This window comes from Lepus europaeus, chromosome 11 (assembly GCF_033115175.1).
Source record: "Lepus europaeus isolate LE1 chromosome 11, mLepTim1.pri, whole genome shotgun sequence".
In the NCBI taxonomy this organism is placed as follows: domain Eukaryota; kingdom Metazoa; phylum Chordata; class Mammalia; order Lagomorpha; family Leporidae; genus Lepus; species Lepus europaeus.
In genome coordinates, this window is record NC_084837.1 from 116,912,002 (window position 1) to 116,984,090 (window position 72,089).

General features: G+C 44.9%; 1 protein-coding gene and 1 long non-coding RNA gene across 2 annotated transcripts in view; both read right to left on the reverse strand.

Annotated features, from left to right (window-relative positions):
- Window positions 1-1,346, reverse strand: part of LOC133769695 (uncharacterized) — a 1,806-nt gene extending 460 nt beyond the window's left edge. Inside the window, exons 1-3 of the long non-coding RNA XR_009867226.1 lie at window positions 992-1,346; window positions 202-306; window positions 1-36 (exon numbers count right to left, since the gene is read on the reverse strand). The exon at window positions 1-36 is cut by the window's left edge and continues 460 nt beyond it. This is a non-coding gene — a long non-coding RNA (uncharacterized LOC133769695). The remainder of the gene's footprint in view (window positions 37-201; window positions 307-991) is intronic.
- Window positions 1,347-15,991: 14,645 nt separating this feature from the next.
- On the reverse strand, window positions 15,992-53,643 carry LOC133770635 (uveal autoantigen with coiled-coil domains and ankyrin repeats protein-like). The gene is made up of 4 exons (XM_062206684.1): window positions 53,381-53,643; window positions 30,237-30,726; window positions 18,462-18,588; window positions 15,992-16,233 (listed from the first exon to the last, which is right to left on the reverse strand). The coding sequence occupies exons 1-3, from the start codon at window positions 53,641-53,643 to the stop codon at window positions 18,556-18,558; spliced, it is 786 nt and encodes a 261-aa protein (XP_062062668.1). The 3' UTR covers window positions 15,992-16,233; window positions 18,462-18,555.
- Window positions 53,644-72,089: the final 18,446 nt, after the last annotated feature.

Genomic DNA, 72,089 nt, shown 5'->3' on the forward strand with positions numbered 1-72,089 from the left:
CATTTGCTCTTCTCTCCAGCGAGGTCAGACTTCTCCCTTTAGGTGAACAGAAGCTGTTAATATTTTCACAGGAGTGTACTACTGATTACTCTTCTATCAGCAGAGAATCTGTCCCTTCCATCAAGGGATGCACATTTCAACCTACTTAACCATAAGATGAGGGAGTCTACCCATCCCTCAAGTAAAGAAAGCACATTATACCTTCCATCAGCTGAGTCCACAGAGTTCATTCTCCCATGAGCTGTAGAAACTGCATTCATGTTCCTGTTGACAATCAGATCTTCATTCTTCTACCAGGTCATTCACCTTCAGGATGTCATAATTAGGACAGAGCATTAAAACTTTCATCATGCCAGGGTGCAGGGTTTCCCTCTGTATGCCCATGACAGCTTGTTCATCCCTCCATAACAGGCCCACATGTACTTCACTCTATCATCATATGAGAACCCTGCACTTCCCCACCCCTCATGACAAACTTTCTTCACCCTTCCATTAGGAGAAATGATGGTGTTCACTTTCCCACAGGAGTGTTCATGTGATTATCCTTCCATCATCATGGACCAAGGCACTCAGCCTTCCATCAGATGAAGGCAACACATTTACTTTTCCATATGTGTGAGAAACAGCATTTCCCATTTCACTAAATGGAGACATGGCCTTCAAAACCCCATTGTGTGATGACAGTGTTAACAACACTATCACAAGAAGAAATGGCATTACCACTTCCATCACGTAAAGACATGGCATTCACCCTGCCCACATGTGTGAACAAGACACTATCCTTTCCTCAGTCAAGGACTGGGAATTCACCATTCTTTCAGGTGAATACCTGACCTTCACCTCTCACCATGTGAGGACATGGCTTTCAGTCTACTGACAAGAAACATCAAGGTGTCCACACTTCCCTCAGGTAGCAAGGACATTGCCTACCATGACCTGGGAACACAGAACTCACCCTTCCACCATGTCAGGAAAATGTGTTCATGCTTACCTCAGTTTGAGGGCAGGACCTTCCTCTTCCATCAGGTGAAGACAGGCCATCCCATGAGGACACCAAATTCAAAGTTCAGATATGTGAGATGACAGCCTTCACCTCTAGATAGTGGGGGACAGAGCATCCACCTATCCATCACACAACCTTCACCCTATTGTGATGTGAGGACCCTGCACTCTCCCAGAACTTATATGACAACACATCAATCACACTTCCATGGGATATGGACACAGTACATAGTCTTCTACTTGGAAAAAACACAGCATTCACTTACATTACTACAGATCCTGCTTAGAAGACTTCCTTGCTATCTTCACGTGAGGACACACCATGCACCTGTTCTTTCATTAAAACATTGCCTTCTCTAAAAATGTATTGTGAAATACAGGAAACTTGCATAACAATTTTTTTAAAAAAAATAAATTTAATTGGAAAAGAAAAAATGGACTTCAGCTCTCAGATGAACTGAAATCATGTGGCTTTTTCAATTGGGTGCTGGGTGATAATTCTTCAGTCAGTAGTGAACATTTTGCTCCCACTTCCCTCGTGGGGAAAGGGTGTTCAAATTCTAAAGGAACAGAACATGTTTGCCCCTCTGTCCTGACAAGACCCAGATGTCACCCTTCTATTAGGTGATGAGAAGGCATTTTGTATCTCACAGAAGAGTTCAAATCAGTGAACTTCCATAAATGGTGAATAGGACACTCAGCCTTCCATCCAGTAAAGACAGAACCTTTACTCTTCCCTCAGGATTGTAAAATACATCTATCACCCCAACAGTTAAACAGGGCACTCATACAGTCATCATGTGAGGACGAGGCATTCACATAAAAATCACGAGATAAAATGGCAGTTACTTTTCCCTCATAGGTGAAGAAGCCATCCTCCTTTCCCCATGTAGAGGATGGGGCAGCCAACATTCATCATGTGAAAACCTGATCTTCACCTATCTCCATGTGAAGACATGGCTTTGACTCTACTGACACCAAAAATGATGTGTCCATCTTCCCTCAGAAGAGGAAGGCCATTCCCCTTCCATCAGCTGAGAACAGGGAGTTCAGCCTTCAACTATGTGAGGAGAAGGTGCTCACACAGTACTGGAACTGTGGCTCAGAGAGTGTTAAAGTCTGGCCTATGGTGCAGGCATCTCATATGGGTGTTGGCTTGAGTCCCAGCCACTGCACATGTGATCTAGCTCTCTGCTATGGCCCAGGAAACAGTAGAGGACGGACCAAGTCCTTGGGCCCCTGCACTCACATGGGAGACCCAGAAGAAGCTTGTGACTCCTGGCTTCAGATAGGCTCAGCTCTGGCCATTGTGGTCATTTGTGGAGTGAACCAGCATATTGAAGACCTCTCTCTCTCTCTCTCTCTCTCTCTCTCTCTCTCTCTCTCTCTCTCTCTCTCTTTCTGTCTTGCTTACACTCTTGCTCTCACTCTCATTCTTGCTCTCACTCTCACTGTAGCTCAACCTCTCTCTGTCTTTAAAGTAAGGAAAATAAACATTTAAAAAAAAACAAAAGGTATTCATGCATCCATCAGTTGAATACAGGACATTCCCTCATTCCTCAGGTACAGAAAATACATTCATGTTCCTATTCAATGATGACACCACATTCAAAATTTCAACATTTCAGGTGACAGAGTTCACCTCTCCATGGCTGAAGACAAGTCATTCATCCCTCCATCACATGACAACAAGACCTTCACCCTATTGTGATGTGAGGAACGTGCATTCACCCAGACATAACATGACACATATCAATCATCCTTCAATCACAAGGGCAGAGGCTGCACATACTTCCAACAGGATAAAAGAATACTCACATATAACCATTACCTGCAGACACTCCATCCACCCTTTCATCATATGAGAACAAGACCTGTATTTTCACATGAAGACATTCCCTTCACCATATTCTCACTGTAATATGGCCTTCACCCTTCACCCTGAACTCAGAGAAGGAGAAGGCACATGGCCTTCTTCAGGTGATTACTGGGTGATAATTTTGAGTCACAGGTGGACAAGTGGACATTAATGCATCCCTCAGAGTGGAGAAGGCATTCAAATTCTCTAAAATGAGAATGCCATGGTTGCCCTTCTGTCCAATGATAAAAGGCATCAGTCTTAATTAGTGAGGAGAAGGCATTTACTATCTCAAAGGAGAATTCCAATGAATGTCCTTTAATCTACAAAGAATAGGACATTCAGCCTTACAAGGACAGAGCATTTACTCTTTCCCTGGGATTGTAAAGTACATCTGGTGTTCCACCAAATAAACACATGGCATTCAAATGTCCATCATGTGATGAAAGGGCATTAACACTGTCATCACCGGACAAAACAGCATACACCCTAACCTCATAACTCAGGAAACCATGCTACCTCTCATCGGCAGAGTACAGGACACTGACCATGCCAGCACATGAAGACATGATCTTCTCCTTGTCACCATGAGAGGACAAGACATTCATCCTGTTACACAATAGATGAGGCTTCCCACTCTTCTCTCAAGGAAGGAAGGACATTCCCCATTCATCAGCTGAGAACAGTCTGCCCTTTCAACATGTGAGGAACATGTGTTCATGCTTCCTTCAATTGAAGAAAGGACCTTCCCTCTTCCATCAGGTCCCAAGAGACCATTCACCTTCCCATTCATTGAGGATACCATGTTCAGACTTCCTCCAGGTGAGGTGACAGGGTCCTTCTCAACATGGCTGAGGACAAGGCATTCATCCTTCCATCACATGACAACAGGACCTTCAGCCTACTGTGATGTGAGGAACCTGCATTCACCCAGTCCTCACAGGACAACACATCAATCACTGTTCCCTCAGCAGTGCACAGAGTGTTCAAACTACAATTAGGAGAAAACAGAAGATTCATCATGTCATAACATGAGGACTCTGCATTCACCTTTCCATCACGAGGAAACAGGAACTTTAAGGCCATCTTCACAAGAGGATACTTTCATTACCATATTCTCACATTATAAAATGTCTTTTATATTTCTGACTAATGAGGAGTCAGTATTTTGCTTTAAGTAAGTACTGCTTGATAATTCTTCAATCTATAGTGTACACTGGGTTTGCACTTTCCTTTGTGAGCACAACACATTCAAATTCTCTCACATGATGATGCAGAGTTGACCTTGCTGCCAGTGATGAAACAGACTTCACCATTCCATGAGGGTAGGGAATGACATTCACTATCTCTCAAGATAGGTCACGAGAATGCTTCTCTCCACGGAAAACAGGGTATCCAGCTTTCCTGCCATGGATGACAGAATCTCCTACACGTGTGAGAATAATGTGTTCTTCCATCCCCCAGCAGAAGACAGGCTCAGGCTCGCCATTCACCTTCCCATCAATGAGGCCACCACATCTGAGCATCCATTGTAAGGACAGGATTTTTATCCTTCCATCACATAATAAGACCTTCACCCTATTGTGATGTGAGGAACCTGCAGTCACCCAAACCTTCATGATAGCACACCAATCACCATTATGTCAGATGTGTACATTATGCTCTAACTTGATATGCAGAGGACCAAGTGTTCATCATGCCATCACTTGAGAAATCTGTGTTAACTCTTCCTTCTTGAGAGAACAGGACCTTCTTGTTATTTTCACATATGGATATTTCCCTTTGCTGTATTCTTACATCGTGACATGGCATTTGGCTTTTAGCTAAGCTCTAGGTGATACTTCTTCATACTTAGTGGGCATGGTGTTCACATTTACCTTTGTGTCGAGAGGGAATTCAAATTTTCTAAAGGAAGAATGTCCTTCAATCAGTGATAAAACAGGCTTCACCATTCCCTTGAGTGACAACATGACACTCCTTTTCTCACAGGGGACTTCAAGTGAATGTCTTCCGGTCTGCAGAAAATAGGGCTTTAACCTTCCCTACAGTGAAGACAGAGTCTTTATTCTTCCTCAAGATTGTACATACATTTATCCTTCTACCAGATAAACACAGGTCATTCAAAATTCAAACATATGAGTACAGGATGTTAACATTTCCATAAGACAAAATGGCATTGCTGTATCCCTCATCAGTGAACAAATAATCCTCCATTTCTTCTATGGGGAAAAAGAAACTCACCGTCCCTTCCTATGAAGACGTGCTCTTAATTGGGTCACAATGTGAAGATATGAAATTCATCCTGCTCACACTTCAGATGAGGCTGCCCAACCATCCATCAGGTCAGGAAAGACATTGCTCTTCTATCAGCTGAAAACAGAGTTTGCCATTCCAACATGTGAACAAAATGTAGCCATGTTTCCACCATTGAATGAGGATCTTCCCCATACCACCAGGTGCACACCAACCATTCATTTCCCTTTCAGTGAGGACATCACAAACAACCAACACGTGAGGTGACAGAGTTCACCTCTTCATGGCTGAGGACAGGGCATTCCTCCTTCTATCACATGACAACAAGGCCTTCACCCAATTGTGATATGAGGACCCTGAATTCATCCAGCTGTAACATGACACACATCAAGTGAGAAGACGGCATTCATATTCGCACAGCAACGTTCAAATGAATGTTGTTCCATCCCCCAGAGAATAGGGTGTTTGTCCTTCAGAGAAGACAGTCTTTTTCTTCTATCAGGTTTACAAGTACATTTATCTGTCCACCAAATAAACACAGTGTTTTCAAATTCCAATCAAATGAGTACAGGGCATAAAAACTTCCATTACAAGAAAAATGGATTTCACCCTTCCCCATGAGTGAAATAATCACCTTATTTTCCTCTTCTGAGGACAGGACACTCACCATTCCTTCACATGAAGACAAGATCTTCACCCTGTCACCATATGAGGACATAACTTTTCTCCTGTTGACACATCAGATGAGGCAGACCAGCATTCCCTCAGCTGAGGAAGTACAGTCCCCTTCCATCATCTTAGAACAGAGTTCACCCCACACACACACACACACAGCACATAAGGAAAATGTGTTCAGCATCCCTCAGTCGAAGACCGGAACTTCCTTTTTGCAGAAGGTGAAGATAAATCATTCACATTCACATCAATAAGGACACCACATTCAGACTTCTAACGTATGTCTGACAGGATTCACCTTGTCATAGCTGAGGACAGGGCATTCATCCTTCCATCACATGACAACAGGACCTTCACCCTTTTGTGATGTGAGGACCCTCCATTCACACAGCCCCTACATCGGAACATGTCAATCACCATTCCATCAGATACCTACAGTGTGATTTGACTTTGATTGATAGATGACACAGCATTCAACATGTTATCCAACAAGGAGTATGCAACAACACTTCCAATATGAGAGAAAAGACCTGCATGCTCTCTTTACATAAAAACTTACCCTCCACCACATTATCACTATGCAACATGGCCTTCATCCTTCTGTCAGATAAAGAGAAGGCGTTTTTCTTCCTTTACCTAAATTCTGTGTGAAAATTCTTCAGAATATATTGGAGATTGTGTTCACACTTACCTTTTTGTGAATTGGGAATTCAAATACTCTAAAGGGAAAATGTCCTTCTATCCACAATCCAGATGGACTTCTCCATTCTATTAATTGAGGAGATGACATTTATTCCTTCACAGTTTAAGTGAGTGTGTACCCATCCACAAAGAATAGGGCCTTCAACCTTCCCTCAATGAAGATGGAGCCTTCATTCTTCTCTCAAGTTTTCATGTAGACATTCCCATTCCCATTCAATGAGGACACCACATTCAAACTTCCAACATGTGATGTGAGAGGGTCCAGCTTTCCATGTATGTGCACAGGGAATTTACCCTTCCATCTCATAAAGACCTACCTTCACCCTACTGCAATGTGAAGACCTTGAAATCACCCAGCCGTAACAACACAGCAATCACCACCTCATCAGATGTGCAGAAGGTGGCTAGACTTCAACTAAGAGTGGACAGAGCATGCACCATGCCGTTCTATGAGGACCCGGCATTCACACTTCCATCACAAAGAAATGGATCTTCAAGCGATCTTCACATGAAGACATTCCCATCAGCATATTCTCACGTTGTAAGATGGACTTAACCTTTTTTCTGATGAGGAGTGGGCATGTTGCCTTCCTTAAATATTGGTTGAATTAATCAGTCTTTAGTAAACAATGTGTTTACACTTCCCTTTGTAGGAGAGGTAATTCAAATTCTCTAATGTGAGAACACGGTGTTCATACTTCTTATCAATAATAAAACAGAATTCACACTTCCATTAGGTTGGAAGATGGTATTCACTATTTCTCAGAATAGTTCATATGAATGTCCTTTTCACCACAGACAACAGAGCATCCAAAGTTCCCTCCTGTGAACATGGAGCCTTTATCCTTCCCTCAAGATTGTAAATACCTTTATCTTCCCACCAAATAATCACAGTTGTTCAAACTTCCATCACTGAGTACAGAGCATTAACAGTGACATCACAGGACAAAATGGCATTCAGCTTTCCTTCACAAGTAAAGAAAGCCTCCACCCTTTCCTCTGCTAAAGACAGAACACGCACTGTCTCTTCATATGAAAACATGATGTTCACCCTGTCACCATGTGTGGACATGTCATTCCTCCTGCTGACACATCAGGTCAGGCTTCTTAACCATCCTTCAGGTGATGGGGGACATTTCCTTTCTGTCAGCTGAGAACAGAGTTCACCCTTCCACCATGTGAGGAAAATGTGTTCATGCCTCCCTCCATTGAGAAGAGGGCCATTCCCTTCCATAAGATACAGATTGGCTATTCACATGCCAATTCAACTAGGATATCACTTTCAAACATGCAACATATGAGGTGACAGAGTTCATGTCTCCATAGCTGAGGACAGGGCATTCATCCTCCCATCATGTGGCAAGATATTCACCTTATTGTGATGTGAGGACCCTGAATTCACACAGCTCTTGCATAACAACACATCCATCACCATTTTATCAGATGTGCAGAAGGTGCTCAAACTTGATAAATAGAGAACAGAGCATTCACCCTATCATTACACAAGGATTCTGCATTCTCTCATCCATCACATTCATGGAATCATTTTTTTTCACAGGCAGAGTGGATAGTGAGAAAGAGAGAGAGACAGAGAGAGAGGTCTTACTTTACCATTGCTTCATGCTCCAATGGCCACTGCTGCCAGCGGGCTACGGCCAGCGAACCACGCTGATCTGAAGCCAGGAGCCAGGTACTTCTCCTGGTCTCTCATGTAGGTGCAGAGCCCAAGCACTTGGGCCATCCTCCTCTGCACTCCCAGGCAAGGGAGTCCAAGGGCTGGACTGGAAGAGGGGCAACTGGGACAGAATCCGGCGACCTGATCAGGACTAGAACCCGGTGTGCCAGCGCCGCAAGGTGGAGGATTAGCCTATTGAGCCACGGCGCTGGCCAACCTTCATGAAATCTTCACATGAGGATATTCCCTTCACCATATTCTCATATCATAACACATCCTTCACCTTACTGGCAGATGAGAAGATAACATTTGGCCTTCTACACTTTAGTAGTGGCTGACAATCATACGGCCTGTCATGGACACATTGTTCACAATTTCTTTTATGAACATTCAAATTGTCTTACATAGTAATACAGTGTCTGGCCTTCAGTCCAGTGATGAAACTTATTGCATTCTTCCATTAGGTGAAGAGAGAGCATTCTGCATCTCACAGGAGAGGTCAAGGTAACGTCCATCCAAAGCAGAGAATGAGGCATTCAGCCTGCCCTCCAGTGAAGACAAAGCATCTAATCTTCCATGAGCATTACCAAGTACATTTACCATTCCATCATACTAACATAGGCCATTCAAAATTCAATCATGTGGGTACCGGGCGTTAACTTTACATCCAGGAGACAAAACAGCATTCACCATATTCCTCGTAAGTGAAAGTCACCTCTCCTTCCTCTGCTGAGCACAGGACATTACCATCCCTTCACATGAAGACATGATCTTCACCCTGTCCCCATGTGAGGACATAGCATTTGTCCTGATGACACATCAGATGAGGCTGCCCACCCCCGGGAATCACTTACAACAGAATTCACTCTTCCACCATGTGAGGAAAATGTGTTCATGCTTCCCTCAGTTGAAGAAAACATTCCCCCTTCCATCATGTGCAGAAAAGCCATCCTCTTCCCCATCCAATGAGGACACCAAGTTCAAACATCCTACATGTGAGGTGATAGGGTTCTCCTCATCATAGCTGATGACAGGGCATTCATCTTTCCATCACATGACAACAAGGCCTTCACCCTATTGTGATGTGAGGACTCTGCATTCACCCAGTCCTACCAATACAACACATCAGTCACCATTCCTCCAGATGTGCAGAAGTTGACCAAACAGATTACAAGAGGACAACATGCCATTATATGAGGACTCTGTAGTCGGTCATAATGAGAGAACAGAACCTTAATATCTTCACATCAGGACATTCTCTTCACCATATTGTCACACTGTCACATAGCTTTCTCTATTCTTTCAGATGAGGAGTAGGCATTTGCCCTCTTTAGTTGAGTACTGGGTGATAATTTCACAGTCAGTAGTGGCTGTTGTGTACACACTTCCCAATGTGAGGAGAGGGTATTAAAATTTTCTAATAGAGAACGCCCCTCTGCCTGGAGATGAAACACCAAATGGTGAGGAGTTGCCATTCACTGTCTCACAGGGAAGTTCAAGTGTTTGTTTTCCATCTGCAGAGGATGGCTTTCAGCCCTCTCTCCAGTGAAGACAGTCTTTATTCTTACCTCAAGATTGCAAAGTCCAGTTATCTTCCATGAGATAAACACAGGGCATTCAAACTTCCAGCATTTGAGTACTGGGTATTAACACTACGATTAAAAGATGAAATGAATTTCACCCTTCCCTCGTAAATGAGAAAATGGTCCTCCTGTTCCTCTGCTCATGTTAGGACACTCACCGTTCCTTCACAAGGAGACATGGTCTTCACCCTATCGCCATGTGAGCACTTGGCATTCATGCTACAAACACATCAGATGAGGCTGCCCACCCTTCCTCCTGGTGAGGAAGGACATTCCCCTCTACAAGCTGAGTACACAGAGTTCACTTTTTCATCACGTGAGAAAACTCTATTCATGCTTCTATCATTTGAGGGCAGGACATTCACTCATTGTTCAGGAGCTCTCATGCAATCACTCTTCCATTTGATGAGGACACAGCTTTCTCATTATTTTCCTGTGAGGGCATGGGGCCACCTCTCCATGACTGAGGATAAGGCCTTCACTACTTTAGCCCACTAGGACGCAACACTCATCCTATCACCTATTGTATTCATCCAATACTCACCTGACTATACTTCTTTCTCTTAAACACAAGGCTTTCAACCTTGCAACCCTCCATCAGGAAAAGGGAGAGCATTTACCCTACTATCATCTGAGGTTCTATCTACACCTTTTCATCACATCAGGATTTAGACCTTCACCCTATCTTCAAGTGAAGATGTTGCATTCACCTTACACACACCTTTAGGACATCACCTTCAAACTTCCCTGAGGTTAGGACAAGGCTTTGGCCTTCAGTCAGCAGAGTAACAGGTGATAATTCTTCATACACTAGATGACAGACTGTTGACATTTTTCATGGTGAAGGGAGGGTATTTAACCTTCCAGGAAGCGAGAATTCGGTGTCTGCCATTCTGTCTGGTACAGACATAGTCTTCCCCATTGCTTTAGGGGAGAAGTTGTTCATCCCACATTGTGAACAGATCAACCCTTTCAACAGAAGAGACTAGGACATTCCCATTACCTCAGTTGAAGAAAAGTCATTCACCATTATTTCAGGTAAAGGCACGGCCTTCACAGTATCACCATCATCACAGTATCACCACAGTATCACCCTACTGACACATGAAATGAAGCTGCCCACCCTTCCATTAGATGAGGGGAAGACACTTCCCTTCCCTCAGAAAGTGCACAGAATTCACCCTTCTATCAGGTGAGAAAACTGCATTCACTTTGCATCAGCTGATGACAGGACTTTCACTATTCTGTCATTTTTGGACAGAGCTGTTACACTCCCATTCCATGGCTCACAGTTTCAAACTTCTATCACTTCCAGGCACAGGAGTCACCTTTTGGCACTGGGACAGGGCATCCACCCTTCCATCATATGACAACATGGTCTCCACCCTAAGGTAAATGCTTGCAGTGTGTTTTCTCATGAAATTCACATGATACATCCTTCATCCTTCCATGATGCTAGCAAAGGGATACAATGTTCTTCAGGAGATAACAAGGTGTTCACCTTACCATCTCTTGTGGACACCTCATTCAGCCTTCCCTTATGTAAGCCAAGATCTCCACCTTATTTTCACATTAGAACAAGGCCTTCAGCCTTAAAACATTCTGCAGAGAATGACCTCAGCCTTCTGTCAATAAGCACTAGGAAGAAAACTTTCAGTTAATAGACTCAGGATGTTCATTCTTCCATGGGTAAGGGAAGGGCATTCAGACTTAGGTGAGAACATGGTGGCTGCCCTTCTGTCCAGTGAGGACACAGACTTCACTATTCCATTAGGTGAGGAGATGGTGCTCATCTTCCCATATGTGGGTACATATGATCCCTCTTCCACCCATAGGGAATAGGGCATTTATCTTTCTATCTCATGAGGACAAAGACTTACTCTTCCTCTCAGCATCTGAAAGTACATGGACCATTCCACCAGATGAATCAGGGCATTCACTCTACATCATATGAAGACACCATATTAATCACACCATCATGAGATGCAATGGCATCACCTCCTTTAGATATGGACATAGCATCATCGTTTCCCTCAGGAGATGACAGCCATTCACAGCATTCCTTCAGGTGAAGACACAGCTTGCAGCCTCTCATCATGTGAGAACATGGTTTCCTTCTGCTGAAACATGAGATGAGGGCGTCCACCCTCCCCCGCAGATGAGGAGAATGTAGAATTCATCCTCCATCAGGTTAGGAAACTGCAATCACACTTGCACCAGGTAAAGACAGAACACTCGCAATTCCATCAGATGTAGAGAGGGCATGCACCTGCCCACTTGGTCAGGACACAGCATTTAAACTTATGGAATGTGGAGGCTTGAGGTTCAACGTCTCCATGCCTGAGAAGAAGGTATTCACTGTTCCATCACTTGACAGCATGGCCTTCACCCCACCATCATGTAAGGACCCTGCATTCACTAGACACTCACATGACAACGCGTCCCTCAACCTTCCATTAAGTGAGAACAGACACTCAACCCTCCATCAGGGAAGGTCTGGGCATTCACCCAACCATGACCTGAGGACTCCACATTTACCCTCCCATCACAGGAGGACAGAAACTTCACCCTATCTTCATGCGAGGAGATGAAATTCACCTTTATCCCATGTTAGGTGAAGAGAAGGCAGTCAGTGTCTCATCATGTCAGTACTGGGTGCAAATCTTTCAGTCAATATGGAATAGTATGTTCATACATCCCTTAGTGAGAAGAGGGCATTTAAAACTCTTTAAGGTGAGACCATGCTGTTTGCCTTTCTGTCCAATGAGAACACCGACTCCATCCTTCCTTAAGTTGAAGAGCAGGTATTCACATTCTCACAGAAGTGACCACGCCATTACTTTTCCATCAGCACAGGATAGGGCATTTGTGATGACAGAGACTGAGTCTTTCCTCAGGCTTAGGAAGAGCATTCAAAATTCCACCCAATGAAGACGTGGCATTCACCCTTCTATCATGTGAGAACAGGGCTTGAACCCTACCAGCTTGAGAGGAAGTGACATGCACACTTATGTCAGGTGAGTGCTTGGCATCATCCATACTCTCTGCTGAGGACAGGACTTTCAACCTACCTTCACATAAAGATGTGACCTACACGGTTTCATCATGCAAGAACATGGCTTTCCTCCTATGGATACATGAGATGAGGATGTCCACCATTCCCTTGGGTGAAGAAAGGACACTTCCTCTTTTATCAAAAGAACACAGTTCTCCCTTCCATCAGGTGAGGACAGGACCTTCATTTTCCAATTAATGAGAACACTGGATTCCAACTTCTGTTAGGGCACATGGCTCACATCTCCATGATGTTGCAACCTTCACCCTAACATCATGTGAGGATCCTGCATTCACAACACTCACATGACAATACTTACTTTATGACCAATCAGATGGACACAGAGCATTCAACCTTCCATCAGAAAAGACAGGGCATTCATCCTACCATCACCTGAAGGATACCACATTCACCCTTATTCAACTCAAGGAAAGGATCTCAAAATATCTTCATGTGAAGACACAGCATTCGCCTTTCTCTCACGTAAGGGCAAAGCTTTCCCCTACTGTCAATAAGGAGAAGAAATTTGGATTTCTTCAGCTGAGTACTGGGTAACAATTCCTCAGTCTGTACTGGACAATGTGTGTTCACATTTCCCTTTTACGAGGAGAGGGTATTCAAATTCCATAAGCTGACAGGACAGTGTTGGCTCTTCCATTCAGTGGTGACATAGATTACAACCATCTCTTAGTCCAGGAGATGGCATTCACTATCTCACAGGAGAGTTCCAGCAAATGCCTTTCAATCTGTAGGGGATGGGGGGGGGATAATTCAGCTTTCTCTCCAGTGAAGGCAGCACCTTTACTCTACTCTCAAGACTGTAAAGTCTGTTTATCATTCCAGCAGACAAACACATGGCATTCAAACTTCTATTACCTGATTACAGACCATTAGCAGCACCCTCACAGGACAAAATGGCCCTCACCCTTCCCTTACACGTGAAGAAGCCACCCCCCTTCCCTCTGTTGGGGTGAGAAAGGGGCATGTTCAATTCCACCAGCAGAGTACACAGAATTCACCCTCCCATCAGGAGAGCAAATGACGTTCACACTTCTGACAGTGAGGATTTGACCTTCTCTCCAATCATTTCTGCACACGGCATTTAACTCCCCATTCAATGAGGATATGGCATTCAAAATCCCATCATGTGAAGGCATGGGGTCCACCTTAGCATTACTGAATACACAGCATCCTGTCTACCATCACCTGACGATTTGGCAATCACATCTCATCAGGTGATGTAGGGACTTCACTCCATCTTCACACAGCATTCCTGTTAGTACTGCATTTGGACATGGCCTTCACCCCACCATCTGCTGAGAAGAAGGTGCTCACTATCCCTCACAGGAGCATGAAATGATTATCCTTGCATCAGTATAGTGTAGTCACCATTCTATCCAATGAAGTGAGGACATTCACTCTGCCATCATGTGAAGGCAGGATGTTAACACTACAGTTATGTGAGGAAAAGGCATTTACCCATCAAATAAGGAAGCTGCATTCACACTGCCTGGTTCAGGACATGCTATGAGGTTCACTTCCCTCAATGGCAGACACGGTGTGGCAACTTTCATAATTTTAGGACACAGCATTCATCTTACCTTCACTTGTGGACAGAGTTCCAACTGCTGCCAGGTGAGGATGGGACATTCAACTTTCTGGTAGGTGAGGACAAAGCTGACACTCACCTTATCATCTCATTAAGACACAGCATTATCCAAACAAGTGAGATCACAATCTTCAGCCTCCCAGACCCCAGGCCAAGAGTGCCTGAGTGGGTGAGCATCACAGAGGTGGGTGAGCATCACAGAGGTGGATGAGCATGTGACTACTGACCACCACACATTTACGACAGACACCCCGGGACCTCAGCTGGGTCCCAATATCAAGGGTGGCTCTTGGTGGCCAGCAGGCAGCACCCCCTGAGCTTCAGGTCTGTTCACAAACTGGCAGTTTGGTAAAACAGATGCTCAGGTCCCCTAGGTGTGGTTGGTCCACCAATGATTTAGTGGGACTCCCAATAAGCAGCACATGAACATTCAGGCTTCCAGATTCAGTTTCCAAGTGAACCTCCAAGAGCAGGCTCCAATCTTTGCCCCACAAGTGCTGTACCCAGGCAGCTTCTTATTTCTGGAAGGGAGTGGATGCAGGATGAAGGACCTGCACCAGGTCAGGCATCATCCACCTGCTGGGTTGGGTTGGCTCCATCCTCTCCTGCCCTAAGACTCAGCCTCAGACACTTGAGAGAAGTGGATGAGGCAGTTCTCCAGTTAGTGGAAACCCAGGAGGGACCCCTGTCCTGCAAGTACAGGGCCTGGCAGGGACCCTGGTATCCATGGGCATGGGAGGCTGTGGCTATCCCATGAACTCTCCTTCCAGGGTGAGTACAGCAAGCCCTGAAAGAGCTGAGGGGGAACGGTCCTGAGAAGTAGTCCTCCACCCAGGGGATGGGATGGGGCTGGGACCCCCTCAGCTACTTTCTCCCAGTGGGGGTCCCTACCATAGACCCAGATTGTGGCAATGCCTGAGAATCACCTGGTACTACCAGGGACACCTGGCTTCAGTCTTTCCTGAAACCCATACCCATTGGAGGGTCTACCTCCTCTACCTGCTCTCCTATACCATGACTATTGACCCATTTTCCCCAACCTCACCCCTCTTCAACAGTGACTGTATCTCCTGCATCCCAACCCTTCTTCATCCCAGGTCTTCTCAGAACCTCAAGCCCAACACCCTGCAAGGATCCCAACACCTACCTCATCCATGTTTCACGCTGGGGTGCTGACACATGGTCCTGAACACCCCTAAGCCACCATCCCATTTGGATGCCTGAACCACCTCCCCAGGACTCTCTCCTATTGCTGTCCTGGGACAATGGTGGGGACAGACACTGGGCCTGACTCTCCACAGGAGGCCCCAATTCATCTCCCAGCACAGAGTCGGGGCAGTTTGCCCCATGCTACAAACCTTTCCTGTGTGGGTCCTCCTTGGTGAGTCCCCACAGAAAGGTTCAGTACAAGTGGCCTCCTCTAGCTGCCCCTCACGTTCCCCCTTCTAGATGCTGCAGGTCTGCTTCCATGCCCCCACTGAACTCTTGGAAACCACATGGCTGAGGACCCAGACTCCTGCCCCATGTCCAGTTCTATTCTGGTCCACTCTCCCGAGTGGCTTAATAGGTCACTCTCATCATTGGCCTAACATAGTCCTGAGCCTGGAATGTGCTGGGGCTGGTGACAAGACCCAGACCCTTTGAAGAAACATCCTGTATCAAGAAAGGAGTTTCTGAAAACAGAACTTACCCTGAGATGAGGTGGGGAGATGAGCCACCGCAGTACAGGTTCCCAGACTCACTGCCAATAGGTGTAGGCAGGGTGGGGGGCTTGTTCTCCTCTTCCCAGGGCATCAGCAGCAGCCCTGCTTGCTCTTCCTGCTGCCAACAGAAGACCTGGGTTACAGGCCAGAGCCCCAAGGTACAGAACAGGACAGCCCTGCCCTCTCCTACAGACTGACAGAGCTCAGACTCTGTGAATGGGGGCCCATCAGGTGAGGATGACCCCATCTCTCCCAGGCAGATGCCTGGTCTGTACCCACTGAACCCTGCTAACAGCTGCTGCTCACTCTGAGGTCACCAATATCTCAAGTACACCCTACTTTCCAAGCTGCAAGACTGAAGTCCAAACCTGACACAGTGCTGAGGGCCACAGGGTGGCTTCCCCATGACTGTCCCTCAGATCACAGTGACTGACACTGCACAGTGAGACCAGTGGCACCCAATACCTAGAAAGCAGGAAGTGGTCTGGTCCAGAGGACATGGACAAAGGCAGGCCAGACTGGTCAGCCCCTGTACTTACCGAAAGCACTGGTCTGAAATCTGTCTACATTTGAATATGGCTGCTCTGCTCTAGAAAACAAACACAGGCCAGTTCCTCATCAGACACTGCTGTCCTCTAACTGCCAGGGGACAGGCAGGGAGGTGCTTGGTGATGGTGACACCATGAGTCTAGAGCCATGTCACAATGCCACCCTGCCAGATCAGCAGCATGGGGTCAGACTGATCAAGCCCCTGCATTTTCCAGTTCTCACAGAGGTGGGTCAGAGACCTCCCCAGGATCAGGTGAGAGCAGGTCTGTCACAGTTAGAACAGGAGCCCAGGTGTGCTTGCGCCCACTGTTCCCTGCATGCCAAGGTCTTGAGATTCGGTAGCCCTGCATTCTTCCTCCTATGACTCTTCTACAATCATACACATATACATATATGCTTATCTTTAAAGGCCTTTTCCTTCTTAATAAATGTGCTTCTTCCCAGGGTCTTTCTAGTATCTGTGTCCTGAACACTGCCTGACACAGATAGCAACCCTATTAGTAACAACAACTTAAAAATCTACAAAGCCCCCAACATTCTGCTATGAGCCTGCATGGCATTTTAGGCAATAAAGATGTCCTCCACAGTGGTTAGGAGCCAGGTGTCCTAGAGCAAGAAGAGTTGCTATCTGTCAGCCAGGCCACAAACCAGCATGTGACAGGAGAGGGTGTACCCAGAGTGAACTCCAATGTTGAGCCCTCTATGTTCAATGGAGGGAAGAGGTGGCACCAAGACAACACCAAGACTCTAGAGCCTGCCTGCCACCAACAGCCTTGGGACAGATGCCCATGAACATTGTGGAGCTCCTTCCTGGCAGATTCGGGGAGAGAGCTCTGGCAGCCCATTATTCTCAATAAAGAGGTCAGAGGAGGCTGGGCAGGGCCCAGGAAGCAAGCCTGGGATTCCACCCACTCTTGCCCAGTGAGGCAACACACACATCCAGAAACAATCCTTAACCAATACATGGGCACCCCCATCAGGTCACGTTGACACCCAGAATGAAACATCACAGTCACACCCCTATCAGCACGGCCCCACGTGCATCTGCTAAATCCATGCACCTTTGCAAAGAAGGCAGTGGCCAGCCATGCTCACTGCTCCTGCTCCACTGATGTGAACAACGCCACCCTGACATTGGTGGGGACAGGCTCCAGGCCTGGCTCCTCCATACCAGGCCCCATTTCTCCCAGCACAGAGACAGGGGCAGGTTGTCCCATGCTGCAAACCGCTCCCCTCAGCTTCTTCTCTAGATGCTGCAAGTCTGTCTCCATGCCCTCAGTGAACTGCTGGAGATCACCTGGCTGAGGATCCAGACTCCTGCCCCATTTCCACTTCTGTTCTGGTCCACTACCCAAGTGGCTTACTAGGTCACTTATTACTGGCCTACCACAGACCTGAGCCTGGAATGTGCTGGGGCTGGAAACAAGGTCCAGACCCTGTGCAGAAATGTCCTGTATCAAGAAAGGAGTTTCTCTCTCTCTGTGTGTGTGTGTATGTGTGTGTGCAAACTGCTGAAACCTTTACTTAGTATAGAGTTGGTGATTTTTGTGTACAAAGTTAATTGACAATGAATCTTAATGGAGAAGGGGACTGGCAAGGGAGGGGGGAGAAGGAGGGGTGGGTGTGGGTGGGAGAGCAGGTATGCTGGGAAGAAAACGTATATTCCTAAAGTTGCACTTATAAAACTTGCATTCCTTAAAAAACTAAATTAAAGGAAGGAAGGAAGGAAGGAAGGAAGGAAGGAAGGAAGGAAGGAAGGAAGGAAGGAAGGAAGAAGTTTCTGAAAACAGAACTTACCCTGAGATGAGGTGGGGAGATGAGTCACCACAGTGCAGGTCCCTAGCTTAACTGCAAATAGGTGTGTGTGTGCGGGGGGCTTGCCCTCCTCTTCTCAGGAAATCACCAGCAGCCTTGCTTGCCATTCCTGCAGACCACAGAAGACCAGGTTACAGGCCAGAGTCCCAAGGTACAGAATAGGACAGCCCTGCACTCTCCTGCAGACTGACGGAGTCCAGATTCTGTGAATGGGGGCCCACTAGGTGAGGACGACCAACACCTCCTCCAGGAGCTGCCTGTCTGTGCCCACTGATCCCTGGTAACAGCCATTGCTCACTCTGAGGCCACCAGTATCTCAAGTACACCCTACTGGTGCCTGCGCTGTGGCGCACTGGGTTAATGCCCTGGTCTGAAGTGCTGGCATCCCATATTGGCGCTTGTTTGAGACCCGGCTGCTCCACTTCTGATCTAGTTCTCTCCTATGGCGTTGGAAAGCAGTAGAAGATGGCCCAAGTCTTTGGGCCCCTGCACCCACATGGGAGTCCCGGGAGAAGCTCCTGACTCCTGGCTTTGGATTGGTGCACCTCCAGCCATTGTAGACAATTGGGGAGTGAAACATCAGATGGAAGTCCTCTCTCTCTCTCTCTCTCTCTCTCTCTCTCTCTCATGCTGCCTCTCCTCTCTCTGTGTCTAACTCTGAATTTCAAAGGAATAAAGAAATCTTAAAAAAAAAAAAAAAGTACACCACACTTTCCCAGCTGCAAGACTGAAGTCCAAACCTGACACAGTGCTGAGAGCCACAGTGAATGACAACTCCACAGTGAGACCAGTGGCACCCAACACCCAGGAACCAGGAAGTAGTCTAGTCCAGAGGGCATGGACAAAGCCAGGCCAGCTGGGGCATATGCACTTCCCCCACAAGCCAGAAAGAAGGAGCCTCATCCCCCAGCTTGGCACTGGGTATCCTCCAATGTGCCTGACTCCTGAAGGGAAGGGGTCTTCCCACCCAACTCCCAGGTGAGGCCCCACGGTGGGCCCACAGCAGGCCTGGCTGCCCCACCTGTGCTCAGAATTGACCCCAGTACAGACTCACACCAGGGGTGCATTCTCACCCACCATACTACATCACTGAGAGAAGTGAACGAGATGACCCTGGACACACTCAGCACACAATAGACACTGCTGAGTGTCCAGCTGCCATCACATGGGGCTGCCACTACTTCACAGCCATTGATTCCCACTCTGCAGGACAGGAAGAGGGCACCTCCCACTCACCTCTGCTGGAATCTGTTCACCTCTGCTGATGACAACTCTGGTCTAGAAAACCAACACAGGCCAGTTCCTCATCAGACACTGCTGTCCTCTAACTGCCAGGGGACAGGCAGGGTGGTACTTGGTGATGGTGACACCATGAGTCTAGAGCTGTGTCACAATGCCACCCTGCCAGCTCAGCAGCATGGGGTCAGACTACTCAAGCCCCTGCATTTTCCAGTTTGCACAGAGGTGTGTTCAGAGACCTCCCCAGGATCAGACAAGGAGGGCGGGTCTCTAGCAGGTGGACCAGGAACCCAGGTGTGCCTGCGCCCACTGTTCCCTGGATGCCAAGGTCCTGAGAATCTGCAGCCCTGCATTCTTCCTCCTATGACTCCTCTACAATCATACACATATACATATATGCCTGTGTTTAAAGGCCTTTTCCTTCTTAATAAATGTGCTTCTTTCCAGGGTCTTTCTAGTGACTGTGACCTGAACACTGCCTGACACAGGTAATAACCCAGTAATAACAAATTGAAAATCTACAAAGTCCTCAATATTCTGCTGTAGGCTTATATGGCATTTTAGGCAATAAAGACATCCTCCACTGTGGTTAGCAGCCAGGTCTCCCAGAGCAAGCAGAGCTGCTAATCTGTCAGCCAGGCCAGCTAAACTAAAACAGAAGACAGGAGAGAGCATGTGCCCAGAGTGAACCCCAATGCTGGGGGCTGAGCCTTCTGTCTTCAAGGGAGGGAAGAGGTGGTACCAGGACAACAGCCATGATTCTCCGTTGCCTGGGTAGCCACTGACAACCTTGGGACAGGGGCACCTGAACAGAATAGAGCGCCTGTGTTCCTTGTTACCCTCCCTGGCCTGAGCAGTTGCTCCAGGGTTTGCTGAAATCATTCGATACTCATAGTGTGGCAATAGCAGGTATAGTGTCTGTAAGTAGCTGATGGCACATCACTGTCCACACTGACAGACATGGGGATAGAGTTCTGGAAGCCCAGATGTCCCAGCAAAGAGGTCAGAGGAGGCTGGGCAGGGCCCAGGAAACAGAGCCTGGGATTCCACCTACTCTCATTTTGCGATGCAACACACTCACCCAGAAATGATCCTTAACCAATACATGGGCACCCCCCATCAGGTCAAGTTGACTCCCAGAATGAAACATCACAGTCACACCCCTGTCAGCATTACTACCATGTGCATTTGCTAAACTCAGGCACCATTTCTGAAGAAAGGCAGTGGCCAGCCATGATCACTACTCCTGCTCCACTGGTGTGCAACAAAGCCATGCTGACCCTCCCCACAGGAGAAGGCAAAGGCTGTGAGTGATGTTGGCTCTTCTCTCAAATGTCCTCAACTGCCTACTCCAGTGCACAGCAAGCAAAGCTCAAAAATCATGATATAAAGCCATAGTCTAAATCTAAGCCCAGCCATGTAGACAAGGTCACTTTTCCCCTTGGTTTTCACAGAGCTCACTGGTTATTCACGTAAACATTTCTGCTCACCCTGTTTTGTTCTAATAAAGGCGATCATTTTGACAGCATCATCACTGCAGAACATTCAGATCCTGCACAACAGGGCCACTATTATACCCATAGAGACAGGAGTTTCTCCCCTGTTGGTGGCATAGAATTTTCTACTCCTACGTCTACCTGGGATCAAGAAACATTCCCACATTGGTTAATCAAGGGTTGTTTTTCTAACCCTAAAAGAAAACAGAGATTTTGATGTGACTGGTGCCCCTGCAGCAGGGCCAACCCTTCTATGGTCACCTGTCCTGTCTTGATGTCACTTGGAGAGACAGGCTGGGTGCTCCCCCTATCTGGGAGCAGCAGAGAACATGCTTTGGTCTTGACCTTCCCAGCAGGCCTGGGCCATCCCAAGGCTGCTCCTGCTTGGCCGGAAGCACCACAGCCTCAGGACTCAGTGCTCAGGAGCCCCCAACACTCGGATGCCTCAGACCCAGAACTACATTCGGGGATCAGGTTGAACAGATGGGGCTCCCTGGTTCCCAAGCTGTCCAATTTTACCTGAAACCATATCATAAAACAAATCTCAAATGGATTGTGTATGATCCTAAATGATAATGTCAAACACTTCATAAAATGCCAATAAGCATGGTGACAGAAAATGTTCAAAGTCTGACAGCAGAGCCAGAAAATATAAAAGGCTACTTCATGGTACACAAGTTTTATACTTTTGAATGAGATTAAAAAATAAAAAACTAAAGGACAAATAATAAAAACAAGGCTAATAATCACAACCTGTATGGCAAAAATTCTGCGTTCTTGTCTAGGTTATTCTCAAGGTGGCTGTGGGAATTAAAAGCTATTTCTTTAGGGGCCGGGGTGCACGAGGTTCTAGTCCCAGGTGCTTCTCTTCCAGTCCAGCTCTCTGCTGTGGCCTGGGAAGCCAGTGAAGGATGGCCCAAGTGCTTGGGCCCTGCACCCCCATGGGAGACCAGGAGGAGGCACCTGGCTCCTGGCTTCAGATCAGCGTAGCTCTGGCCATTGCGGCCATTTGGGGAGTGAACCAACAGAAGGAAGACCTTTCTCTCTGTCTCTCTCACTCACTGTCTGTAACTCTACCTGTCAAATAAATTAAAAAAATCTTTTTTTAAAAAAACGCTACTTCATTTTCAGCACTTGTCAGTATGATGCGATTCAACCCAGCACCCTCAATGCCAGGCACCTAGAACTGCCATGAGAAGCCTAACCTATTGCATTCCCCTGAAAAACGAAGCAGTAGCTCCCCTGTATCCCACAGGATCTCCTTCCTTGGAATGAATGCACACCATGTACTGGGAAAGATACTCCAGAGCATTAGCTGTGGTTATCTTGAGGCTTGGGTGACTTACTTTTTCCTGTCTGTATTTTCTAAATTGAACACAATTTCCTTTGGGAAATAAGGGGAAGGGTAGTTATTAGGCCACATTCTTTTTTTTTTAAGATTTGCATTTTTTTATTTGAAAGGCAGAAAGAGAGAGAAGGAGAGAGAGAAAGAGAGAGAGAGAGAGAATGAATTATGAATCTTACATATACTCATTCACTCGCCAAATGGCCACAACAGCCAGGGTTGGGCCAGGCTGAAATCAGGAGCCAGGAGCTTCTTCCAGGTCTCCCCATGTGCAGGCAGGAGCCAAGCACTTGGGCCATCAGTGGCAATTTTCCAAGGTGCATTAGCAGGGAATTTCATTGGAAGTGGAGCCATAGGAACTGAAACTCAGCATGCAGGGGCGGAGCCAAGATGGCGGATAGTGAGGACGTGCGCCGATAGTCTGAGAAAATTTAGATTCATAAAAGTGGAATTACTGTAGCCTCAGGAAAAGACTCAAGAAAAAAACTGCAGAGGAAACGCTTCCGGATCTAGTGCATGTGACACAGAGGACCTACAGGGAGCCCACCGCATGGAAGCCCCGTCGCGGGAGCCGAGCCACAGAATCTCGCCAGCGCGGGAACAGGAGGTAAGACAAAAGCCACAGAAACCCAAGACATTAGTGGGGAAAGGCAGAGGCCTCTCTATCCACTTGAGCAAAACAAAGAGCAGGCACCATTTTACATATGTAAAGTGGCAAAGAGTACACAAACTCAGTAACTTTGGGTCTATGGTGAAACTTGAGAACACATTGAGGGCTGCATAAACTCTTTGTGTGGTCCCAGCGGTAGATCAAACAAATACTCACAGAGGCCAGATTTCAACTACATCTTAGTACAGGAAGCTTATAGAACCCCTAATAAACATGACCAAAAGAGATCCTCACCACGACATGTCCTAATCAAACTCACCACAGTGAAACATAAAGAAAAGATCCTAAAATATGCAAGAGAGAAACGCCAGATTACTCTTAGAGGATCTCCAATTAGACTCACAGCTGACTTCTCATCAGAAACCCTACAAACTAGGAGAGAATGGCAAGACATAGCCCAGGTACTAAGAGAGAAAAACTGCCAACCCAGAATATTATATCCTGCAAAGCTCTCATTTATGAATGAAGGTGAAATAAAGACCTTTCACAGCAAACAGAAATTGAAAGAATTTGTCGCCACTCATCCAGCCCTGCAAAAGATGCTTAAAGATGTGTTACATACAGAAACACAAAAACACGGTCACCAATATGAAAGAAGGTAAAGGAAGGAAACTTCACACCAAAAGATCACAGGAATCTCAAACCATATATTAGAAAATATCTTTGGCAAATGGCAGGGCAAAGTTATTCCTTCTCAATAGTCACATTGGATGTTAATGGCTTGAACTGTCCAGTTAAAAGACACCGATTGGCTGATTGGGTTAAGGAACAAAACCCATCTTTTTGCTGCTTACAAGAAACCCATTTATCCAACAACGATCCATACAGGCTGAAAGTGAAAGGCTGGAAAAAGATATACCATGCCAACAGAAATGAAAAAAGAGCGGGCGTATCCATCTTAATATCGGACAACATAAACTTTACCACAAAAACTGTTAGGAGAGACAAAGAGGGGCACTATATAATGATTAAGGGATCCATTCAACAGGAAGATATAACGATTATCAATGTATATGCACCTAATTACAGGGCACCAGCTTATTTAAAAGACTTGTTAAGGGACTTAAAGGGAGACTTAGACCCCAATACAATAGTTCTGGGGACTTCAATACTCCACTCTCAGAGATAGACAGAACAACAGGACAGAAGATCAACAAGGAGACAGTAGATTTAAATGACACTATAGCTCAAATGGATCTAACAGATATCTACAGAACATTTCATCCTACATCTAAAGACTTTACATTCTTCTCAGCAGTACATGGAACCTTCTCTAGGATTGACCACATACTAGGCCATAAAGCAAGTCTCAGCAAATTCAAAAGAATTAGAATCATACCATGAAACTTCTCAGACCATAAAGGAATGAAATTGGAAATTAGCAACTCGGGAATCCCTAGAGCACGTGCAAACACATGGAAATTGAACAACATGCTCCTGAATGAACAATGGGTCATAGAAGAAATTAAAAGAGAAATCAAAAATTTTCTGGAAGTAAATGAGGATAAAAGCACAACATACCAAAACCTATGGGATACAACAAAAGCAGTGTTAAGAGGAAAGTTTATATCCATAGGTACCTATATCAAGAAATTGGAAAGGCACCAAATAGATGAGCTTTCAAGTCATCTCAAGGATCTAGAAAATCTGCAGCAAACCAAACCCAAACCTAGTAGGAGAAGAGAAATAATTAAAATCAAAGAAGAAATCAACAGGATTGAATCCAAAAAAACATTACAAAAAATCAGCCAAATGAGGAGCTGGTTTTTTGAAAAAATAAACAAAATTGGTACCACATTGGCCCAACTAACTAAAAAAAGAAGAGAAAAGACCCAAATCAATATAATCAGAGGTGAAAATGGAAACATAACAACAGACACCACAGAAATAAAAAGAATCATCAGAAATTACTACAAGGACTTGTATGCCAGCAAACAGGGAAACCTATCAGAAATGGACAGATTCTTGGACACATACAACCTACCTAAATTGAGCCAGGAAGACATAGAAAACCTAAACAGACCCATAACTGACAGAGAAATTGAAACAGTAATAAAGGCCCTCCCAACAAAGAAAAGCCCAGGGCCAGATGGATTCACTGCTGAGTTCTACCAGACATTTAGAGAAGAACTAACTCCAATTCTTCTCAAACTATTCAGAGCAATCGAAAAAGAGGGAATCCTCCCAAATTCTTTCTATGAAGCCACCATCACCTTAATTCCTAAGCCAGAAAATGATGCAGCATTGAAAGAGAATTACAGAGCAATATCCCTGATGAACATAGATGCAAAATCCTCAATAAAATTCTGGCCAATAGAATGCAACAACACATTAGAAAGATCATCCACCCAGACCAAGTGGGAATTATCCCTGGTATGCAGGGATGGTTCAACATTCGCAAAACAATCAATGTAATACACTACATTAACAGACTGCAGAAGAAAAACCATATGATTCTCTCAATAGATGCAGAGAAAGCATTTGATAAAATACAACACCCTTTCATGATGAAAACTCTAAGCAAACTGGGTATGGAAGGAACATTCCTCAATACAATCAAAGCAATATATGAAAAACCCACGGCCTACATCCTATTGAATGGGGAAAAGTTGGAAGCATTTCCACTGAGATCTGGTACCAGACAGGGATGCCCACTCTCACCACTGCTCTTCAATATAGTTCTGGAAGTCTTAGCCAGAGCCATTAGGCAAGAAAAAGAAATTAAAGGGATACAAATTGGGAAGGAAGAACTCAAACTATCCCTCTTTGCAGATGATATGATTCTTAATTTAGGGGACCCAAAGAACTCTACTAAGAGACTACAGGAACTCATTGAAGAGTTTGGCAAAGTAGCAGGATATAAAATCAATGCACAAAAATCAACAGCCTTTGTATACACAGGCAATGCCACGGCTGAGGAAGAACTTCTAAGATCAATCCCATTCACAATAGCTACAAAAACAATCAAATACCTTGGAATAAACTTAACCAAGGACGTTAAAAATCTCCACGATGAAAACTACAAAACATTAGAGAAAGAGATAGAAAAGGATACCAAAAAACGGAGAAATCGTCCATGCTCATGGATTGGAAGAATCAATATCATCAAAATGTCTATTCTCCCAAAAGCAATTTATACATTCATTGCAATACCAATCAAGATACCAAAGACCTTGTTCTCAGATCTGGAAAAAATGATGTTGAAATTCATATGGAGACACAGAAGACCTCGAATAGCCAGAGCAATCTTGTACAACAAAAACAAAGCCGGAGGCATCACAATACCAGATTTCAGGACATACTACAGGGCAGTTGTTATCAAAACAGCATGGTACTGGTAAAGAAACAGATGGATAGACCAATGGAACAGAATAGAAACACCAGAAATCAATCCAAACATCTACAGCCAACTTATATTTGATCAAAGATCCAAATCTAATCCCTGGAATAAGGACAGTCTATTCAATAAATGGTACTGGGAAAATTTGATTTCCACGTGCAGAAGCTTGAAGTAAGACCCCTATCTTTCACCTTACCCAACATGGATTAAAGACTTAAATCTATGACCCGAAACCATCAAATTATTAGAGAACATTGGAGAAACCCTGCAAGATATAGGTACAGGAAGAGACTTCTTGGAAAAGACCCCAGGAGCACAGGGAGTCAAAACCAAAATTAACATTTGGGATTGCATCAAATTGAGAAGTTTCTGTACTTCAAAAGAAACAGTCAGGAAAGTGAAGAGGCAACCGACAGAATGGGAAAAAATATTTGCAAACTATACTATTGAAAAAGGGTTGATAACCAGAATCTACAAAGAAATCAAGAAAATCCACAACAACAGAACAAACAACCCACTGAAGAGATGGGCCAAGGACCTCAAGAGACATTTTTCGAAAGAGGAAATCCAAATGGCCAACAGACACATGAAAAACTGTTCAAGATCACTAGCAATCAGAGAAATGCAAATGAAAACCACAATGAGGTTTCACCTCACCCCGGTGAGAATGGCTCACATCCAGAAATCTACCAACAGCAGATGCTGGAGAGGATGTGGGGAAAAAGGGACACTAACCCACTGTTGGTGGGACTGCAAACTGGTTAAGCCACTATGGAAGTCAGTCTGGAGATTCCTCAGAAACCTGAACATAACCCTACCATACAACCCAGCCATCCCACTCCTTGGAATTTACCCAAAGGAAATTAATTTGGCAAATAAAAAAGCCATCTGCACATTAATGTTTATTGCAGCTCAATTCACAATAGCTAAGACCTGGAACTAACCCAAATGCCCATCAACAGTAGAATGGATAAAGAAATTATGGGACATGTACTCCATAGAATACTATACAGCAGTAAGAAACAATGAAACCCGGTCATTTGCAACGAGATGGAGCAATCTGGAAAACATCATGCTGAGTGAATTAAGCCAGTCCCAAAGAGACAAATATCATTTGTTTTCCCTGATCGGTGACAACTGAGCACCAAAGGGGAAACCTGTTAAATGAAATGGACACTATAAGAAACAATGAACTGATCAGCTCTTGTCCTGACTCTAGATGTACAATGTAATACTTTATCCTTTTTAGTATTTGTTGTTGTTGTTGTTGTTCTAGTACTAGTGGTTGAACTCTGTAATTAACACACAATTATTCTTAGGTGTTTAAATTTTAACTGAAAAGTGATCCCTGTTAAATTTAAGAGTGGAAAAAGAGAGGGAAGAGATGTACAATTGGAACATGCTCAATCGGACTTGCCCCAAATGGTGGAGTTAGAAATGTGACAGGGGATACCAGTACAATCCCATCAAGGTGGCATGTACCAATGCCATCTCACTAGTCCAAGTGATTAATTTCAGTTCACAATTGATGACTCTGATAGGTCTAAGAGTCAAAGGGATCACACAAACAAGACTAATGTCTACTAATACTAACTGACAAAACCAAAAAGGGAGAGAATGATCCATCATGGGAAGGGGGAGACACAGCAGACTCATAGAATGGCAGATGTCCTAAACAACACTCTGGCCTCAGAATCAGCCCTTAAGGCATTCGGATCTGGCTGAAGAGCCCATGAGAGTATCGTAGGCATGGAAAGCCAAGACACCATGGAAAAGAAAAAAAGAAGAAGACCTAAATGAAAGATCTCTGTGAGTGAGATCCCAGTGGAAAGAACGGGGCCATCAAAGAAGGAGGTACCTTTCTCCGAAGGGAGGAGAGAACTTCCACTTTGACTATGACCCTATCAGAATAAGATCAAAGTCAGCGAACTCTAAAGGCTTCCATAGCCCTGGCAACTCATGACTAGAGCCTTGGGAGATTACTGACGCCATGAACAGGAGTGTCAAATTGTTAAGTCAGCAACAGGAGTCACTGTGTACGTACATCCCATGTGGGATCTGTCCTTAATGTGTTGTCTAATGTGAAGTGATGCTATAACTAGTACTGAAACAGTATTTTTACACTTTGTGTCTCCCATACACTAGCTCATCCACAAACGCCCAAAACTCTTTCTGCTGGCCTGGACACAAGTCTTTAAGCCAACACCTGCAGCCTCCCCAGAGTGCATGTTAGCAGAAAGCTGGAATGGAGAGCACAGTCAGCAGTCAACACCAGTACCACCATGTGGAACGTCGGCATCTTAACCACGAGGGCAAAAGGCCCACTTCAGTCTTCTTAAGTAATACAGTCCTGTGTCCCTTAACAGCATGGGTGCACTCAGAAATGGGTTACTAGGCAATTGTGTCACCCTGTGAGCATCACAGAGTGATTCACACACACAGATGGATATGAGGTCCCTGGGCAACACCACCACATGAGTGACCATTTACATGGGACTTGTGCAGTCTGGCTACTTCCCCTTTACTTTTCTGAGGCTCTGTGTCCTTACTGGTGAAAGTTGAAAAATCGTTCAGCATTAAGAAAACCAAAACCATTGATAAATGTATGCCTAGCACCTAGCATGTGCTCAATAAATGGAACTAGAAGGCAATATCAATAATTAGCCATTAAAATTATATACTTCTATACTCATAACCAACTTCCCAACAAGCATTTAAACACTAGATAACACGGCATGATGTGCCAGAGCTGAGGACCTAACCTCTCTGAGGAGGGCTGGGGTTGGGGCTGTTTCACTCAACAACCTACCTGGCAGGTAGAAGCTTTAATAATTGCTTGTCAGATTGATAAAACAATAACATTCACACCTCATTTTCCTGCTACAAAGCTACTGCAAATACTAGATTCAAAATACCATTGAGTACCTGTTCTGTAAATTATACGAAAGATAAGAAGGAGAAGCTATACACCCTGCTCTAAAAGATCAGCTACACAATTCAAACAGTGTAATGCCTGTTTCAAATGGATGGCAAAGAAAAAAAAAAGAAATGTGAAAGAAACTCAAGTGCTTTGGAAGAAGAACCGTGTATGCACTTAGGCTATATTGCTCAGTGAGGGCAACAGGTGACAGGATAAGACATTACAGAATGTTTAGGATTCAAGTCAGTGAGAAGAGCAGGACATGATGGGTGAGGAGACTAGTCCACAGAACTGTATGGCGACACAAAGATGATGAGTTGGAGGCTTGGTCTGTGGGGACAAGTGAGAGCCAAGGTCAAGTCTAGGATGCTCTCCAGGGTCATGGGTTCCTTGCAGCCCAGAAACATCTTTCCGGTCCTCCACTGCATCCCTAATCCTTACATGGCATAAACCACTGGATTACCTATGAGGCAAGTGAACTGAGTCTCATCTTCCTACAACTCTCGGATGCACCAACTGCAGCAAAACACAGGGAACTGCTTTTGATTTTGTGTTATCCCACTTTTATAACATTCAGAATTTCTTGCACAGCAGCAGTTTAACTGCACAGGTGGTGGTGAGTGGTGCCTTTGTTAAAACTGTTATGAGCCTGGCTGTGCGATGCTATGGCAGAACCCCATTCTCCTACTGTGGCAGGTGTGCCCTGGCATTTCCAACACAGAGCCATGCAGGCTGTTTGGCGCCTACCTTATCATCTTTGGCTTCAAGTTGTTTAGCAGATTCTTGAATTCTCTGCAGCTCTGTGACTGTTGTTAGGGACCGATCGCATGGTTCCTTCTGATCCTTGATCTCCTGCTCCAGGTTGCAATGTAGAAATTCCTTCTCTTCTTTTGTGGGCAGCTCTTTCTTTTTGGCATGCAAAACCTCCTCACAGACTTCCTCATACTTTCTATTCAGATTGGCCAGTCTTTGATTTAAGATAGCAATATGTGCCTCCAAATCACTTTTCATTGCCTTGTGTTTAGACAAATCAACTACCTCTCTGGTTTCCAACTGTTTTAAGGCCTGCCGAGTCCTCTGAACCTCGATCTGGAATTTGGAGACGTCTTCAGTTCTACCTTGGATCTCCTCTTCCTTTTCTCTCAGACGCGCCTGGATGAGTCCAACCTCCTTCTCCAAAGTTCCCTTCACCTGCAAGAGCTTAGCCAGGGCCACAGAAGAGTTCTTCTGATTCTCCCTTCACATGGTCAGAATATTTTGAAAGTTCTGTTCATTGAAGTCTATTTCTGGCAGAACAAAGAAGGAAAACAGCTGTTACCTCAGGGCTCTATTTTCTTTCTTTCCCCATTCAACCCATCTAAACATAACACAGGAATATCAACTGTTGCAAAGCACATTTACTTCCTCTTTCTTTGTCTTTTGGCACATAATGTGCTCAAAACACCTGAAAGACAACAGAACTCTTAAATAAAAACCAGAACTTCAATTTTAAATGTACAAAAATTTCATAGAATTACATAAGATTTAACTTGTAATAAGAGATATGAATACTTAGTACTCTCACTGTAAATTCTAATATGTTCTTTCAGTTATAGAAATAGCAACCAAATGAACTGAGCTAGTAGGATACTTCAAGAAAACATGGGGCATCTCAGAATAAAGAGAGAAGTTCCATCTCTCAGTCAGGATAGACTAGTATTTAGTACACATCTGAGTACACCACGTGATTGATGTCTTGTCCGCTCTATTAAGAGTGTTGCAATAAAATGGATTATAACTAAATGTCTTGGGGCCGGCACTGTGACTTAACAGGCTAATCCTCTGCCTTGCGGCACCGGCACACCGGGTTCTAGTCCCAGTTGGGACGCCGGATTCTATCCCGGTTGCCCCTCTTCCAGGCCAGCTCTCTGCTATGGCCCGGGAAGGCAGCGGAGGATGGCCCAAGTCCTTGGGCCCTGTACCCACTTGGGAGACCAGGAGAAGCATCTGGCTCCTGGCTTCGGATCAGTGCGATGCGCCAGCCGCAGCGGCCATTGGAGGGTGAACCAACGGCAAAGGAAGACCTTTCTCTCTTTCTCTCTCTCTCTATCCACTCTGCCTGTCATAAAAAAAAAATAAATAACTAAACGTCTTGGTAAAAGAGTTCAAAGATGAGAATGTGCAATCATGAAAGATTAGACTTCCCTTTTTTTATTCTTCCCATATGACCTTTACAGGTACTGACTCTGATGAAGGCTATGTGCTATGAATAAATCTTATTAATGGGCAGGGTTATTGACTTTAATCTGAACTGAGTTCCTTCAGATCAAGAAAATGGACATTGTGAAATAATGTCCCAGACATGGTTTGCTTCTACACTCTCTTTGAGCTTACCAGTGACCATTAGGCTAGACTACTATAATTTACCAACAAATTGCTAACACGGCTTCATGACTTCCATATATGTTTTAATACAATCAAATATCTATCAAATTACATACTGGTCAGAGAATAACCATTCTCTCAATTCACAATTTTCCATCTTAAAGATATTTTAGGCATCATACTGGCTAAGTCACCCTACATACAAATGAAGGTATGATTGAAAATAAAGCCAAAATAATTATCTGTTATACAGACTATTGGAAGGTGCTGAAAATGAAAACCTTGAATCTACTGGAAAGCAAAAAGAAGCAGATAAAAAGGGAAGAAAATTAGGTCACACTCCCTCTGGAAAGCTTTCTTAATTTTCACAAGAATTTCCAAAACACTGAAAAGGCCAAAACATTTTTTTTTATCATTTGTACTTGGCTTCCTACTTATTTGGACATATATGAAGCATTAACAGGAACAGAGGAAAATAAACTGCGAAGAAAACCATTTTTAAAATTGTTTATCCCTGGCTTCCCATTTATATGGGCAAATATGAAGCAATAATAGATCACTGTTGGAGAAAGGAGGCTTACTACCAAAGACAACAACATTGCAATTCTGTTCACTTACTTAAAATCACTATAATCATAAACATCCTGGAGGGCACCAGAAACAGCACCACTTTTCTTCAAAACAAGAAGGTAAGACCCACTTTGATAATGCAACCTTACTCACATACTTAATTCTAGATTCAATGCTGCTGCTTCTTTTTATAAAGAAACAAGTATTTTCTTTCATTTTTTTCATTTATTAAACTTTTCTTTAATGAATATACATTTCCAAAGTACAGCTTATGGGTTACAATGGCTTCCCACCCCTCCCATAACTTCCCTCCCACCCACAACCCTCCCCTTTCCTGCTCCCTCTCCCCTTCCATTCACATCAAGATTCATTTTCAATTCTCTTTATATACAGAACATCAGTTTAGTATATATATTAGGTAAAGATTTCAACAGTTTGCCCCCATATAGCAACACAAAGTGAAAAAAAATACTGTTGGAGTACTAGTTACAGCATTAAATAACAGTGTACAGCACATTAAAGACAGAGATCCTACATAATATTTTTTAAAAAAATTAATTTTCTATGCCATTTCCAATTTAACACCAGGTTTTTTTTTTCATTTCCAATTATCTTCATAAACAGAAGATCGATTCAGTATATAATTAGTAAAGACCTCATCAGTTTGCACCCACACAGAAACACAAAGTGTAAAAATACTGTTTCAGTACTAGTTATAGCATCACTGTGCATCAGATAACACATTGAGGACAGATCCCACATGGGATGTAAGTACACAGTGACTCCTGTTGCTGACTTAACAATTTGACACTCCTGTTCATGGCGTCAGTAATCTCCCAAGGCTCTAGTCATGAGTTGCCAGGGCTATGGAAACCTTTAGAGTTCGCTGACTTTGATCTTATTCTGATAGGGTCATAGTCAAAGTGGAAGTTCCCTCCTCCCTTCAGAGAAACGTACCTCCTTCTTTGATGGCCCCGTTCTTTCCACTGGGATCTCACTCACAGAGATCTTTCATTTAGGTCTTCTTCTTTTTTTTTTCCATAGTATCTTGGCTTTCCATGCCTACAATACTCTCATGGGGTCTTCAGCCAGATCCGAATGCCTTAAGGGCTGATTCTGAGGCCAGAGTGTTGTTTAGGACATCTGCCATTCTATGAGTCTGCTGTGTATCCCGCTTCCCATGTTGGATCCTTCTCTCCCTTTTTTATTCTATCAGTTAGTATTAGCAGATACTTGTCTTGTTTGTGTGATCACACAGACAAGTGTCTTTCATTTTTTTTAAATTAAAAATTTACCAATATTACCAGCAATTCAGTCATATTCACTTTAACTTGTTTAAGAAGCAGGGAGAGGAAGAGGGAAAGAGGGGAAGAGAGAGAGTGTGAGTGTGTATGTGTGTGTGTGTCTAACTTCCATCTGCTTGTTCACACCCAAAAATGACCATAACGGCTGGGGTAGGGCAGACCAAACCCAGGAGCTTCTTCTGGGTCTCCCACTCAGGTGCAGGAACCCAACCATTATGGTCATATCTGCTGATTTCCTAGGCACACTAGCAGGAAGCTGGATTGGAAGTGGAGCAGCTGGGACTCCATACTATCTCCATTGCCTTGTAGGGTCTGCAGTGGCCAGAAGTTACAGTGAGGAGCCAGAGCCAGGCATTGAACCCAGACACTCTAATATGAGACTCAAGTGTCATAATTGGCATCTTAATCACCAAGACAAATGGAAGACATTACTAATGCTTATTAATCTAACAAATATGTGACTTCAGACAATGAAATACTGAAATTTAAGGTCTAATGAGTAAACTTAAGGAGTGGACCATAACAGATCAAGAACCACAGGCACCTCTCTGTGAGCACCATTTAGGGGTTGACAGACATTTTCTATAACAGACTACCCAGTAAGCATTGTAGGTTTTGCAGACCATGTTCTCTTTGAAAACACTCCACTCTGCCACTATATAGTGAAAACTGCCATTGACCCTATGTAATGAATAAACATCATTTTGTCCCATTAACATTTTTTTTTACAAAAATAGGCATTAGTCCATAGTTTGCCAACCATTGTAGGGGTTTAATTATCTTCAGCCAAAATTACCTTGTTAAATAGCTTTGATCAAGATAACCTATGGTTGACTTAACCTAAGATCTCCTAGGCAGTATTTTACATTCATATTCCACTATCCTTACAACAGTATTATGTATGGGGGCTAATTAAATTTTGTGTCAACTTGGCTTGCCAGTGGTACCCAGATGTTGATTAAACATGATCCTTGATGCTACCAGGAATGTATTTTATAGCTGTGATGAGCATCTAATTAGTTGACCTGAGGTAACAGAAATCACACTCTGCAAGGTAGTAGGGCTCATTCCACCACTGGAAGCTCTAAGAGTAAAAACCAAGGAATCTCAAAGTAGAAGGGATTGTGCAACAAGATTGTACCACAGAAATCCTGCCTGAGTACCCAGGCAACTCTACAAATCATGCTCATATCTTCATCCATAATTACATTTATCCTATGAGTTCTATTTTTCTGGGATTTCTGATAGATATAGTAAATTCAGACAGCATGCCTTGGGGCAGGAGCTGCAGTGTAGGATGAAAAGCTGCAGTGCTGGCATCCCATATGAGTGCCGGTTCAAGTCCTAGCTGTTCCGCTTTTGATTGAGCTCTCTGCCACGGCCTGGGAAAGCAGTAGAAGAGGGCCCAAGTCCTTAGGCACCTGCATGGTAGACCAGAAGAAGCTCCTGGCTCCAGGCTTCAGATCCACCCAGCTCCAGCCATTGGAGTTGGTGGAAGATCTGTCTCTGTCTCCCTCTCTCTGCCACTCTCTCCCCCTGTGTGTGTGTGTGTTTAACTCTGCCTTTCAAATAAATCTTTTTTTAAAAAAGACAGGGGCTGGCACTGTGGCGCAGCAGGTTAATGCCCTGGCCTGAAGCAGTGGCATGCCATATGGATACTGGTTCAAGACCCAGCTGCTCCACTTCTGATTCACCTCTCTGCTATGGCCTGGAAAAGCAGTAGAACATGCCCCAAGTCCATGAGCCCCTGCATCCACATGGGAGACCCAGAAGAAGCTCCTGGCTCCTGGGGCCAGTGCTGTGGCACAACAGGTTAACGCCCTGGCCTGAAGCACTGGCATCCCATATGGGTGCTGGTTCGAGACTCAGCTGCTCCACTTCTGATCCAGCAATCTGCTGTGGCCTGGGAAAGCATAGACAATGGCCCAAGTTCCTAGGACCCTGTACCCATGTGAGAGACCTGGAAGAAGCTCTTGGCTCCTTGCTTCAGATTGATTGCAGGCAACTGGTGAGTGAAACATCAGGTGGAAGACCCCTCCCTCCCTCTCTCTCTTTCTCTCTCTCTCTCTGCCTCTCCTCTCTCTGTGTAACTCTGACTTTCAAATAAATGAATCTTTAAAAAAAAAAAAAAACAGGAAGCTCCTGGCTCCTGGCTTCGGATTAGCGCAGCTCTGGCCATTGTGGCCAATTGTGGAGTGAATCATCAGATGGAAGAGCTCTCTCTCTCTCTCCCTCTCCCTTTCCACTCTCTGTGTAACTGACTTTCAAATAAAAATAAATAAATCTTTAAAAAAAGACAACAAGCACTTTTCAAAAATATTTATTTATTTCAAAGTGTTACAGATAGGGAGGGAAACACACAACAAAATCTTCCATCCACTGGTTCACTCCACAAATGGTAACAATGGATAGAGCTGGGCCAGGTTAAAGCCAAGAGCTTCTATCCTCGTCTCTCACGTGGGTGGCAGGGGCCCAAAGACTTGGGCCATCTTCTGCTGTTTCCCCAGGTGCATTAGCAGGGAACTCAATTGGAAGTGTAGCAGCTAGGACTTGAACTTGCACAAATATGGGATACTGGCTTTGAAGCGGTGGCTTAACCCATTAGGCTGTCACAATGCTGGCACCAGCATGCCCTCTTTTGAACATCATACATAACTAACAGAAAGTTGTGGTAGACTGTATTATTATTTGAAATTATTCACTCCCTATTTCCTGGAGAGGTGATTATACACATCCATTTATAATTAGGGGACTTGTTCATTTCACAAAGCTAGTTCAAGTCCTGGCTACTCTACTTCTTTCCAGCTCCTTGCTAATGGCCTGGGAAAGCAGAAGATGGCCTGAGTATTTGGGCCTTTGCCAACCATGTGGAAGACCTGGATGAAGCTCTGGATTCTGGTTTCAGCCTGGCCCAGCCCCAGCTATTGCAGCCATATGCAGAAAGAACCAGCAAATGGAAGACTTCTCTGTCTCTTCCTCTCTCTATATAAATCTGACTTTCAAATAAGTAAAAAAGTAAATCTTTTAAAAATGAGGTAATTCAATGTGAAGATTGGAAAATAAAAGGCATGCTTTCACTGTCATCAACAGCATCTGATAAAACATTGTTAGAAAGAAAGATTACCTGGGAAAAGTGTTCCTCTTTTCGTGTAATGATAAAAAAGAAATGAGAGAAACCTGGAATTCCTGTACTCGAAAAGTAGAGACTTGCAGTGATGCGCTATCTCTCAAAGGTACAGCAGTATTTCAAAGGCCAACTCAGAAACTCGAGGCAAAGATCAACTCACAGGTGTGACTGTTGTGCTGTGGAATACCTGTGAAATAACACTGCATCTAATAAACACTTTCAGTGGAACCAAGGGCTTTAAGAGGAATCCCCCTACACAATAGCACAGACACCTCAAGGAGCAATTTAAAGACATCCATTCCAAAGTGTCTGGGCAAAAATACTTATTTCTTCTTCAGAGAAACAGCAAAGGAGCAACTGCCAACCCAGTGTTGAATAAGAGACAGGGAAGCAGGGCTGGGACTAGGGGGAGGGGAATGAAGAGCCTGTTGGGGCCAGGAAACGGGTCTGAATGTGAGACTTACAAGGGGAAGAATCTGCTGTTGGACCTGAAGAGCAGCCTGATTCTGTGTCCTAAGGTCTGTCCTGTGCCAGCCTCAGCAGTCACACCTTCCTCTTCTTCACCTCTGTGTCCTTTCAAGATCCATGGAGCCTGGCTGTGTTGCTGCAGTGATGCTACCATACAGGTTGCAGAGACACAAGGATGTAAGCCATCGCCACCAACTCCAAGGCTGAGATTAGCAGGAAGCTGAAATCAGGAGCAGAGCCAGACTCACACTTGGCAGGTCCCCTGATATGGGACATACGTACCCAAGCAGCATCTTGAACATGAGGGCAAACACCCACCCCTACTGTGAGGCAGACATCTGCAATAACTCAAAGTCAACATCTCAGAATAAATGAGCTCAAGAAAGTTCTTAGAAGAAACAAACAATGTGAGCTAACAAGAGCAAGGAACAATGCTCACTTCCACACCCTTGAGGAGACAGTATCAACTGGTACAACCATTGTACAAAATAATGTGAACATATCAATAAAGCTCAATACATACACATACTATAACCCCAAAATTCTACACCTTCAACTAACTCCTAGAATAATCCTCACACATGTTAGCAAGGTGCAATGCACAAAAATGCCTATCATAGTTCAATTTAACGTTGAAAATAAGAAAACAAGAATAGAAATGATAACCACTACATTCACAATGACGGTTTTACCTTTTAATAGCACAGGAAACACAGCAGGCTTCGGTTCATGCAATACCTCACTGAGTGGGGCTGTGAGTGCCTAAGTGTTTTTATATTGTGCTTTACATGGTACGCGTGTTAGAAACATTTCCTAACTTAGAGGAAAACAAGAAAATAGAGTAAAACAGAAATAAATAATAAAATGGTAGAAATGATAAATCTATGATAAAAATTAAGAAACATGAACAGAAAGCTAACATGGAGAAAAATTTTAAAGAATCACACTAATAAATCATTTACAGGGAGGCCTGTGTTGTGGCACAATGGGTTAAGTGAACATCTGCAGCACTGGCATCCCATTTTTGTGGGTGGCAGCTCAAGTCCTGGCTGCTCCATTTCAGATCCAGCTCTCTGCTATGGCCAGGAGAGCAGTGGAGGATGGTCCAAGTGCTTGGCCCCTGTACCCACATGGGAGACCCAGAAGAGGCTCTTGGCTCCTGGCTTTAGCCTGGCTCAGAATGGGCAGTTGTGTCCATTTGGGGAGTGAACCAGCAAGTAGAAGACCTCTCTCACTCTCTGTAACTCTGCCTTTCAAATAAATGAAATAAATAATTTACAAAGAACATCAATCAAAAATATTAGGGGCCAATATTGTGGCTTAGCACCATTTACAAAGCCAGCATCCCATTTTGGAGTGCCAGAGTTCCTATCCCATCTACTCCACTGCCAGTACATCTTTCTGCTAACGTGCTTGAGAAGGTAGTGGAAAACTATCAAACACCTGGGCCCCTGCACCCAAGTGGGAGACCAGTTCTGGTTTGGTCAAGACAAATTTGCTGAGGCCATTTGAGAAGTAAACCAGAGGATGGAAGATCTCTCTGTGTATTTCTCCTTCTTTTCCTGTTATTCTGCCTTAACATAAAGAAATTCTTAAAAAACAATAAATTCTAAATTTTGAATACATTATTTCCCAGAAAAAATACAAAGTATCAAAATGAATCAAGAATATTTGAAAACCAGAATTTGTCGCCACTCGTCCAGCCCTGCAAAAGATGATTAAAGATGTGTTACATACAGAAACACAAAAACACGGTCACCAATATGAAAGAAGGTAAAGGAAGGAAACCTCACAGCAAAAGATCACAGGAATCTCAAACCATATATTAGAAAATATCTTTGGCAAATGGCAGGGCAAAGTTATTTCTTCTCAATAGTCACATTGAATGTTAATGGCTTGAACTGTACAGTTAAAAGACACCGATTGGCTGATTGGGTTAAGGAACAAAACCCATCTTTTTGCTGCTTACAAGAAACTCATCATTCCAACAAAGATGCATACAGACTGAAAGTGAAAGGCTGGAAAAATATATACCATGCCAACAGAAATGAAAAAAGAGCGGGCGTATCCATCTTAATATCAGACAACATAAACTTTACCACAAAAACTGTTAGGAGAGACAAAGAGGGGCACTATTTAATGATTAAGGGATCCATTCAACAGGAAGATATAACGATTAAAAATGTATATGCACCTAATTACAGGGCACCAGCTTATTTAAAAGACTTGTTAAGGGAGTTAAAGGGAGACTTAGACCCCAATACAATAGTACTAGGGGACTGGAATACACCACTCTCAGAAATAGACAGATCAACAGGACAGAAGATCAACAAGGAGAAAGTAGATTTAAATGACACTATCGCCCAAATGGATCTAACAGATATCTACAGAACATTTCATCCTACACATAAAGAATTTACATTCTTCTCAGCAGTACATGGAACCTTCTCTAGGATTGACCACATACTAGGCCATAAAGCAAGTCTCAGCAAATTCAAAAGAATTAGAATCATCCCATGCAGCTTCTCAGACCACAAAGGAATGAAATTGGAAATTGGCAACTCGGGAATCCCTAGAGCACGTGCAAACACATGGAAATTGAACAACATGCTCCTGAATGAACAATGGGTCATAGAAGAAATTAAAAGAGAAATCAAAAATTTTCTGGAAGTAAATGAGGATAACAGCACAACATACCAAAACCCATGGGATACAACAAAAGCAGTGTTAAGAGGAAAGTTTATATCAATAGGTGCCTACATCAAGAAATTGGAAAGGCACCAAATAGATGAGCTTTCAAGTCATCTCAAGGATCTAGAAAATCTGCAGCAAACCAAACCCAAACCCAGTAGGAGAAGAGAAATAATTAAAATCAAAGAAGAAATCAACAGGATTGAATCCAAAAAAACATTACAAAAAATCAGCCAAACGAGGAGCTGGTTTTTTGAAAAAATAAACAAAATTGACACCCCATTGGCCCAACTAACTAAAAAAAGAAGAGAAAAGACCCAAATCAATAGGATCAGAGATGAAAAGGGAAACGTAACAACAGACACCACAGAAATAAAAAGAATCATCAGAAATTACTACAAGGACTTGTATGCCAGCAAACAGGGAAATCTATCAGAAATGGACAGATTCTTGGACACATACAACCTCCCTAAATTGAGCCAGGAAGACACAGAAAACCTAAACAGACCCATAACTGACACAGAAATTGCAACAGTAATAAAGGCCCTCCCAACAAAGAAAAGCCCAGGACCAGATGGATTCACTGCTGAGTTCTACCAGACATTTAGAGAAGAACTAACTCCAATTCTTCTCAAACTATTCAGGGCAATCGAAAAAGAGGGAATCCTCCCAAATTCTTTCTATGAAGCCACCATCACCTTAATTCCTAAGCCAGAAAATGATGCAGCATTGAAAGAGAATTACAGAGCAATATCCCTGATGAACATAGATGCAAAAATACTCAATAAAATTCTGGCCAATAGAATGCAACAACACATCAGAAAGATCATCCACCCAGACCAAGTGGGATTTATCCCTGGTGTGCAGGGATGGTTCAACGTTCGCAAAACAATCAATGTAATACACTACATTAACAGACTGCAGAAGAAAAACCATATGATTCTCTCAATAGATGCAGAGAAAGCATTTGATAAAATACAACACCCTTTCATGATGAAAACTCTAAGCAAATTGCGTATGGAAGGAACATTCCTCAATACAATCAAAGCAATATATGAAAAACCCACGGCCTACATCCTATTGAATGGGGAAAAGTTGGAAGCATTTCCACTGAGATCTGGTACCAGACAGGGATGCCCACTCTCACCACTGCTCTTCAATATAGTTCTGGAAGTTTTGGCCAGAGCCATTAGGCAAGAAAAAGAAATTAAAGGGATACAAATTGGGAAGCAAGAACTCAAACTATCCCTCTTTGCAGATGATATGATTCTTAATTTAGGGGACCCAAAGAACTCTACTAAGAGACTGCTGGAACTCATCGAAGAGTTTGGCAAAGTAGCAGGATATAAAATCAATGCACAAAAATCAACAGCCTTTGTATACACAGGCAATGCCACGGCTGAGGAAGAACTTCTAAGATCAATCCCATTCACAATAGCTACAAAAACAATCAAATACCTTGGAATAAACTTAACCAAAGATGGTAAAGATCTCTGCGATGAACACTACAAAACCTTAGAGAAAGAAATAGAAGAGGATACCAAAAAATGGAGAAATCGTCCATGTCATTGATTGGAAGAATCGATATCATCAAAATGTCTATTCTCCCAAAAGCAATTTATACATTCAATGCAATACCAATCAAGATACCAAAGATCTTCTTCTCAGATCTGGAAAAAATGATGTTGAAATTCATATGGAGACACAGAAGACCTCGAATAGCCAAAGCAATCCTGTACAACAAAAACAAAGCCGGAGGCATCACAATACCAAATTTCAGGACATACTACAGGGCAGTTGTTATCAAAACAGCATGGTACTGGTACAGAAACGGATGGATAGACCAATGGAACAGAATAGAAACACCAGAAATCAATCCAAACATCTACAGCCAACTTATATTTGACCAAAGATCCAAATCTAATCCCTGGAATAAGGACAGTCTATTCAATAAATGGTGCTGGGAAAATTGGATTTCCACATGCAGAAGCTTGAAGCAAGACCCATACCTATCACCTTACACAAAAATTCACTCAACATGGATTAAAGACTTAAATCTATGACCTGAAACCATCAAATTATTAGAGACCATTGGAGAAACCCTGCAAGATATAGGCACAGGCAAATATTTCTTAGCAAATATTCCAGCAGCACAGGCAGTCAAAACCAAAATTAACATTTGGGATTGCATCAAATTGAGAAGTTTCTGTACTTCAAAAGAAACAGTCAGGAAAGTGAAGAGGCAACCGACAGAATGGGAAAAAAATATTTGCAAACTATACTACAGATAAAGGGTTGATAACCAGAATCTACAAAGAAATCAAGAAAATCCACAACAACAGAACAAACAACCCACTTAGGAGATGGGCCAAGGATCTCAATAGACATTTTCGAAAGAGGAAATCCAAATGGCCAACAGACACATGAAAAATTTTTAAGATCACTAGCAATCAGAGAAATGCAAATGAAAACCACAATGAGGTTCCATCTCACCCCGGTGAGAATGGCTCACATCCAGAAATCTACCAACAGCAGATGCTGGAGAGGATGTGGGGAAAAAGGGACACTAACCCACTGTTGGTGGGACTGCAAACTGGTTAAGCCACTATGGAAGTCAGTCTGGAGATTCCTCAGAAACCTGAACATAACCCTACCATACAACCCAGCCATCCCACTCCTTGGAATTTACCCAAAGGAAATTAATTTGGCAAGCAAAAAAGCCATCTGCACATTAATGTTTATTGCAGCTCAATTCACAATAGCTAAGACCTGGAACTAACCCAAATGCCCATCAACAGTAGACTGGATAAAGAAATTATGGGACATGTACTCCATAGAATACTATACAGCAGTAAGGAACAAGAAACCCAGTCATTTGCAACAAGATGGAGCAATCTGGAAAACATCATGCTGAGTGAATTAAGCCAGTCCCAAAGAGACAAATATCATTTGTTTTCCCTGATCGGCGACAACTGAGCACCAAAGGGGAAACCTGTTAAGTGAAATGGACACTATAAGAAACAATGACCTGATCAGCTCTTGTCCTGACTCTAGATGTACAATGTAATACTTTATCATTTTTAGTATTTGTTGTTGTTGTTGTTGTTCTAGTACTAGTGGTTGAACTCTGTAATTAACACACAATTATTCTTAGGTGTTTAAATTTTAACTGAAAAGTGATCCCTGTTAAATTTAAGAGTGGAAAAAGAGAGGGAGGAGATGTACAATTTGGGACATGCTCAATTGGACTTACCGCAAATGGTGGAGTTAGAAATGTGCCAGGGGATTCCAATACAATCCCATCAAGGTGGCATGTACCAATGCCATCTCACTAGTCCAAGTGATCAATTTCAGCTCACAATTGATGGCTCTGATAGGTCTAAGAGTCAAAGGATCACACAAACAAGACAAGTGTCTGCTAATACTAACTGATAGAATCAAAAAGGGAGAGAATGATCCAACATGGGAAGCGGGATACACAGCAGACTCATAGAATGGCAGATGTCCTAAACAACACTCTGGCCTCAGAATCAGCCCTTAAGGCATTCGGATCTGGCTGAAGAGCCCATGAGAGAATTGCAGGCATGGAAAGCCAAGATACCATGGAAAAAAAAAAGACCTAAATGAAAGATCTCTGTGAGTGAGATCCCAGTGGAAAGAACGGGGCCATCAAAGAAGGAGGTACCTTTCTCCGAGGGGAGGAGAGAACTTCCACTTTGACTATGACCCTATCAGAATAAGATCAAAGTCAGCGAACTCTAAAGGTTTCCATAGCCCTGGCAACTCATGACTAGAGCCTTGGGAGATTACTGATGCCATGAACATGAGTGTCAAATTGTTAAGTCAGCAACAGGAGTCACTGTGTACTTACATCCCATGTGGGATCTGTCCTTAATGTGTTGTCTAATGTGCAATGATGCTATAACTAGTACTGAAACAGTATTTTTACACTTTGAGTTTCTGCGTGGGTACAAACTGATGAGGTCTTTACTAATTATATACTGAATTGATCTTCTGTATATAAAGATAATTGGAAATGAAAAAAAAAACAACCTGGTGTTAAATTGGAAATGGCATAGAAAATTAATTAATTTTAAAAAAATATTATGTAGGATCTCTGTCTTTAATGTGCTGTACACCATTATTTAATGCTATAACTACTACTCCAATGGTAGTTTTTTCACTTTGTGTTGCTATATGGGGGCAAACTGTTGAAATCTTTACCTAATATATACTAAACTGATCTTCTGTATATAAAGAGAATTGAAAATGAATCTTGATGAGAATGGAAGGGGAGAGGGAGCGGGAAAGGGGAGGGTTGCGGGTGGGAGGGAAGTTATGGGAGGGGGGAAGCCATTGTAACACATAAGCTGTACTTTGGAAATTTATATTCATTAAATAAAAGCTTAAATGTGAAAAAAAAGAATATTTGAAAACCCCCAAAATTTTGTTAACCTGGAAGAAATGAAAGACGCCAAATACAGTTGCTCATAAGGTTGTTCTCTCTCAACCTTGTAAAGAAACACGTGACTCTCTGCTGATGACCTTTCTTCTAAATACAGAACAAAGGGAGAACAAAGGATGAACAACCACTCCAGTCATCTGAAGGAGAGGGCTGAGCCAGCACTGAACTCATAAAGATGGCACATGCACACACACACACACAACTTGTTTATTCTATTTGGTAATCATTCTTTTTTTAAAAACTTTTATTTAATGAATATAAATTTCCAAAGTACAGCTTATGGATTACAATGACAAAAATATGACTGAATTCTCAGCTACCTCCATCATTTTAAAAATATTATTTTAAATTGTATTAATATAAAACAAGTGGCAATGGGTTCAATATCTAATTTGTAAGCTCTCATATTTACCTGAGAAATCAATACATGTATATTAAAAACAGACACTTTACATTGTCTTGGAATATGTTAAAAATACACACATAGATCTGGTAAAAACTGATCTTCTTGGAAATGGTGATGATTCTAAAATCTCAGCACAGAATCAGCCTCCACTGCTCATCTGCTAGAGCTTGTCATTTTTCATAATTTCACAAAAACCCATCAAATGGGCTTTCACTTTGCCCGAGTTAACAAAAATACCTGGAAATATTAAATTAAATCAAAACACTACTTTTAAAATATTTGTTCTTCCATACTAATCTGTAATTACCATTGAATTGAATCACCTTGGAAAAGAGGCAAACTAAATTAAATCTTAAATGAAAAATTTAAATTTCAATTATACCAGTTATTGTAACTATTTTTGTATTTTATACCAACCAAAGCCTTAAGGTTAAAATTACTGTCAATCTAAAGGGACTAGAGGCAATCACTTTTTTTAAAATTTATTCATGTATCGGAGAGGTAGAGTTACAGACTGCAATGGCTGGAGATGCACCTATCTGAAGCCAGGAGCCAGGAGCCTCCTCTAGGTCCCCCATGCAGGTGCAGGGGCCCAAGGACCTGGACCATGCTCCACTGCTTTCCCAGGCTGTAGCAGAGAGCTGGATGGGGAGAGAAGCAGCCAGGACTAGAACTGGCACCCACATGGGATTTCAGCCAGCCCAAGGAAATCACCTTTTAAAATAACTTCTAGGGCAGCGCTGTGGCACAGCAGGTTTCTATAGCAGTGGCATCCCATACAGGCACCTGTTCAAGTCCCAGCCACTCTACTTCCAATCCACCTCTCTGCTGTGGCCTGGGAAAGCAGTGGATGAGGGTCTAAGTTCAAGCCCTAAACCCTCCAGTCACACCAACAGGGATACCCTGAAGCTGCCAATAACATCAAGAGGGATGCTCTGAACCTGCCATCCCAGCAACAGGGACGCCCCGAATCCACCAGCCTCACCAACAGCGGTGCCTTGAAACCACCAGCCACACCAACAGGGATGTCCCAAACCTGTCAGCCAACCAACAGGGATTGCACGAACCCACCACCCACACCAACAGTGATGCTCTGAGACTGACAGCCACACCAACAGCAATGCCCTGAACCGCCAGCCACACCAACAGCGATGCCCCAAACCTGCCAGCCACACCAATAGGAACACCTGGAACCCATCTGTAACACAAACAGGGATACCCTGTTTGTCACAACCTGACTGTCACAACAAGAGGGATGCCCCAAACCTGTCAGCCACACCAACAGGGACACCCCGAACCTGTCAGTCACACCAACAGGGACACTCCGAACCTGTCAGTCACACCTACAGGGGTGCCCTGAACCTGGCTGTCACAACAAGAGTGATGCCCTGAACCTGTCAGCCACACCAACAGTGATGTCCTGAACCCACAAGCTACACCAACAAGGATGTCACAAACCTGCCAGCTATTCCAAAACAATGCCCTGAACCTGTCAGTTACACCAACAGAGATGCCCCAAACCGACCAGACACAAGAACAGGGATACTCCGAAGCTGCCAGCCACACCTACAGCAATGCCCCAAATTTCCAGCCACATCAACAGGGTTGCCCCAAATTTGGTGGTCACACCAAGAAGGATGCCCAAAACGTGGCTGTCACACCATCAGTGACATCCCAAATATGCCAGCTACAACAACAGCAATACCCCAAACCCACCATCCACATCAACAGGGACACCCCAAACCCTCCAGTCACACCAATAGGGATGCCCCAAACCTGCCAGTCACACCAACAGCAATGCCCTGAACCCACCAAGCATACCAACAGCAATGACCAAACCTGCTAGCCACACCAACAACTATACCATCAACCCACCAGCCACACCAACAGGGATGCCCAGAAACTACCAGCCAATCCAACAGGGATGCCCCAAACCTGCTAGCCACACCAACAGGGCTGCCCCAAACCTGGCTGTCACACCAATAGGGATGCCCCAAACCTGGCTGTCACACCAACAGGGAAGCTCCAAACATGCCAGTCACAACAACAATGATTCCCTGAAGCTACCACACACACCAACAGCAAATCCCTGAACCTACCAGCCATATCAACAGGGATGCCCCGAACAAGCCAGCCACTCAATGGGGATGCCCTGAGCCTGCCAGCCTCACCAACAGCAATGCCCTAAACCTGCCAGCCATACCAACACCGATGCCCCCAACCTTCCAGCCACACCAGCAGGGGTTTCCTGAACCTGGCTGTCACACAAACAGGGATGCCCTGAATCCAGCTGTCACACCAATAGGGAGGTCCTGAACCTGCCTGTCCCACTGACAGGGGCACTTCGATCCTGCCTGTAATACTAAAAGAAGTACCCTGAACCTGCCAACCACACTTACAAGGGCACCCCGAACCTGCCAGACACATCAACAGTGATGCTCTGAGACTGCCAGCCACACCATCAGGGATGCCCCAATCCTGCCAGTCACAACAGAGATGCCCCAAATCCACCAGCCATACCAACAATGATGCCCCGAACCTGCCAGCCACACCAACAGGGGTGCCCCAAAACTGTCTGTCACACAAACAGGGACACCCTGAACCTGGCTGTCTCACCAAGAGGGATGCCCAGAACCTACCAGCGACACCAACAAGGATGCTCCAAACCCACCAACCACACCAACAGGGACACGCCGAACCTGCCAGCCACACCAACAGGGATGCGCCAGACATGCCAGACACAACAGTGATGCCCCAAACCTGTCAGCCACACCAACAGGAGTGCCCTAAACCAGGCTGCCACACCAACAGGGCGTCCTGAACCCGGCTATCACACTAAGACGGATGCCCCGAACCCACCAGCCACCCCAACAGCAATGCCTTGAGACTGCCAGACACGCCAAGAGTGACACCCAGAACCCTCCAGCTACACCAACAGCAATGCCCTGACCTGCCAGCCACACAGTAATGCTCCAAATCTGCCAGCCACACCAAGAGCGATGCCCTAAACCTGCCAACCACATCAAAAGTGACTCCTGGAACCTGGCTGTCACACAAACAGGGATGCCCCAACCTTATGCCACACCAACAGGGATACCCTGAACCCACCAGCCACACCAAGAGCAATGCCTGAAACCACCTGCTACTCAAACAGGGGCGCCTTGATCCTGTGTACCACAGGGCCTCCACGACCTGCCCACCTCACAACAAAGATGCCCCAAACTGGGCTGTAACACTGACAGGGATGCCACAAATCCACCACCCACACCAACAGGGACACCCCAAACCCACCGGCAACACCAATGGCGATGCCTTAAACCCACCAGTGACACCAAGAGCGATGCCCCAATCCTGCCAACCACAACAGGGGTGCCCCAAACCCACTAGCCATACCAACAAAGATGACCCAAACCTGCCAGCCACACCAAGAGGGGTGCCTCAAACCTGGCCGTCACAACAACAGGGATGCCCTGAACCTGGCTGTCACACCAGCCGAGACGCCCCAAACCTGCCTGCCACAATGACACAGGCTCCCTGACTGCACCTCAATGTCAAGGATGCCATTAATGTGCCTGCCACACAGAGAGGGGTGCCCCAAACCCACCTGCCACCCCCAAAGGAGCTCTTGGATCTGCCTGCCTCAATGACAAGGATGCCAACAACGAGCCTGATACACCGAAAGGAGCACCCAAAACCTGCCTACCACAACAGAAGCTTCTCCAACAACCCTCCTCAGTGACAAGGATGCCCACAACCCTCCTGCCACACAGACAGGGGGCACCCCACAATGGCCTGCCTCACCAACAGCACACCCTAAACCAGCCTTCCACACCCCTAGGGACACCAAATATCCATGTTACACTGACAGGGACGTCCAGAACACACCAATGACACTGCTAGGGCACCATGAACACACCTGCCACACTGACAGGGAGGCCTGAACCCGCCTGCAACACCAACAAGGCCGCACTACCTGGCCAGGCTCACCTGCAGGTTTGCCCTGATCTTGGTTGATTCAACCACAGTGACACCCTGACCCTGCCTGGCTCACCATCAGAAGTGTCCTGTCCTCGGCTAAATCTCGCAGGGGCAACCTGACCCCAGCTGCTTCTTAGAAAGGGTGTCCCACTAGGCCTGCCAAACCCAAAGGGGAACTGTGACCTTGCCTGAATCTCACAGGTGCACCCTGGCATCTCATCTTTTACATGCAGGGTGCTCCAAGCCCAGCTGACTCAATGACAGGGGTGCCAGCACCCCACCTGCCACAAAATGGGGAACCCCAACCATGCATTGTCAGTGACAGGGGTACCATGACCTCTCCTGAATCTGATAGTGGTGCCCAACCCAGACTGCTTCAAGGACGGGGGTACCCCAACCTTTCTTGACTCTGACAGGAAAACCCCAACCTCTCCTTAACCTGACTGGGGTACCTCAACATCTCCTGAATCTGAATGGGGTGCCCCAACCTCACCTCAATCTGACTCGGGTGTCCCAGCCTCTCCAGAATCAGACTGGGTTGCCCCAACTTCTCCTGATTCTGACAGGGGTGCTGCAACCCCTCCTGAATCTGACTGGGGTGCCCCAACTTCTCTTGAATTTGAATGGGGTGACCAAACCTCTCCTAAATATGATGGGTACCTCACCCTGGACTACTCTAATGATGGGGGCACTTTGCCCCCCACTACCTCAATGACAGGTACACCCCAACCTCTTCTGAATCTAACAGGGGCACACCAACATCTAAATCTGACAGGGTTGCCACAACCTCTCCTCAAACTGACAGGGTGCCGCAACCCATCCTGAATCTGACTGGGGCACCCAAACTCTACTAAATCTGAATGAGGAACCGCAACCTCTCCTGATCTGACTGTAGTGCCTATATCCTGGACTGCTCTAATGACAGGGGCACCCTGACCAACACTACCTCAATGGCAGTGGCACCACCAACACACTGGCCTCATCAAAGGATGCCTGCTCCAGCCTGAATGATGGACAGGAGCCCCCACCCTGCCTGCTCAGCCAAAGGGCTCCTCAACCTAGCCTGGGACCCTAAACCCACCTGGTGACAGGGACACCCCAGCTCCACCTGCCTGCCTGCTTCTCTGCCCATGTGCCCCCCAGCTTCCAGCCTCACAAAGGGCTTGACTCCACCTCACCTGCCTCAAAGCCTCGGGACCTGGACTCTGCCTGCCTTCAAGACAGGGTGCCCTCCAGCAAAACCAAGCCTGGCACCAACCCACCCTTTGACCTCTGTCCAGACAGACTGAACCCCCATTCTCTCTACCCTCCCATTCTCTCCCTGCTGAGATAAAGTCTTTTCTGCTGTAATTGGCTGCCTCCTTGTCCTCTTAGAACTGAAAAATCCTAAACCTTGGCAGCCCTGGCAGTTGGCAATGTCCCAAGTGGGGGCTCTGCTGGGCAAGGAACATTCCATTAGGCTGTGCATTGTCTTCGCCCAGCCTCATCGGGTTCAGGTCCTAACTCTTCAAGCCTCATTAGCCCAACAGGGGCTAACATCTGCTCCCAGCATCCCACAGACAATGAAAACCCAAGGAGATGTGCTCCACTTATTGAAAAGGCAAAGTCCTGGGGCTAGTGCTGTGGTGCAAGGGGTTAATGCCCTGGCCTGAAGCACCAGCATCCCATATGGGCACCAGCTCTAGTCCCAGCTGCTCCACTTCTGATCCAGCTCTTTGCTATGGCTTGGGAAAGTAGTACAAGATGACCCAAGTCCTTGGGCCCCCGCACCCATGTGGGAGACTTGGAAGAAGTTCCTGGCTCCTGGCTTTGGATCGGTGCAGCTCCGGCCATTTGCAGCCATCTGGGGAGTGAACCAGCATTCTCTCTCTCTCTCTGTCTCTACCTCTATCTGTAACTCTGTCTTTCCAATAAATGAAATAAATCTTTAAAAAAAAAGGCAATCTCCTCCCATTCACATAGTTAAGATGTAAAACAGCCAATCCTGAGCTATCAGTACATATTATTTCTAAATAATATATACTCTTAAGGGTGAATTAAAGTATTATATTTAATATCATAACTTTAATAAGAAAAACAAACAGGGCTGACATTATGTTGTCACAGGCAGAGTCTCTGCCTGTGATGCTGGCATCCACTGAGGGTGCCAGTTCAACTGCTAGCTGCTCCATTTCTGATCCAGCTCCCTGCTAATGGCCTGGGAAAAGCAGGCAGGGATGGCCCAAGTGTACTTGGTCCCCTGCACCCACATTGAGAGGCTGATGATGTTTGGTTCCAGCCCAGCCCCAGCCATTGCAACCATCTGGGGAGTGACCCAGCAGATGGAAGCTCGCTCGCTCGCTCTCTCTCTCTCTCTAAGTCTGACATTCAAATAAATAATTTTTTAAAAAGATATACATGGATGGAGAGATCCAAGATGGCAGAATACGGAGGGAGCCTGCTGCTCTAGTCTAAGAGAAGATAGTTTAACAAAAAGTGGAAAGAGTGAAGTCTCAGGGAAGAGTTCAGGAGAAAATGGCAGAGCAAACTTCATGCTATTTAAAGGATGCTGTGCACCTACGTGGAAGGTGCTTACATGCACAACTCAGGACCCCAGCATCTGAGAAGCTCAGCCCCAGCTCTGGAGTGAGGGGAGACCAGTCTGTAACAGCCCAAGCCACTGGAGCAAAAGCTGCAGGAAGAGCCTGGTGGGAATGACAAACAAACAAAAAAGAGGGAACACTGCTCTACTGACCACCCTGCATCGGCATCCTTTAACAAGCTGAGAGAGGGCAGGAGCCATTTTGGACATAAGTAAGAGCTGAACCAGCTCATTCCCATGTACCCAGCAAGCAGCTGAGTGGAGATGCCTGAGTCTGGCTGGGAGAACTGACAGGGGGCTGGGTGATCCCGACTGTGGGAGGCTGGTGTGTCAAAACTGAAAACGCTGTGGCTGCTTGCACGGGCTCAGGGTGTGTATGGGACATTGGGTAGTCAATGTGGGAGGCTCCACAGAGGATTCCCTGGTGAAGGTCATGGCTGTGGAATCTGGGCTTACACTGAGGACTGCGCAGATCCTTTGTGTGGTTCTTGTGGCAGCACAGACAATTACACCCACAGGGGCTAGCACCTGTGGCTGCCAGTGGAGCTTCCCTTGGTCTCCCTTCCACTGCTGGTCTGTGGTCAGAGGTCAGCCTGGGTTTGCACTGTGGGCTGTGCTTGCAGCAGGAGCCAAGAGCCCAACTGGGCTCCAGCCAGGAACTGAGAAAGCAGGTGCCTGCCTTGGGGCGGCTTCTGACCTGGCACTCACCCCACACACCCCTTCCTCATGAGGGCTCAGCACAGGGCTGGGCTGGAACTCCAGACCTCCTGACAGAGCTCCTTAATGCAAAACAGTGCTTTCAGGTGCTGATGGCATGTTTGTGCCCTGTGGAATGCAACCCCCATGTTTTCCCAGAAGTTGTCTTCCTGGAAGTTAGGTTTCTGGGGGTAATTTTGTAAAATGGCCCAGGGTGGACAGCGGAGGTCCCACTACCTGGGAGGACAGAGAGAAGGGGTGGAAAGCACCCCTGCCCCAAACTGCCTTTAGACATGGTCTTTGCTTCTCTCCTGCATTTCCCAGACCCAGGCCACGCTGCCCTGGCTGGGCACCTGACATCCCAGGTGGCAGCCCTCAGGGTCCCCGGCCCTCAGTGGCAGGGGCAAGGCCTGCAGGTCCCCAGCCTGCAGAAGGAGCAGGCGCTTGGCCCACACCCACACTGTCCCTATGTGTGCCTACTTGTTTTTAAAAATGACTGACTCCTAAGAAGGTAACTCTCAATCTGATGCAACCAATCTTTTAGGAAACATGTCCTGTTCTTCAGGAACAAGCTGTTTTGCACAGGATCCCATGGCTGTCCTGGAATTGGGTGGAGGGAAATGGCCCAAAAATCCCCTTCCCTACTTCCTTGGTCCAAACTTTTAGGCCTCCCTGCCCTTAATGAGGGAGTATCTGAACACTTCTCTGCTTAAAAAAAAATCCAAAAAGTCCTGTGCACATTTGCTTTTTGACAGTATATGGAAAATGCTGAGAAGTACACTCTAAGAACCACCCTTAATCCAGGGTGGGCATCTGGCATAATGGTTAAGACCCCACCCAGGATGCCTGCGCTTTAAGTGGGACTGCCTCCTGCTCATGCAGGCCCTGGGAAGCAGCAGGGATGGCTCAGGTCCTTAAGTCCCTTGTCACCCACATGGGAGGCCTGGCTTGAGTTTCTAGCTCCTGCTCCAGCTTGGCCCAGATGTGGCTCTTGTGGGTATCTGAGCACAGAACTAGTGGGTGGGAAAATTGTCACTTTTTCAAACAAAGTCACCCTAAATCCAAAAATACACTTTTTGGGTGTAGATCCTTGCAGACTGTAGAAGTGTGCCCCTACCTGCACATCCTGACAGAAATGGACTGCCCTGTTTTACAAGCTGTGCTGTCACCTGCACTCTTGCTTAACAGTGCAGTAAGCACCTGGATCCATCAGCACCACTCTCCCCAACGTGGTTTCTCACCATCGGTCACCTAGGATGCCCTTCATGAAACCTACAGGTGGTGAGGCTGTTCCCAGGTTGAAATCCTGGACTCCCCTTGTGGCCAGAGCATGGACCCCTGGTGGAGAAGCCCGCAGAGCACAGGGCTGTGTGAGGGGTCCCAGACTCCCCTTGTGTGCAGTGGACACTTCAGGGCCAGCCTGCAGCCTATCTGCAGCACAGGGAGAGGACCCTTGGGTGTGGGTGTCCAGCCCCCCTGAGTCACGAAGCTGGGTTTCACTCATCCTGTCAGGTCAGCTGCAATGCTCTCAGAAGGTTTAAGGGACTGGCCCCTGTGTTCCAGCTTCTCATGCCACCATCAAGATGCTAATGCCATTCTGGGTCCTGACAATGTCTGTGAAAACTTTCTCCTCCTTTCTGGAAACATCTCCACCGTCAGGTTCTGAGCAGTCGTTCTGTCTTGTCTCTCAAGGCTTTCACTGTGCAAACACGCATCCTCCAATTCTGGATTCTTCTTGAAATATTTCTGTAGGGATTTCTTCCTCTATGTGTTCCTTCAGTTCTGTTGGTGGAATTCCTGTAATTCACAACCAGTACCTAAATTTGGCTTTAATTTCCTTTTCCACTGATCATCTATTCAGTTTTTTTTTCTCTTCCTAATTTCTGCAAGGTTTTTCTCATCGTAATCTTCAGTTTTTAAAACATTTGCAGGGGCCTGGCATTGTGGCACAGCAGGTTAAGCTGCAGCCTGCTGCACAGGTTGGAGTGCTGGCTGCTCCACTTCTGATCCCACTCCCTGCTAATTCACCTGGGAAAGTAGCTGGAGACAGCCCAAGTGCTTGAACCCCTGCACCCATGTGGGAGACCTGAAAGAAGCTCCTGGCTCCTGGCTTCAGACTGGTCCAATTCTGGCCAGTGCAACCATTTGGGAAGTGAAATAGCAGCTGAAATCCCTCTCTCTGTAGCTCTACCTTTTCAATAAATAAATATATTTTTTAAAGGCTCAAGGTTTTGGACTCCCACACCCACATGGGAAGCCTGGTGGGAGTTCCAGGCTCCTGGTTTCAGTCTGGGCCAGTTTGACCACTGAAGATACTTGGGGACTAAACCATTGTATAAAAGATTCTCTCTCTCTGTCTCCTCTTCTCTCTTTGCAGCTCTGCTTTTCAAATAAATAAATAAATAAGTCTTAACAAATTAAAACTACTGAAAACAACTTTGGCAGTTGTGTTTTTAATTTAGAGCTCTTTTGAGTCCACATACTTTTTTTTAATTTGACAGGTTGAGTTAGAGAGAGAGAGAGAGAGAGAGAGAGAGAGAGAGAGAGAGGTCTTCCTTCCATTGGTTCATTCCCCAAAAGTCTGCTACAGCCGGCACTGCACTGATAAGAAGCCAGGAGCCAGGTGCTTCCTCCTGGTCTCCCATGAGGGTGCAGGGCCCAAGCACTTGGGCCATCCTCCACCCCCTTCCAGGCCACAGCAGAGAGCTGGACTGGAAGAGGTGCAACCAGCACTAGAACCCGGTGCCCATATGGGATGCTGGTGCTGCAGGTGCAAGATTAACCATGTGAGCCATGGCGCCAGCCCCATACTTTTTTTTAAGATTTTATTTATTTGGAAGAGAGAGTTATAGAGAGAGGACAAGACAGAGAGAGAGAGGTCTTCCATCTGCTGGTTCACTCCCAAGATGGCCACAATGGCTGGAGCTGTGCTGATCCGAAGCCAGGAGCCAGGAGCTTCTTCTGGGTCTCCCATATGGGTGCAGGGGCCCAAGCACTTGGTCCACCTTCTACTGCTTTCCCAGGCCACAGCAGAAAGCTGGATTGGAAGAGGAACAGCCGGGGCTAGAACCGGCACCCACATGGGATGCCGACGCTTCAGGCCAGGGCTTTAAACCACTGCACCACAGCACTGACCCAACACATACTTTTTTTAAACTATTGCAAGACTTCTTATTTTGTAAATACAAAATTTTTGAAGAAAATCTCTCTGAGGATATTAGCAGTGAGCGGTCACTTTTAAAGAATTTCCTTTGGGGCCTGGCACTCTGGCAGAGTAGGTTCAGCCACCAACTGAGATGCTGGCATTTCCAGTGGACACCAGTTCATGTCCTAGCTGCTCCTCTTCCATTCTATCTCTCTGCTAATGGCTGGGAAGGCAGTAGAAGATGGCTCAAGTGCTTGGGCCCCTAAATCCACATGGGAGACCCAAAAGAAGATCCTAGCTTCTGGCTTTGGATCGACTCAGCTCCAGCTTTTCTAACCATTTTGGGAATGAACCAGTGGATGGAAGGCCTCTCTCTCTGCCCCTCTCTCTGTCTATAACTCTGCTTCCCAAATAAATAATTTAAAAAATTATTCCTTTTCATTTTATTTGAAAGGCAGAGAGAAATATAAGAAAGAGAGAGAGAGTTCCCATATACTGGTTCCCTCCCCAATGCCTGCAACAGCTCCATCTGGGCTACACCAAAACCAGGAGCCAGGAACTTATCTGGGCCTCCCACAGGTGTGGCAGAGACAAGCAGCTGAGCCATCACTGCTGCCTCCCAGAGTGTGCATCAGGCAGAAGCTGGATTGGAAGCAGGGCCAGGACTTGACCCAGACACTCAGACATGAGCAGGCAGCCCAAGCAGCACCTTCAGCGCTCTGCTAATGCCTGCCCAACGTTATCTGAAAGGCAGTGTTACAGAGAGAGAACGAGAGAGAGAGAGATCCCGTCCTCTGATTCACTCCACTAATGGCCACAATGGCTGGAGCTGGGCCCATCCAAAGCCAGGAACCAGGAGCTTCTTCCCAGTCTCACACGTGGGTGGAGGGGCAGCATCTTCTGCTGCTTTCCCAGGCACAGCAGCAGGGAGCTGGATCAGAAGTGGAACAGCCAGGATTCCAACCCGTGCCCAAAGCAGGCGCTGGCACTGCAGGCGGCGGCTTAAACTACTGTACCACAGTGCGGGATTGATTTCATATTTATACCATTCCAGTGGTATAATTTACATATAATAAATGTACCCATTTTTATTGGAAATTCAATGCATTTTGACATGCACTGGCAGGTATAGCACATGCATTGGCAAAGAAATGAAAAGTCCTATAAATACCACCAAAATCCCCCAACAGTCATTCTCCCCCCGTCACTGCCCCACTGTAGACCAGGCATCACTGATGTGCTTCATGCCCCTGTAGATTCGTTTACCTTACTCTAGAAGCTCACCTAAAGGTAGCATGTAGAACGTGTTTGAAGTCACTAGTTATGTGTTTAGTTACACAACACAAATGGACAGAAACACCAGGCCTGGGGCAAGGCTCGCCCAGTGGGGCCCTCCCTGGAGAGCCACCCTCCCAGGCCACTGTGTGGATTCCCTGCTCTCAGTGTCTTACAGTTTCCCCACTTAGCCTCGACTCCCCTAGAATTTTCTGCCAGTCTCCCACCAGAAGCCTCATGGTTTCCAGGATCCTGAAACCCACATGTGAGGAGAAAGGAGGACACCCCAGCTCCTAGGGAGGACTCCTTGCTCAGCTGTGTCAGGTGCTCCCAGCCCAGGGACCCAGAATACAGATTTCTGCTGAGATGGGGAGGGGCTGCTGCTTCGCTGAGCTGGGTGGGGGAGGCACGTGGGGTCCAAATGCTGCTTGGACAGACTTTGTGGCTGTCCGTCACACAGAGCACCTCACCTCTGCTCCAGAGCTGTCTGGTGCTGCCTCTCCTCCACCTCCCAGGCGTCCTGTGGAGCACACACATTCGGTCCCCACCCTCGGGGTCCTTCTCTGTGGAAATGGCTGCCAGGCCACTGCACGCAGCTGGTGAAAAGGGAAGGGAAAACGTGTTCAGTGGCTGTCCCAGCCCCAGGGACCAGGAGCAGTGAACTCGTGGGGACCAGTGAGACTTTTGTTCCAGAGCCATCACATGGGGACAGAGAAAGTGCAAACACTCAGCATGGCGGAAGCCTGAAGAACAGCAGGAAAGCCCTGGGGCAGCACTCAGGGGTGTAGCTTTGCCCCAGGCTGCAGAAAACCCCTGAATACCTGCGATTCAAATGGAATAGGGATCCAAACTCAGTCAAGGCCTCAAAATCATTACTTCCATCTTTGTAAAAAATTAAAAAGACTTTTGGGAGGTGCAGTTGTAGTTTATAGAAAAACTATGCACAAAGGGAAGAGAGATCCCCTCACTCATGTGGATCCCCCACCCCACCCCAGCTTCCCTATAGGCTGCCAGCTTGCATCAGAGTGAACCATTTGCTACCACAGATGAGCCAATGGGAGACACTGTTACTAAGCCACAGCCAGGGTTTCCAGTGGGGCTCCCTCAGGTGATGTATATTCCATGAGGTTTGCAAACACCCAGATGCCAGGTATCCGTCCTGGTGGGGCAGACAGAACTGTCCCCTGCTGCTTGGGAGGTCCCTCTGCCCCTGCTTTCCCCCTGCATCCTTCTCCCTCTCCCTCCCCAGCCCTGACACCCGCTGATCTTCTTACCTTCCCCATCCTTGTGCCTTTTCCCAGTTGCCACACAGCTGGAATCAGAGTAAGCAGCCTTTTCAGATTGGCTTCTTTCACTCAGAAGGGGGCATTTACAATTTCTCCACATGTGCGGCTTGAGAGGGAATTCTTTTTACTGCCGGGTAACATCCCATCACGTGGAAGCACACATTGCACACCATCCTGATGGCTTCCTCCTTTGGGTAATAGTGAAGAAAGCTACTGTAAATAGCTGTGCACAGGTTTTGCATGGACACAACTCTTCAACTCCTCTAGATAAACACCAAACTGCAATTGCTAGATTTATGTTTAGCTTTGTAACACACAGCCTGTCTTTCCACCTTCATTTTTGTGTTCCTGTTTTGATTCAACTTGTAGCCTTGGCGGAATACATCTACAAGCAATTTTTTAAAGGTATGTAAATAAGGGGTTGTTGGTGATTTTTCTAAGAATACCTTTCTCTGGCTTTTATCCACAGAAATGGCCACACAGGAAAAGATGACTGCATATTCAGTCCTGGTGAATGAAGCTGTGGTCTAGGAAGCTTGGGCAATGGAATGGGGTTGGGGGGAAGGTGTCTTGGCAGGGAGATTCCAGGTGCAAGAGAACAGCACACAGTGGACAAAGCCCCCAGAAAGGGAGACTCAGGCTGCAGTGGTCCCGTTCAGAGGCAGGCCAGGGATGTGCGGCAGGCCAGGGCTGAGTCTGGAATAACATGTGTGCCAATGAGACCTGCCCCCTTTTGAAGACCACCCTGATGAAGCTGAGGTCAGCCTTCCTCCAGCCAGTTCCCCAAGCTTCACCTGCTTCTCAAACCCAAGCATTTCATGAGAGGTACCTGTTGCTGTCTATGATTTTCAGGAGGTGAAGAAACGTGGGGAAGGCCCAGAGCCTCACATGCAGGCCTCATCTCCTATGGCTTCCCAGTGAACCTGAGGAAGAATGTGCCCTATTGCATCCCTCGGATCCCACAGGCTGTGAGACCCAGGAAAGCTCCTTCTCCCAGAGTCACAGAACTGGAACAAAGGAAGAGAGGGCCCAGGGCAGCCCAGCCTGTGAGCCTTTCTGTGCTGGCATGAGCAAACGTTTCCAGTGCCCCCACTCTGGGCACATGGTTGCCATCAGGGGTTCAGCATTGCTTTGATGATGAGTAATACCCTAACTGCACCGCTGGGAAAAGGGACACCCAGAGAGCGGCCTCTGACAAAGTGGCTTCTCTGGGCATCCAGGAGTCTCCAGCATTCACTGTCATGGGGAAGGAGTGACTGGGGGAGGCGGGGAGGCGTCCTCAGAGAACAGGCAGCCGTGAGGCTACAGTTCAGCATCTGGCAGAACTGTGCTAATACAAATGAATGAGCAGTGTAAATTGAGGAGTTGGACTTGGCTTGCACCAGACAATAAAGATCTGAAACAATCTGCATGGTACTGAACCTGAGGTGTGGTGATTCGTTCATTATTCACTTCCCCAGCCTCAATGCAGCAGTGTGTACAACCGGGGACCACATGGACAAGCATAGTAATAAATCACACCCTTTCCAAGTCTACCAGGGAAGAGACCAGTGGGCTGGAGGGGGCTGTGCTGCAGGAACCATGGCTGTGGCCGTGGCTGTGGAGGGTCCAGGTGGGCCAGTCTGCTCCCTGCACATGCCAGTTAGTCAGTCTCTCTTAAAAGTGGACAAAGGACCAGGCACAGCATTCTATTCCATGCAAAAGGCCAGTGTGGTCTGATAGGGGTGAACCACAACCCTCCTCTGCCTAGGCCATTCGGGGTTCCAGGTACTTCTGGCTCTGCCAGGGCCAGGAGCCCTGGGTGCCAGCAGCAACCAAGCCTGAGCAGAGTATTATTTTCTTTCTTTTTTACCAAAGAAACCTTTAAATTAAGGAATACAAACTTCATGCATTTGCTAAGCACAACTTTAGTAATATAGTGATTCTTCCCACCCTGCCCACCCTGCCACCCACAATCCCACCCCTTCTCCTCCTCCCTCTCCCACTCAAGTCTCCACTAAGATCCACTTTTGATTAACTTTATACAATGAAGCCCAATTCTATACCAATTAAAGTGTTCAAAAACATGCACAAGGGAAAAAACAAAACAAAAAAAACTACAAAAACAAAAACCTGTTCCTCAACAGTTGAAAGAGGGCTGTTCAACGTCATTGAATCTCAAAGTTAATCTCAATTTTTTTTAGAAAATTAGGTTTAAGGAATCAATCAAGAATAATACATATTTTGTGAGCAATAGACATAACTATAACTGATGAGACATAAGAATATCCTCCACTGAATACACTAAAAGAAAGTAAGTCCTTGAGAACTTAGTAGATTCTAGAGAATCTACTAAGAATGTAATTTTATTTGATTTTAAAAGGTATACAAGTTATCCCCAATTTTGATGTCAGTTTTTCAATAAAGTTTTGATTATGGGAAAAACAACAAAAGCAATGGCCAGGCAGGTACAGAAAAAGTACTGTGCAGTGAGATAAGTGGGAGGCATCCATTATTCTCAAAAGAGCATTCTAGTAGCCTTCTGATGGACAGGAACTTATAAACACTTACCTTTATGCTACAAAATCAAACAAAATTATGCTAAATAGAACAAAATGCTCTATGCATGGGGAGTCAGTTTGGACCACTTAGTAAGTTTACACCCCGTGAGGTGCATATGAACCAAGATTTGAAAGATGGGAAACATCTTAATTTAAAAAATTAAAAATTGGCCGGCACGCGGCTTAACAGGCTAATCCTCCACCTTGCGGCGCCGGCACACCAGGTTCTAGTCCCGGTCGGGGTGCCGGATTCTATCCCAGTTGCCCCTCATCCAGGCCAGCTCTCTGCTATGGCCCGGGAAGGCAGTGGAGGATGGCCTAAGTGCTTGGGCCCTGCACCCGCATGGGAGACCAGGAGAAGCACCAGGCTCCTGGCTTTGGATCAGCACGATGCGCTGGCCGCAGCGGCCATTGGAGGGTGAACCAATGGCAAAAAGGAAGACCTTTCTCTCTGTCTCTCTCTCTCACTATCCACTCTGCCTGTCAAAAAAAAAATTAAAAATTGAAGATGGCACTGTGGCATGGTAGGTTGTCTCTACCTGAAGCGCAAGCATCGCATAAGGGCACCAGTTTGCATCCCAGATGCCCCCCTTCAATCCAGCTTTCTGCTTATGGCCTGGGAAACCAGCAGAAGATAGCCCAAGTTCTTGGGCTCCTGTTCCCACGTGGGAGACCAAGAAGAAGCTCCTGACTCCTGGCTTCGCATCAACTCAGCTCTGGCAAATGGGGCCATTTGGGGAGTGAACCATTGGATGGAAGACCTTTCTCTCTCTGCTTCTCTCTAGCCCTGCTTCTCAAGTAAATAAATAAATCTTTAAAAATATAAAAGGTCAAGCACATGATTTATAATTATTAAAAACTGGAAAAGTCAAAATACTATTCAATAAATCAATGTATAAACAAACTGTATATCCACATGATGGAATACACCCAGGAACAAAAAGATAATTTAGCTATCAAGCATCCTTCCTTTCAAAAAAACCCAAACCAACAAGCTGAGTACATCTTTCTATAAAATGTACTTATTTGGGGGCTGGCATAGCACAGTAGGTTAAGCCATCACCTGTCATGGTGGCATTCCATATGGAGCACTGAGTCAAGTCCCAGCTGCTCTGCTTCTGATCCAGCTCCCTACTAATGTGCCTGAGAAAGCTGCAGAGATGGCTCAAGTACTTGGGCCCCTGCGCCCATGTGGGAGACCCAGATGGAGTCCCCGACTCCTGGCTTTGTTCTAGCCCAGCCCAGGTGTTTCAGCCACGTGGGGAGTAACCAGAAGACAGAAGATCTCTCTCTCTCTCTCCCTCGTGCTCGCTCTCTCTCTCTCCCTCTCTCTGCATCACTCTGCCTTTCCAATAAATAAAATAAATCAAAGGCAGAGAGTTAGAAAGAGACAGAGACAAAGACATCTCTCATCTGCTGCTTCATTCAACACATGGTGGCAGCAGCAGGCACTGCACCAGGTCAAAGTCAAGAACCAGGAACTCAATCCAGGTCTCTCCCATGAACAGCAAAGGACTCAGGTACTTGACCTGTGACCTCCCAAGATATGCATCAGCAAGAATCTGCAATTCAAAGTGAGGCTGGAACTCATACTCAGGCACTCCAATGTGGGATGCTGGTGTCACCAAGCAGCAGCCTACCCGCTGCACCAAATGCTTGCTGTGGGAGGAGCAGGGTAGGAGATGGAGACATTAACATCCCATTAACCTATGAAGAAAAACAAATACTACCTTTTTTTCCACTCACTCAAATACTCCATCTTCCAATACAATAAACAAACTCTTAGTATGAGAAGTATCAAGTAAGAAGGGAGAAAAATTAGCATGGGACCATAAGATTACAGAGTTTAATGTAGGAAGATTCATCCTCTTCAAAAATGTGGGATGATGGATTCCTGGGGCATATGGAGGGCAGAGAGGGGAGCCCGGGTGTTTAAAGTGCCAGCACACTCACATCAGAGGGGGCAGTTATCAGGACACAGCTGGCCTTTGGCAAACACTATGGGAAAATAGTGCCTAATAAAATCAGGATAAGTTTAAAGGTAATAACCCTTTTATACCTATGAAGTAGGTAAATAATATAAAAAAGAGGCATTACCCAGCAGTTGAGATGACAACTGAACATGTCACTCACTTCTAATAATTCTGAGACAACAGGCAGAACTTCAGGATTACAGATATCAAGGGAGTCGTCCCGGTATGCCTTCTTGTAACAGATACTACCCAAATCAGTATTGCTGAAAGAAGATCCTGTGAAAATGAGGCAACAAATTACAGCTTGTCCATTTGCATTCTCAGTTTATTTCATTCCAAAATCTTAGGTAATCAAATTAAGCATGCAGATCATAAATTTCAGAAAAACAAAACTATGGGAATGCTAATTATAACTAGAATTTACTAGGTACTTATTTCACATCAGGTACCACATATTGTGCTTTACAACAGCTGACTTTCAGTATTGTATCACTTGCTTGCTACTACTTGAATCTACTATACTGCTAGAAAGTCCACACCCATGGACCGGTGATGTGGAGTAGCAGACTAAGCCACCACTTGCGACAATGGCATCCTATATAGGCACTTACTGGTTCATGTCCTGGCTGCTCCACATCTTCCAGCTCCCTGTTAATGGCCTGGAAAAAGTAGCAGTATTTGAGACCCTGTCACCCAAAACTGGGAGACCTACATGAAGCTCCTTGATTCCAACTGGCCATGGAGGCCTTGTGGGGAGTAAACCAGCAGATGATAGATCTCTTTCACTGTCTCTACTTCTCTAACTCTGATATTCAAATATATAAATAAATCTTTAAAAGTTTTAAAATTGAAACCATTCTTAGTAGTAATTTATGAGCTTTCTAGTTATACTATTTCAACAATAATGTGTTCAATAATCAGCACATTACAAACAGATGACACAAGGGCTCTGGCAAGAACAAATGTCAGATAAACAATGCACTAAAAATCCCACTTAAAAAGATTGATAGAAATAAGAATCCTAATTCTCAAAAAGTATACAATCTTCCATTAGGAGATAATAATAAGCAACTATACTAAAAGGATACTTAACATACAGAAGGGAAAAAAAGCAAAACTAAGAAAAAATTCATTAAAAAGGTAGAACATGGGTCAGCACTGCGATGTAACAGTTGAAGACACTGCCTGCAAAGCTAGGATCCAATGTGGATTCTGGTTTGTGTCCTGACTGCTCCACTTCCAATCCAGCACCCTGCTAATGGCCTGGGAAGAATAGCTGAATATAGCCCAAGTGTTTGGACCCCTGCCACACAAAAGCGGGACACCTAGATGAAGCTCCTGGCTTGGCCTAGGCCAGCCCTGGCCATTGTAGCCATCTGAGGAGTGAACCAGCACTGTCTCTGTCTCTCTCAGTAATGCTGTCTTTCAAATAAATAAATCTTTAAAAGGAAAAATGAAAGCAGAATATGAACAATAGAGCTCTAAAGAAAACAGGCTTCAACACACATTCCAAACTTTAAGCTGCTTACAAGGTTACATTAAGACTGACTCTAGGGAGCTGGTGTTGTGGCTCAGTGGGTTAAAGCCATGGCCTGCAGCACTGGCAGTTCAAGTCCTGGCTGTTCCACTTCTGCTCCAACTCTCTGCTAATGGCCTGGAAAAGCAGCACAAGATGGCCCAGGTACTTGGTCTCCTGTGCCCATGTGGGAGTCCCAGAAGAAATTTCCTGGCTCCTGACTTAAGCTTGGCCCAGTCCTGGCTGTTGCAGCAATCTAGGGAATCAACTAGCAGAAGAAACATCTCTCTCTCTCTCTCTCTCTCTCTCTCTGTGTGTGTGTGTGCATGTGTGTCTGCCTTTCAAAAAATAAATCTTAAAAAAGAAAAAGACTGATTCTGGGGAAGGCCTAACTTCAGGAGATGAACACTGTGATTCATTCATTAGTAGTATTTATTGTGGTCATGTGGACGTGGGGAGAGCAATACCCACAACATGCTCTCTTTCTTTTTCTTTTTTTTTTTAACATGCTCTCTTTCAAAAATATTAAAACTATGTCAGGGCCAGTGTTGTGGCATAGCAGATTAGGCCCACGCCTGCAGTGCCGACATCCGATATGTGTGCCACTTCAAGCCCCAGCTGCTCTACTTTCAATCCAGCTCTGCATTCAATGAGCCTGGGAAAGCAGCAGAGGACAGCCCAAGTGCTGACCCCTGCCACCCAAGTAGGAGACTTGGAAGAAGCTCCTGGCTCCTGGCTTTGGATCAGCTCAACTCTGGCTATTGCAACCATTTGGGGAGTGAAACAGTGGATGTAAGACCTCCCTCTCCGTCTCCGTCTCCGTCTCCCTCTCCCTCTCCCTCTCTCTCGCTCTCTCTCTCTCTCTGGCTCTACCTGTCTCTGTAACTCTGTCTTTCAAATAAATAAATCTTAAAATAAAAAAGACACTACTTGGGATGTCCCTACCTATACTAAAGTACCTGGGTTCAAGTGCTGGCTCCACTCCCAATTCTAGCTTCATGCTAATATGTTCTAGAAGTCAGTGATGATAACTCAAGCAGTTATATCCATGGCACCTACATGGGGAGAACTGGAGTGAGTTCCCAGCTCTTGAGTTTGGGCTAGCCCCAACCTGGCTGTTGCGGGTATTTGAAAGAATATTTGTCTTTGAAATAAAATTTTTAAATTCCTTAAAAATAGCTTTAAGTAACTATAATTTTGTGGAGAGGATCAGTTTGTGTCTTTAAAATTTGGTTTCATTTTAAATATAATTTTTTCATCTTCATCTCAAACTTCACATTTCTAAACTGTTTATATTCAGAATGAACAAAACGATTAATTAGAACAGAGAAATTAAATATAAAGGAAACTTTGTTTACTGGTAAGGCTACATAACTTACAAAGATCACAGAAGGCCAACAATCAAATCAAGCAGTTATAAAAAGACAGAGCAATAAAAAGCAACAGTCTTTAAGGAAGGTCCACGAATAACATTCAAGGTCACTAAGAATTCCTGCAATTACAGGCAAATGTTTATGGATGTAAAGCTCAGCCCAAAAGAAGAACTCTAGCTTTCCTCAGAGTCCTAAAAAAGTGTAGAATGCATAAAGAAACTCAAAATGATGCTTCAGGTCACTGAGGCACCACATCAGGAATATCAGAAAACTGCTACAAGAACGTAGGGAGAGAAACAGTGCAGATACATCATGATGTATCCTCTACTGGAGGCATAAGAACACTGCTTGGGATGCCTACATCCCACATCAGAGTGCCTGGTCCAAGTTGGAGTCACTTCTGACCCAGTTTCCCACCAATGCACATCCTGGAGCAGCTAATGATGGATTGAGCTCTTAGGTCTCTGTCACCCACATGAAAGACCCAGTCGGAGTTCTAGGCTCCCGGTGCTGACCCAGACCAGCCCTAGCTGTTGCAGGAATGTGGGCAATGAAGCAGTGAACAGAAGAGAGCTCTTTGTCTTTGTCTCTCCCTCTTGCTTCCTCTTCCTGACATTTAAGTAAAATTTTAAGGAATACAATAAATAAACTCACTGTCTTCACGTCTTGGGAAGAAATCCTACCATTTCCATGGCCAGCTATAAGCATTCAAAGTCATGCCTCAAATCTTCCCCCTCCACCGTGAAGCAATCCTGCTTATGTAAAATAAAACAGGGGAAAATCAAGATTACCTCTGAAAGATGTAAAATGTTCAGAGCTGCAGTACATGAAGAGATATAAGCCTATGTATAAATGCAAATTAGAGCTGGTGGAATATGTGAACACACTCAAATTCATGAGACCTCCCTTCTTGATGTAGTACAAAAACTCGACACATATGCACTAGAACACCAGTATTCTACCTTTTTTCACCCTCTTGTAATCACTAGGACAAAGATCTCAAAAGTGATTGAAGACCTAGCAGTACTTACAAAGTATGCTGATACCAAGTATGATTTTAATCTGTTCTTCAGAGTTTGGGAGATTCAAAGCATTTAAGAGCTTAATTTCACACATCAAAGTCATTAATTCAACATATATTTACCAAGCATATACCACATGCAATGCACTTAAGTAGATCCTAGTGACACGAAAATACATTTTAAAAGAGGCAAGAATTTAGTTAAAAAGTTAAAGCAGGGGGCCAGTGCTGTGACTCACTTCATTAATCCTCTGCTTGCAGTGCCAGCCGGCATCCCATATGGGCACCGGGTTCTAGTTCCGGTTGCTCCTCTTCCTTTTCCAGTTCAGCTCTCTGCTGTGGCCTGGGAGGGCAATGGAGGATGGCCCAAGTGCTTGGGCCCCTGCGCCCGCATGGGAGACCAGGAAGAGTCACCTGGCTCCTGGCTTTGGATCAGCACAGCGCCAGCCATGGTGGCCATCTGGGGAGTGAACAAATGGGAGGAAGATCTTTCTCTCTGTCTCTCTCACTGTCTATAACTCTACCTGTCAAATAAAAAAAAAAAGCTAATGCAAAACAAAAACTGTAGTATAACTTTCCTTCAGGGTAAAACTGTTTTAAATCCATGGCAGAGTTTTTCACAATTCACAGTAGCTGAGATATAGAATCAATGAGATATCCATCAACTACTGACTGGATAAAGAAATTATCTTTCCCTCTCTCTCTCCATAACTCTGCTGTTCAACTAAATAAATAAGTGTTTAAAGGTAAATAAACATGGGGTTGGCCCTGTGGCTTAGTGTGTAAAGCCGCTGCCTATAGTTCCAGCATCCCCTACGGGTACCAGCTCCAATACTGGCTGTTCCACTTCCAATCCAGCTCTCTGCTATGGCCTGGGAAAGCAGAAGTGGGCCCAAGTCCTTGGACCCCTGCACCCATGTGGGAAACAAGGAAGAAGCTCCTGGCTCCTGGCTTTGGACAGGCACAGCTCCAGCCTTTGCAGCCATCTGGGGAGTGAACTAGTAGATGGAAGACACCTCTTTCTCTCTCCCTCTTCCTCTCTCCCTCTCTCTCAGCCTCTGCATCTCTGTAACTCTGCCTTTCAAATAAATAAACAAATCTTAAAAAAAAAAGTAAACAAGAGGCCTCATAGTGGACCTGCAGAGAGTGAAAAATAAAGCCAGAAAGACGCTGTCTGCAAGAGTGATCACAAACTTACAAAAGCATAGCATGTGGAAGTAGGAATATTTGTGCTACAGAAATATCAGAACACAGTGAATTGTTTCAAGAGATTCTGCTTGAGCTGTAACAGGCTTACCTCATGGGAAAACATATACACGTCTACATTCCTGTACAGCGAGCAGTGACCAAGGCTGGAGTATGGCTCAACTCTCTGCGCAGCACAGACATGCAGGGCTATAAGACTACCTCTTACTAGAACAATGACCATTAACGCCCTGCTTGACAGCTGCACCCTGGAACTCAAGCTTGGTTCAGATAAACAGAGAATGGGAGAGACAAACCTTGTACCCTGATGGTAGTCACACCAGCTTTAAGGTACAATAATAGCAGACAATAGCCAATATATCACATTAATAGTTACTTCACTGTCAGAATTATTACTACTTGAAAACGGATATTTATTGAATATCTTATACATATGAGTCACCACAAGGGTTACTTGATATGTATAATCTCATTAAATTCTCAAAACACAAAGAGGACATTATTTATACCTTTATAGGTATAAAAACAACTTCAGGGATTAGAAAATGAGCTCATGGCCAAAAACCCTGTAGGTAACAGGACTGGCCAACCCACTACTGTCTCCCATCCCACAGTGCAGCTTAAAGGGAATTAAGTCTCCATACAATGGGAAACAACAGGTTCCTTATAAAAAGCAATTTACTCACTATAGGTCCCCCTGGGACCTTTACAATATTCAATAAAATACATAAGTAATGCAGCACCAACAGCAGAATATTCCTCTCTGCCTGTAATGCTAGACACTTAACCAAAAAAAAAAAAAATCATAAAGAAACAAACAGCATGACTTGAGGAGGTTAAACCTGCTATACCACAATGCCAGCCCCATTGTGTTTTTTTTTTCTTTTAAGATGTATTTATTTGAAAGGCAGATTACATAGGAGGAGAGAGAAAGTTAGACAGAGAAAGACATTCCACCTGCTGATTCACTCCTGAGATGCCTCCAACAAGCTGAAGCCAGGAGCCAGGAGCTTCTTCCGGATCTGCCATGTTGGTGCAGGGGCCTAAGTACTTGGGCCATCATTCTCTGCTTCCCCAGGCACATAAGCTGGGAACTGGATCAGAAGTGGAGCAGTCAAGACTGGAACCAGCGCTCCGATGTGAGACGTTGGCGTAACAATTGGCAGCTAAACCCCCTGAGCCACAACCAAACTCCAGATTTCTCAAGTTGTACCAATTATCAGTTGATTTTTTGGTGATACTACTTCATAAAAAAAGAAAATATCAGGGACTAGCATTGTGGCACAGTGGGTTAAACTGCTGCTTGTGATCATGGCGCCCCATATAGGCACAGTTGTTCAACTCCTAGCTGATCTGTTTTCCATTCGGTTTCCTGCTAATGCTCCTGGGAAAGCAGTGAAGCATGGCCCAAGTGCTTAGGACCCAGCCACACATGTGGGAAACCCAGATGGAGCTCCTGGCCCCTGGCTTCAGCCTGGCACAGCCCAGGCAGATGAGGCCTTCTAAGGAGTGAACCAATAGATGGAAGATATGTCTCTCTCTCTCTGTCTCTCACTCTCTTCTCCCCTTTTTTCTCTGTCATTCTGCCTTTCAAATAAGTAAATATTTTAAAAAATATTTTAATCATCTAAATATAATGCAGGTAGTTTAAATGGGAGTGAAAATTCAGAAGCTGAATTAACTATTTTTTTATTAAACTTTTATTCAATGAACATAAATTTTCAAAGTACAGCCTATGGGTTACAATGGCTTCCCCCTCCCATAACTTCCCTCCCACCCACAACCCTCCCCTTTCCCGCTCCCTCTCCCATTCCATTCACAACAAGATTAATTTCCAATTCTCTTTATATACAGAAGAGTAGTTTAGTATATATTAGGTAACGATTTCAACAGTTTGCCCCCATATAGCAATACAAAGTGAAAAAAATACTGTTGGAGTACTAGTTATAGCATTAAATAAGAGTGTACAGCACATTAAAGACAGAGATCCTACATAATATTTTTTTTAAAAATTAATTAATTTTCTATGCCATTTCCAATTTAACACCAGGTTTTTTTTTTCATTTCCAATTATCTTTATATACAGAAGAACGATTAACTATATTTTTAAATCTACTAAATTCTGTAAAAATGTACAGTAAGTGTAAATATGAATAACTGAAATTCTTGATACACAATTGTATTTCAAAACATTTGTGAAAAATAGAATTGAAAGACAAGTTTATTTTGCTACAAAAACATTTGAAATCTATGCATCATATTCTCCTAATATACATTTTTCATTCACTTTTTGAAGACTCCTCATATGCATGGATTTCTAAATTTTCTTGGGGGCTAGTGCCGTGGCAAATTGGGTAAATCTGCCTCTAGTCAACAGTTCAAGTCCCAGCTGCTCCACCTCCAATCCAGCTCCCTGCTAGTGAACCTGGGAAAGCTGCGGGAGATGACTCAAGTGCTTGGGCCCCCAGCACCCATGTCAGCAACCTGGAAAGAATCTCCTGGCTTCGATCTAGCCCAGTTCGGCCATGTGGCCATTTAGGGAGTCAACCAGCAGATGGAAGATCTCTCTCTCAGTCTCCCTCTCTCTCTCTCTCTCTGACTTTCAAATAAATATATCTTTAAACAATAACAATAATAAATAAATACTCTTGCTCCAAAATAAACTTTTCTTTTCATTCCATTTTCAATGAACTTTTTGAAGTACTATCACTAATACAAAGGCAGGTTACTTTATATTAATAGAGTCAAAATTAAAAAATAAATAGCAGGCCAATGTGGCATAGTAGGTTAAACCTGTGCCTGTGATGCCGGCATCCCATGTGAGCACCATTTTGTGTCCCAGCTACTCCATTTCCAATCCAGCTCCAGGCTAATGGCCTGAGAGAGCAGTGGATGGTGGCCCAAGGGCCTGGGCCTCTTGACACACATAAGAGAGACCTGGAAGAAGCTCCTGACTTCAGCCTGGCCCAGCAAGGCCACTGCTGCCATTTGGGAAGTGAATCAGCAGGTAAGTGATCTCTCTCTCTCTCTCTCTCTTTAACTCTCTCTCTAACTCTGCCTTTGAAATAAATAAGTAAATGCTTTTTAAAAGGGGAAGAAAGAAATAGGACACTGTGTATCTTGGAAAAAGTCTAAGAACTTTTAAAACCCTAAATATACACTCAAATCTTTGAGTCATTAAAGTATCAATTAATTACAAAGGATTTCCAGATATTACATCTTATTTCAAACAATTAAAAGAGAGAGAGAACTATTATTTAAACAGTCTGACATACCAGTTCCATTACTATTGACTTCACAATTCTTGTGAATATGGCTAACAATAAAACTAGACAACATCACTTCATGATAAGTTGTGAATTACTCCTGACTGTGGAAGCTCAGGAGTAAATGCTGCATTCTGAAGAAAGATCCAAGTTTTCTGAGCCATTTACCTTTAATGAACTTCATGCTGCACATTCGAGAGGACTGTTAATTAAAGTACATAGTCAGGCTCTTGGTCAACATAATAATATCAGGCAGAGGTGTGTGTGCCAAACTTCCAAACATGCAAACCAGCTTCCAAGTACTCTCTTACATAGAAAGGCACTAATCATCAGTAACACTTGTCACCCTAGGGTTGCAAAAAGGAAATCACTCTGAAAAGCATAGGTCATTTTTCTAACATTGAAGATGAATAAACAGCTTATAATTTTTTTAAAGAAAACTACAAAATACAAAAAACAAAATGTATATATATATATATAAACTAGTATTTTGATATGATGATGGTGATACTAATTTTTATATTTGAAAGCTGAACCACGGAAATTTTTAGATTGCATGTATGAAAGTGCTAGTGAATACCTATCACTAGATATGGGAAACGAAGTACTAGTAAAAAAGATAAAGTTGAACAGTGCCCTACATTTCAGAATGCCATGAACTCCCTTCTCACCTGATTGAGATAGTGATATTCTTCTGGCTGTTTTAGGTGGAATGCTAACCTCTCTTCTGGACTTGTGCCTGCCAGGAGGTAACAGAATACATGGTAGTTCCTATTGGATATGAAAGATAGCTTTACAATGAGCATGAATTATGGTTATCATTTAACAGTAAAATTCATCAGCTTTGTTTCATTTTCTTAAGAAAAACATCGTAAGTTCAGTAATATTACCTGCAAAATAAAATGACCTTTTTTAGATGTGGAACACACAGAATAGGATAAAGTCAACAAAATAGCAACGTTAGGACCTCTGAAAAACCTCTTGTCCATAGCACCAAGGGAAACCTGGCAAATTAACCAAACGTAACATTTTTTTTTTAATTGTAGAAATCAGCCAAAAGCTTGCAGTCATCCAGGGAGTATAAGTTTACTCAAGAAAAACAGCTGGGGCCGACACTGTGGCATAGCAAGAAAAGGCACCACCTGCAGTTCTGGGACCTCATATGGATGCTGCTTCGAATCTCAGCCACTTCACTTCTTTTTTTTTTTTTTTTTTTGGACAGGCAGAGTGGATAGTGAGAGAGAGAGAGACAGAGAGAAAGGTCTTCCTTTGCCGTTGGTTCACCCTCCAATGGCCTCTGCGGCCAGTGCATCTCGCTGATCCGAAGCCAGGAGCCAGGTGCTTCTCCT

Coding starts and splice junctions, on each gene's coding strand:
- LOC133770635 (XM_062206684.1), bottom strand. CDS start 53,643: ATGAGTGAAACCCAGCTTCGTGACTCAGGGGGGCTGGACACCCACACC. Junction 30,727..53,380: donor GGCATCCTAGGTGACCGATG/GTGAGAAACCAC, acceptor GACCATGTGAAG/GGAGAATCAGAAGAACTCTT. Junction 18,589..30,236: donor TTGAAGCCAAAGATGATAAG/GTAGGCGCCAAA, acceptor TGTGGTCTGCAG/GAATGGCAAGCAAGGCTGCT.